The sequence below is a fragment of the Syzygium oleosum genome, unplaced genomic scaffold (genome assembly GCF_021117445.2).
Source record: "Syzygium oleosum isolate NSW1041296 unplaced genomic scaffold, Sole_v2.1 Sole_v2.05, whole genome shotgun sequence".
In the NCBI taxonomy this organism is placed as follows: domain Eukaryota; kingdom Viridiplantae; phylum Streptophyta; class Magnoliopsida; order Myrtales; family Myrtaceae; genus Syzygium; species Syzygium oleosum.
In genome coordinates, this window is record NW_026607489.1 from 5,598,986 (window position 1) to 5,668,943 (window position 69,958).

The 69,958-nt window shown below is 40.6% G+C and overlaps 6 protein-coding genes across 8 annotated transcripts; 3 read left to right on the forward strand and 3 right to left on the reverse strand.

Moving 5' to 3' along the window:
- The first annotated feature begins 14,121 nt into the window (after positions 1-14,121).
- LOC115676360 (E3 ubiquitin-protein ligase UPL2-like) lies at positions 14,122-32,441 on the forward strand. Its single transcript, XM_030599252.2, has 17 exons — positions 14,122-14,273; positions 14,475-14,603; positions 18,401-18,496; positions 18,609-18,815; positions 18,919-25,474; positions 25,638-26,725; positions 26,797-27,102; positions 27,178-27,382; positions 28,016-28,275; positions 28,374-28,663; positions 29,107-30,229; positions 30,309-30,455; positions 30,554-30,634; positions 30,711-30,936; positions 31,066-31,205; positions 31,765-31,871; positions 32,101-32,441. The coding sequence occupies exons 2-17, from the start codon at positions 14,508-14,510 to the stop codon at positions 32,201-32,203; spliced, it is 11,031 nt and encodes a 3,676-aa protein (XP_030455112.1). The 5' UTR covers positions 14,122-14,273; positions 14,475-14,507; the 3' UTR covers positions 32,204-32,441.
- A 1,426-nt stretch (positions 32,442-33,867) lies between these two features.
- On the forward strand, positions 33,868-40,187 carry LOC115676501 (protein CLT2, chloroplastic). Its single transcript, XM_056311213.1, has 10 exons — positions 33,868-34,315; positions 34,577-34,722; positions 35,507-35,544; positions 35,882-35,997; positions 37,304-37,403; positions 37,490-37,525; positions 37,611-37,661; positions 38,455-38,578; positions 39,565-39,690; positions 39,820-40,187. Exons 1-10 carry the CDS (start codon positions 33,924-33,926, stop codon positions 39,969-39,971), a joined length of 1,281 nt encoding a protein of 426 aa, XP_056167188.1. The 5' UTR covers positions 33,868-33,923; the 3' UTR covers positions 39,972-40,187.
- A 2,229-nt stretch (positions 40,188-42,416) lies between these two features.
- Positions 42,417-46,175, reverse strand: LOC115676530 (uncharacterized). 3 transcript variants are annotated; one of them, XM_030599488.2, is made up of 9 exons: positions 45,989-46,175; positions 45,686-45,754; positions 45,398-45,485; positions 44,964-45,143; positions 44,696-44,878; positions 44,406-44,579; positions 43,333-43,487; positions 43,059-43,185; positions 42,417-42,681 (listed from the first exon to the last, which is right to left on the reverse strand). In XM_030599488.2, the coding sequence occupies exons 1-9, from the start codon at positions 46,141-46,143 to the stop codon at positions 42,670-42,672; spliced, it is 1,143 nt and encodes a 380-aa protein (XP_030455348.2). In that variant the 5' UTR covers positions 46,144-46,175; the 3' UTR covers positions 42,417-42,669. The 3 variants fall into 3 exon arrangements, with proteins under 3 accessions (XP_030455348.2, XP_030455347.1, XP_056167139.1); XM_030599487.2 differs by having other exon boundaries at positions 45,878-46,016; XM_056311164.1 differs by lacking the exon at positions 45,686-45,754.
- A 1,211-nt stretch (positions 46,176-47,386) lies between these two features.
- On the reverse strand, positions 47,387-54,948 carry LOC115676528 (GATA transcription factor 25-like). The gene is made up of 7 exons (XM_030599484.2): positions 54,412-54,948; positions 53,966-54,049; positions 53,742-53,875; positions 50,348-50,455; positions 50,138-50,243; positions 47,852-47,911; positions 47,387-47,769 (listed from the first exon to the last, which is right to left on the reverse strand). The coding sequence occupies exons 1-7, from the start codon at positions 54,712-54,714 to the stop codon at positions 47,662-47,664; spliced, it is 903 nt and encodes a 300-aa protein (XP_030455344.1). The 5' UTR covers positions 54,715-54,948; the 3' UTR covers positions 47,387-47,661.
- Positions 54,949-59,289: 4,341 nt separating this feature from the next.
- Positions 59,290-61,016, forward strand: LOC115676525 (UDP-glycosyltransferase 91C1-like). The gene has a single exon (XM_030599481.2). It carries the CDS (start codon positions 59,332-59,334, stop codon positions 60,817-60,819), a length of 1,488 nt encoding a protein of 495 aa, XP_030455341.1. The 5' UTR covers positions 59,290-59,331; the 3' UTR covers positions 60,820-61,016.
- Positions 61,017-62,471: 1,455 nt separating this feature from the next.
- On the reverse strand, positions 62,472-67,165 carry LOC115676527 (double-stranded RNA-binding protein 1-like). Its single transcript, XM_030599483.2, has 3 exons — positions 66,853-67,165; positions 64,361-64,623; positions 62,472-63,495 (listed from the first exon to the last, which is right to left on the reverse strand). The coding sequence occupies exons 1-3, from the start codon at positions 66,875-66,877 to the stop codon at positions 62,719-62,721; spliced, it is 1,065 nt and encodes a 354-aa protein (XP_030455343.1). The 5' UTR covers positions 66,878-67,165; the 3' UTR covers positions 62,472-62,718.
- Between the last annotated feature and the right edge of the window lie 2,793 nt (positions 67,166-69,958).

Below are 69,958 nucleotides of genomic sequence, written 5' to 3' on the forward strand. Positions count from 1 at the left end.
AGAGATTCGACCAAAAATAAATTATTTCAAGAGATACTTTACTATGTCATTTCAAATAATCAAAAGGGTACTCAATGCTCGGTCCGATTTTATGCAACAAATATGCTCTAAATACCAATTTTTTTAATGAATAATATATCTGGTGTTGCCTGGCATATCTAATTCTTGTCATTTTTTAGACATGAGTTCACACATCATGAAAGAGATAAGCATCACTTACTTGAAAATGCGAAACCAAACAACCAAAGCTACCTTGAGTGAAAAAAAAAAACTCAAAATACTATCAATTAAGTGAGAAATATATATATAAATCAAATAGATAATTACCTTAACTAAGAATTGACTATTTAAGCTTATTCTGTATAAAAACAAAAGCTTTCCAAAGTAGGAAAACTACTATTGTTTGGTATGTCGGCAGCTCACACGCCAGACTTGAAAGGTCCACATACTTAAAAGGCAAATTTGCCTCTGTATCAAAAAATCGCTAGAGATGGGCGAAAACCAGCGCCCAACATAGTAGTTCGAGTCAACTTCCAACAGTGTGCAACAAACTTTAAATTGTCCCTGACCAAATCATAACCCTGGATCAACTTCTGTCAAATCTCACAGTTCCGTGAAACCCTAAACTTTCTTTATAACATGATTTTTTTAGTATTATAACCTCTTGAATCAACCCAGCAACCTAGAACCCGAACCGGCATGAAATTATAGCTTAATTAAGAGAGTTTGTTCATAGTATTACAACCTCTTGACTCTTCTCTCTCTCTCTCTCTCTTTCTACTCTTCTATTGTTCCTTTGCAACCAGCTGAAGCAAAACCGAAAGGGCTTACAAAATGGTCCTATGTGTATAGCGAGACATTTGGGCTTGGGCTTATTTTTTATTTGGAAGCCCTATTGTTTATTTGAAAGGTGATAACTCCACTCTCAATGCACATCATGACATGATGACCTAGGATTGTTAAAAGCCATAAAAAGTCTTGGTCCACAAAGAAAGAGAAAAAGCTAAAAAAAATAATTAGGGAATGTCAAACATATGACGTCACCATGTGTACGTGTCGTCATCTTCCAATTGCTTCATCACCAAAGCTTTGCGCCTTCTTGCTGTGTTGTTTTTGAGCAATATCAACCGTTGAATTTACGTCGTCCCCTCAATTTTAATCCGAAGAATTCTATGCAACCTGCCCAAAAGGAGAACATAGATGGTCTCACGTATTAGAGGAGGAAATTATCAAAGAAGTCCTAAACCTATTGCAATTATGTCAATTCAGTCACAATCTTTTTTTTTAGGCCAATTGAGTCTTAAACTTTTTGTATTTGTGCCAATTCAGTCCATCCGGCAAATTTTGGCAGGACGGCGCTGACGTGGACGCCGGCGGTCCTACATAGCGCGACCGACGCTAATGTGGATAATTTTTAATAACATTTTTTCATTATTTACTTATTTTTTTCTTTTCTTTTTTCTTTTTATCATGTTCTTTCTCTTTCTTTCTTTTCCTTTCCTTCTTCCTCTGGCCGGTCGCTAGACCTTGGTGACTGGCTAGAGGTGACATCGACCTCACTAGACACTAGCTAGGGCGACCTCACTAGCCACGAGCGAGGTCGGACCTCGCCACCTTGCCCAACGACAGAGAGGGTGAGGTCGAGCTCACCCAACCATGAGGTTCGACCTCACCAATGGTCGGCGAGATCGACCTCGCCGGCCATAGGAAGAAGGATAGGAAAAAAAAAAGAGAAAGGAAAGAAAAGAAAAGGTAAAAAATAAATAAAGTATTAAAAAACTATTAAAAATTGTCCACATCAGTGCCAATCACGCCACGTAGGACGGCTGGCATCCACGTCAACGCCGACCAACCAAAATTGGCCGGATGGATTGAATTAGCACAAATGCAAAAAGTTTAGGACTCAATTGGCAAAAACCAAAGGTTTAAGTCTGAATTAGCACAATTACAATTGTCAGTGAGATGTATATGTTTATTTGTTGGGTATAAATTATTTTATATTTATTTGTTGGGTATATATATTATAGGTTAATATTGGTAATCTACAGGAGATTGAGTCAGGTAAGAGAATGACCGTGTCATCTCCCCCATACTTATAGAGTTAGGGGAAATGTCCTATTAGTCTTAAACCGATTGTACAAAAGCCAGCTCAATCATAAATTTTCAATTTTACCAATTTAATTCTCAACCTTTGCGCAACATTTTAATTTAGATCTTCGGGCCAATTTTCATCAGAAATCGTTGATGCGACGCTATGCCACGTAGAACGCTCAGCAATGATTGGACTGCCACGTCGGAGATTTCTGACGAAATTTACCAGAAAGATCATATCATGATTTGACGCAAAAGTTTAGAACTAAATTGGTAAAATTAAAAAATGTTTAGAATTAAATTGAAATCCATACAATAGATTTAGGATTGATTGGGTATTTTCTCTCTTTGTGATTCATCATAAATTTTTTAGCAGTCACCAAGTCTGGATGAACATCTAAAAAGGTCAGCCATATGCAACTCTAGACTAAAATTCACATTTTTCCTAAGTAACAAAAATAATAAATCACTGGCTTGGTTTCGATGCGCAATTGATAAGTGTATCCCTAATTTTCCCCTTCCTTTTGTACCAATAATATTCAATCCACTGGAAGCTCTTTGGTTTTGCATGTGCATTGACCGTGTCTTCTAGAAAAGAAAAGGTTCAATACATTTTCATTTCTTTCATCAAGACTGTTCGGATTTTCGGGTCCGGTTCTTTGTGGGTCGGATCTCAGCTCAGGTCACAATAATCATGCTCATGAGATGTTTGGGTCGGGTCGGGTATTGGTACAAACCCGACTTGAACGGTTGATACCCCTATCAAGAGAGCCGCCATCAAAGATCATGAGGGTTCCTCTTGCAAATAAACTAATGCAAGTTGGAATTACTTCGATCTACGGGTAATGTTGAGCATGACTTCTAAAAGGGTGGGTGGTCTACGTCGTCTCTTCACTTTGCTTCTACCTTTCACATCCTTCGTCTTTTCTCTCAACCTCGCTTATTGAATTGGCAACATCATTTATATTTGGGGTAATACCACGAAAAATCCTAAACTGGTACACTTATAACACATTTACCCCAAACTATTTTTTTACCATAAAAAACCCCAAACTGGTACACCTATGACAATTTTACCCCAAACATACCACAAAAAACCCTAAACTGGTACACATGTGACAATTTTACCCCGATCTAATTTTTAATATTATTTTTTTTTGAATTTTTTCTTTTTCTTTTCTTTTCTTTTCTTTTTTTTTCCTTCACCTTCAACCTCTGGCCGGTCGCCGGTCCGGCGACCGGCCAGAGGCGGCCCTCGCCGGATTCGGCGTCGGGCGAGGGCCGCCCTCACTGGATCTGGCGTCGAGCGAGCGGCGAGGGCGACCCTCGTCGGAATCGGGTGAGGGTTGCCCTCGCCGGCGTCGGGCGGCCCTCGCCGGATCTGGCGAGGGCGACCCTCGCCTGCGTCGGGCGAGGGTCGTCCTTCGCCTGCCCAGGGCAAGGGCGACCCTCGCCAGCCCAGGGCAAGGGCGACCCTCGCCCGACTCAGGCGAGGGCGGCCCTCGCCCGACGCAGGCGAGGGTCGCCCTCGCCATATCCGGCGTCGGGCGAGGGCCGCCCGACGCCGGCCAAGGCAGCCCTTGCCCGATACCGACGAGGGTCGCCCTCGCCGGCTTCCGCCTCTAGCCGGTCGCCGAACCGGCGACCGGCCAGAGTTTGAAGATGAAAAAAAGAAAAGAAAAGAAAAGAATAAAAATAAATAAAAATTCGAAAAAAATAAAAAATAATATTAAAATTTTAATTCAGGGTAAAATTGTCATATATGTACCAGTTTGGGGTTTTTTGTGGTAAGTTGAGGGTAAAATTGTCACAGATGTACCAGTTTGGGGTTTTTGGTGGTCAAAAAAATAGTTTTGAGTAAAATTGTCACAGGTGTACCAGTTTGGGGTTTTTTATGGTCAAAAAAATAGTTTGGGGTAAATGTGTTACAAATGTACCAGTTTAGGATTTTTCGTGGTATTAACCCTTTATATTTTTATTAGAAAATGTTTATTAGGAAAAACAAGGGATTCATTTATTCTTTAATCTGCTGTACGCTGTTGTTTATATTTGCTTTGCATCAACAAATGATGTTTCATGTGTCGAGGAAGTGGAATTTTTTTAATAATAACAATAATCATAATAATATTATGACGATGATGATAATAACAATAACAATAAAATGTGTCTTTTGTGCATGAGTCATAACCAATGCATTTCGACTTTCATTAATTTTTTTTAATGATTTTTTTACCTGTTCTCATAGGCTTATTCACATGCGTATCAATTTTCATATCACCTTGGTTCGAGCATACACCCACAAGAGAAGAAGAGCAAGTTACATTAATAGATGTAAATTTCTCTAGGATGGCCTAAATTTTACGCAATTTATAATTCATATTTCTTCTATCTAATATACCCAAAAATCGGGTTTTGAGAAAAAAAAAATAGAGTACTAACGCTTCCACTTTTCCTTTCCAATTACATAGATGAATTCTCGATAATTTCAAATTTATATTTTTTTTTCTATTGCTCTCTGTATTGTTCTAAATTAATGTCGCCTGAAAAATTTAATTAAAGTTTTGCAGAGACGTGCAAAGCACGGGTAAGAAGACTAGTATGTATATAATTGGGTTTTTTAGCATTAATAATGGGTGGGTTTTGGCCATTTATGGTGTAAAATCAATGAACAAATATTTTATTTTTCCAATATCTAATTAAAGAGAAGTAAACATATAATAAAATATAAAAGGTTCCTTACTAGCTCGAAATGTCCTTGTGGAAGCTCTTCCCCGGTAGGTGCTCTTTTTTGGGTTTCTTTTTTAAACTAATTATTCATTTTTACTATTTTCATTTTTTTATTTCTTGGTATTATTTATACGTCAACAGTTTTATGGGTTTCTTAATAATTATGGGGCAATCAAATTTTTTTTTCTCACTTTTAGAATCGAAAGGGCATGCAATGAAAGATCTTGACCAAATGGATCGGACAGACAAGCAATACAACCCGTAGGACAAGGATGGAGGAAAGATGATCCAACCCGAATACAAGTCGCAAATACTTCATTCAGATTTTGTTTTCTATTATTTGCTTCGATTACGAGGTTTTTTTGTTTCTAACTATTCGAATATCATTTTTTAAATATTAATTTTATAGATAGCATATGAGAAGCAAGTGCAATCCGGTGGAAAATAAAAAAATTTAAAGAAAAAAACAATTTTTTGGCATGATCTTTAAATTGTTTCGAATTTAGGATCGTTTAACATTCTTTTGAGGGCATGTACATTTATTAACATACAGATATTTGAATTTAAAAGATATAAAAATTGGGTTATCTTTCAATCTACATGGGGCACAACTTCCCGAAATTTAAACATGATTTGTCATTATATTCCTCTGCTTGCACTTGATTTCTTTTATTAGTAATCTCACCGAACTCTATATTTTTGCTAGGGTCTATATAAAATCATTTTTCAAAGCTAAAAACAGACAAAAATAAGATGATTTTCTCCTCTTTCTTGGTTTCACATTGAAGGGATGTTCTTAACGTCGGATTCGGATGAAGAGTCTCGATTTCGTATTTCATAACTTAGTAATTGGGGCTGTAATCATGTTTTTTTATGTTATTAATGACTTAAGAAAATTATCAAAGACGGTAACAAAACTTTGATTCCATTTTTCTTCCTATAGACACATTCACTGGAAATAAGGAATAACAACTAATTAAAATTAGCTCGTGTTCACAAGTTATTTCTACATTCTCTCTCTTTTCCTACGTTACAACTCACTATTTATTTTTCATGCAATACTTATTATTAATTACATCCAAGCTGTCTTTGTTATAGCTAGAATCAACGTGCGCTTCGTAATGAAGTTTCATAATTTTTTTTTATTTTTTTAGGTAGTGGGTAGTTTCTGAATTTTAAAAAAAAAAAAAAGCGGGCAGTCTTCTGCTTTTGATGGTTTTACAATTTTAACTTTTAAAAAGAATGACAAGGAGAAAAATAAATCAAAGTGGAGAACTAAAAGGAAATATTTCCTCCTCTCACTTTTGTATGAAATAGCCCTTTTTTTCTAAAAAATTAGGTATATATCTGAAAGTACTTGTATGTATGGAGCACTCCATATTTCATGTATCAATCGAACACTTTGGAAACACGGAAGTAGCGGAGGAGAGCAGATTATGTTTTTTTTTTCTATTTGTTGTTGTACAGAAGAAATTAAAGGAGGAAACACATGCTATTTTGGAAGGAATAATGACACAAATGATCCTTGAACTTTGGCCTAATGCGTAACGTGATCCATGAACTTTTAATTTGTTCAATATGGTCCTTGAACTTTAGCTCAATGTGCAATGTGATCTCTGAACTTTTAATTTGTTTAGTGAGGTCCTTGAAATTTTGGTGCATGTTCATGTAGTCCTTGAACTATATGAAAATGTTCAATGTTGTCATTCTATTAATTTAAGATCATGGACAATATTAAACATTTTAATATATTCTATAGACTAAATCTAACATGTACTAAAAGTTCAGCGACCACATTGAACAAATTAAAAGTTCATGGACCACACTGCACATTGGGTTAAAATTCAAGAATCACATTGAATAAATTAAAAGTTCAAGAATCCCATTACCTATTGAGTCAAAGTTTAAAGATTGTTTGTGTCATTTTGGAATGTTGAAGTAGTCGAGTAGTGATTATAAATGTAACCGCTTGTAATGGGCTAACCGAAGCGGAAACAACTATTCAACGTGAATTTTTTATCTTTAAATTCACGATGGTACGTCACATCTTGGATTTAGTAAAGGATTATTATGGTCATCTAGAGCGTGGATACCAAATTTAAAAGTCGTCTTTACATATATACCCAATTTAATTTCCTTTTAACCAAAAAGGGTCGAGCAAAAACAGGTGAGAATCATTCTAGATGGAGTGTTTGATTCCCCATTCAAAAGACAACAACTCCTCCACGTAAATGAATATAAATAATCAAATAAATCAACAAAAGGTTTCTGCTTTTCTTTTTCTTTAGGGTTATCGATGATCAGTGTTATAAAAGGGTAGAAAGAGGAGATGGTGTGGATAAGAACGTCAATCAACTGAATTTAAAATGCGAAGAAAATGAAAAATGATATGTAATTAAGCGAATATGTTCAGATAATTAAGGGAATATTCCACGGACTCGCGCACCGACTTTTCCTATCGTGGGGGTCCGGGGGACATTTGACCACACCACATATATTGTTTTTGCCCTAATATTGTTTTTTTTTTTAATCCCAAATTCTTTCCGTTAAAAATTGACCAAGAATAGTTTGCACGGAATGATGATCAGTAGAAATGATGCACATGCTTCTCGTGTTCTTATCACTTAATTCGTTAAGCATATGATAAAAAAATAATCCAGACTAAGAGGAGGTAATTGTACCCGTCGCTCTTCTATTTTTCTACCGAAAAAATTAACTATAGTAACTAACTTCTTGTTTCGCAAACGATCGGTAGAATTACGACGATTTTTATATCCTGTAATTCCGAAAACTATAGTAGAAATCATGTGCTTTAATAATTACTTCAAATTTTTTTGTGACTTTTTTTGCAAAGCCTCCCACGACTTTTTCTAAGACAACAAAAAGCAAATGTTCATCTTTGTATTTAAATGATAAAACCATATAGACGCGGAGCATCCCTTCAACTTTTTCCGAGTGATTCGAAACTTTCCCTTCGCGCGGTCGGATCTTATGTTTTGCGCGAAGTATTTTAGATATTGCCAAGAAAAATTGCAAATGAAAGAATAACAATTTTAAAAGCCACAATAAAAGGTACGAGGTGGAAAATATTTGGTGATATAACCGTCTATTTACGATATATTTAGATCATTAAAATTCATATACGTAGAAATCATGCATATATGTGAAAATAGAAAAGAAATATATTAATTCTATCGGGAAGTAGTAGTGGCAAGCCCCAATAGCACAATAATGATTGTCAGTTTCTCCCACAAGAATTCTCCAATTCCATCGAGACGTCCACGAGCGTCGGCAGACCTTCGTCAATGGCCGACACTGGTCGATGGCGCTCGCCAACGAAGTCGGAAGAGCGGCGGCCTCCCTTAAACAATCATTTACTGACATAGCACCGCATTAGCACTACTTAGCTCTTGTCGTCAGAGAAGTTCGACGTGAGCTAATGGAAGTATTTAATTACATTTATTGAACAAATTTTATGATTCGATTGCGCTACGTAAAAAGTTTTAATACTTGTGATGCACTTATTCCAATACAATAACATGTAGAGTCGCCGTAAATGATTTTCATAACTTTTGTAATCTGAACTATTATTGTTTATTTGGATGGAAACGCCATAGGCAAAATTGTGTGATGGCATGGCTACCAAAAATGAAATTTTAGGTTAAGTCCGGAATTTGGTCAAGTGGGGGTGTCGTGAACAAGGAGAAGTCGCGGACTTGTGCGAGCGCGGACTTCTCATAGATGGAATGATATAAAAAAAATTAGAAGAGACAAGAAGTCAGTCATCATCGACTAGGGCAAACCCTAGAACTATAAAAATAATGGAACATAAAAAAAAATTATGCTTTTCTTTAATTTCACTTGCATAATAAGTTAATAACTTTTCCTTAATCCAATCGAAGGCTATATAAGAAATTATGCTTTTCTTTCACTACTCCGTCTACGCATTTCACCGCCCCACCAAAAATTCTCGCCGCCTTTACCGTATTCCAGCCAGGTAGTTTCCACAATCTAGAAATGTAGCTCGTATTGGTTGTGAGTTGAGAATGGGAATTGAACTCCGTAAGATCTGATCCCCGTCATTCCTCAATAGCTCGGTGGTAGAGCGGTCGGTTACTAACCATCTATATCGAATTGGGGATATAAAAAGAATAAGATTGGATCGGATGTAGGTCTCCGATAGAGATTAAAGAAAGATAGGCGAGAAATTCAAAGACCAAGGAACGCTCGCGACCCTCATTCTCTCTCGTTCACTAGCTCATTCACTCGAGCATTTCTTTTTCCACGCTCGTGATGGGTTGTATGCCCTCACGCGAGAGGAGACGACGAACCAAAAACCCTAATCCGAAGAAAGATATAGAAAAGAAAAAAAAGCCGGAAGAGAAAAAAAAATAAAGAAAAGAAAAGGGAGATAAAAGAGAATCTTCTTACTTTTGGCCATGAAAGTGAAAAAGGGCATTGAAAAACAAAGAACCTTCTCAAGGAGGTTACCGTGGACCCCAACGAGTTATGTCACAAGGCCTTCTTAAGGAAGTCATCAAGCTCTCCCACTAGGAAAACTATGGATTCCAACAAGGTACCAAACGGCTTTTTCCCTGGGGCTACTCACAAAAATTTGGTCCATCTAATGTTGTCACCGTTTCAATTTCGGTCCCCGCGCTTTATTTCGCGACCGATTTTGACCCTCAAACCGATCCTCGATCGCTATTACATGGCACGTTCCGTATTCCGTCCAAATGTCCGGGGAAAATGCCTACTAAACTAAGCATCGGAGACGAACATGCGGCCCCGATGTCGTATGGGCAAATAAAAAGCCGAGGCGAAATTACAAAACTGGCCTCGTGTACTATGCTTCCGTTCAATTTGAGTCGTCGTACCAATCTTCGGTTTTGATTTCGGGACACATTTTCTTCCCATCCAAATGCAAACAAAAAAATTGTTTACTAAGCGCCGAAGGTTAATATATGGCGGTTAATTTGTAATAGAAGGACAATAAATAGTTAGGACAAATGCACTAGTGGTTAGTGGAAGCAAGGTTTGCTAAATACCTATATTGAAAGCCTGATCGAAACCCTAAAATGTAAGTCTCCTTGCATGTGCTCATACATGATAAATCGTTCATATTTCCGTGAACTAGCTGACCTACACTTAATCAAGACAAAAATTTAACAGACAAGTGCACCGGAACTTTTCAAACTTGTCACGAAAATGCAATTGAGTTTTAAAATTCGCAAAAAAGTGCAATCGAGCCTAAAACTTTTTAATCAGCGCAATCGGGTGCTTTCGTTAGCTTCTTTAAATTTGATCAGCATAGAGTGTTGACGAGGCATTATTAATATTGTTTGAGGATAAATGGTGCCATATCGACGCTACGCGGCGCGAGCGCCACATAAAAAATAAAAGAAAACACAAAAAGTGAAAAAGCCAAAAAAAAAAAAAGAAATGGATCCAAGAGGAGAGAGAGAGAGACATTGTAGATGGTTGGGGTGTCGAAGGGGCACCATCGCCTTTCTCACTTTAAAGGAGAGAGGCCTGTGCGGGTCGACCAGCGCTTGCGTGGATACCACTATCACCCAATTGCGGAGCCCCTCAACACCCAATTGCAGAACTCTGCCAAATCAAATTGTACCAAAATGCCCATATCTGAGGCTTGGCCGGGCGAGTGTCGTCGACGAAGTCGAGGCGCCGCCGCCGCCGCCGCAACTTCAACACAAGAACACCTTGCCTCTGGCGAGTTGGCGGCACCATCTATCGCCACCGCCGCGTGAGGGTCCGCCGGCCCTCGCGACCTCCATGTGAGGGTATCTCTCGTCTAGATTTTTGAATCGAAAGGGTCGAACGGTAGGATCATCCTCCTTGCGACCCCTTTCGCGTGTGGAAGATCCTCCATTCCCAAGCGGAGAGCTAGAGAATGGACAACAATTTTGCAGTACCAATTGGAACAGCAACAATTTTAATTCACAACTTCCGGAAGTTGCAAGCCCCAATGGCGCCACAACGGCGCCTCTCCAACATGAGCTTCTCCAATCCGACCGCAACGTCCACGAGAGCGTCGGCCGACCCTCGCCAATAGCCGGCGAAGTCGAAACTGCGGTGGCGCTCCTTAGGAACCCCTGACCATTATGCAATCTCTCCCTCTTTCTCCCTCTGGTCCAATTTTGTTTTTGTTTTTTGTTTTTTGGGCTTTTTTTAGTTTTTCCTTTTCCTTTTAATCTTTTTTGACATGGCACCACATCAGCTGTCATTTGCCCTTGAAAAACATTAATAATGCTATGTTGGCTGTTTCTATCAATCAAGTTTGCCGAAGTAACAGATATACACTTAATTGCACTTACCGGACAAGTTTTAAAACCCAATTGTATTTTTTTAACAAGTTTTTGAACTTTCGATCCACTTGTCCCAAATTAAAATTAACAATGAAAGTAATATGTGAAACTTAATCAGCAATTTTGAGGGAAAATTGTTCAAAAAGTCATAAACCAATTACATTTTTACCAATTCAGTTCTAAACCTTTTAATTGTGTTAATTAAATCATAAATATTTTCACATTTTGCCAATTGAGTCCACTCAGCCAAAATCGTGGACATCGGGAGTCTTATGTAGTATGGCTGACCCTGATATAGATAATTTTTAATATTTTTAGAATTTTTTATTAATTTTTCCTTTTCTTCTTTTTTCCTTCTTTATTTTTTTCTTTTGTTTTCTCCTTTTCTCTTCTCTTCTTTTTTTCTTTTTCCCTTTTTCCCTCAACCGGCCTCGGGGGCCACCCAGGGAAAAAGGAAAAAGTAAATAAGGAAAGGAGAAGAAAAGAAAAAAATTAATAAAAATTTGAAACATATTAAAATATTATGAAAAGCTGTTCATGTCACTACAAGCCATGCCACGTAGGATAGCCGGCATCTACGTCAGCAATTTCTAGCCAAAATTGATCGAATAGACTCAATTGACAAAATGTAAAACTATTCAGACAAAAAAAAAATTGACACAATTAAGAGGCTTAAGATCGAATTGGCAAAAGTGTAATAAGTTTACGATTTTTTGGATAATTTTCCATGATTTTGACTAGCGGTACTGTCTCTTATCTATATATTTAAGCTAACTTTGCAAAAATAACCTTGCATTAGAAAACGGAAGATAAAAAAAAGGATATAGTTAACATAAAAAAAAAGGCGAGGGCGGCCCTCGCCCGACGTTGGCGAGGGTCAGATTTGGCGAGGCCAGCCCTCGCCAGCTTCCTCCGCCGGAGAGAAGAAAAGAAAAAAAAAATAGAAAAAGGAAAAAGACGAAAATGCCCATGGGCCAAAGTAATGTGGGGTAAATGTGTCACTGATGGCATAGCTTGGAATTTTTCGTGTCACAAAAAAAAATTCAGGGTAAATTTATCACCAGTGGCATAGTTTGGGGTTTTTCGTGTCACAAAAAAAAGTTCGGGGTAAATCTGTCACAAGTGGCATAATTTAGGATTTTTGGTGGCATTTTCCCTTAACTTTTTTAATTTATCAATGCAGTCCTAAACCTTTGTGCAAAATTCCAACGTAGTTCTTTCGATCAATTGCCGCCGAAAATTGCTAGCGTGGTGTGAATATACTTGCCCACGATAGCACGTCACGTTAGACGATCGGAGATAACTAGACGCCACGTCAATGATATCCGATAGCATCTCCAATAGCAATTGACCACAAAGACAACTTTAGAATGTTGCGCGAAGGTTTACGATTGCATTCGCAAAATTAGAAAGTTCAGAACTGAATTGGTATACGTACAACAGGTTCAAGACTGATTGAGTAATTATCCCCATTTTCTTTCCTCGATACGGATGATAAAAGTCTAAAAACAATGTCGATCGGTCTAACATTTCCAATCCAACTTATTTTTACAAGAATTAGCATTTGGTTGAGCCCTCAAATTGCGCGGTTGGTAGAATCTCGTCTTGAAACTTAGGTCTTAGGTCGATTGGGATTCCTTAAACCTAGCCTAGGAAGTACTAGAGATGGATGAAATTAGTTTGAATTCGATTGCTATTAATGATTACACCTTGATTAAACGTGCCTTATTGCGATTTCTTCTTCTTCTTCTTTCTTTTAGGTTTGAACTAGAGAACAACTCCTAAAAGATCATTGACCCTGTTTTGGAAGTAATCATCTTATCAATATTCATGGTGAAATCACCTTTTTAAACTTATGATGTAGGCAACCACCTTCCACTCCCTCCATTTTAAACTTTATCTCCATGTAAAACTTTGTTATTATTATTGTTCCTAAAATCATATTATATCTCGCCATGATCCATCGTTTTTTTTAGCATCATATTCCGAAAAGAGCAAATTTTCCGTCGGCTTTAGTTCGCACGTGAAAGTCTTCGTTCGGTGGCCCGACAAACTTGGGCGACCTCTTGGCCATCTACGAGAGCGCCTTTCCTAGAGTAACTCGTCCTCGCGTTCGTCCAAGGCGGACGGGCCCGCTTCGGTGCTGCTCGGGGCTTTGGTTGCCCTTTTCTCGAGAATAACGGCGACCGTTGAAATGTAAGGAACCCGCACGGATGGCGTGAATGGAGTGCCAATTAAGCATTATTTCGAAATCGCTCGATGATCATTTTCTCTTCTAGCTAATTCGCGACATGTATACCATTTCATGTATGAATAAGGGACGTGCTCTGACAAGTCATTACGGCAACAACAACGTCGAGGAGAGACGATGCCCCCCGGGGAAAACCTCCGGCGCGACGGCCGGCGTTCGTGCGACGGATACCGTCGTTACCGGACCCCGATCGAGGATACCCACTGAAGCGCGCGTCGCGTCGTTAAATTAAACAAATCCCCGCGGTGTCCTCCACACGTCCTATTCCCCAATCATAAAAACACATGGTCATTTCTTTACGTAGAGAGAGAGAGAGGGAGAGAGAGAGAGAGGGAAAAAGGAGAGGAAATTCAAACGGAAAAAGACCGAAACTTCCTATTGAAACCGACTTGCTTTTCGTGACGAAGGAGCACGGAGGAGGAGGAGGAGGAGGAAGAGCGTGTCGTGGAAAAAGATGAATCGGGGGAAAAAAGAAAAAAAAAAAGAGAAGATGCGGGCGGGGACGGAGATCCGACCCGATTCGATCCGGATCGACCCGACCCGACCCGGGTTCTATCGGCCGCTATCATTTCTTTAACCCTTCCGCGGGGGGGGGAATTGAGCGAGAAATCGGCGACCCAAATAAAAACCGAAGCGAAACGGGAGTCGACGACTACTCCCCCCGACCTCGCGCACACTTAGACACGAAAACGCAACCTCGAAGAGACTCCCCTTCGCTTTGGGGTTTCGCCATCTCTCTCTCTCTCTCTCTCCGCCATCTCTCTTCTCTCTTCCTCTTCCTCCTCCTCCTGCTGCTGCCGCCGCCGCCGCCGCCGCCGTGTGTGTACAGTCAAAGCTTCGGATGTGCGCACGCATCCGCCTTCCCTCTCCTCTCTCAGGTCCCCCCTCTCTCTCTCTCTCTCTCTCTCTCTCTCTCTCTCTCTAAGCCGGTGCGCGCGCTGATCTGTGCGGTGGGCGGCGTCGATTAGGGATTCGATTCCTGATCGCCGCCGTCCCCGGTGATTCCTGCCCGGTTGTTGGCTTGGCGCCTTACTTTTTCCGTCTCCTCTTTTTCCTTTTTTCTTGTTCGGGTTTTGCAGCTAGCTGCGAGTAGAGAGACTCGTCGAGGCGAGATGGCCTCCCTGAGATCGAGCTTGCCCTCGAGGCTCCGGCAGCTCCTGTCCGGCGAGACCGCCATCGGCCCCTCCGTCAGGACCGATTCCGACACCGTGAGTCCCCCCCCCCCCCCCCACCTCTTTTTCCCCCTCCGAATCGTCCCTCCTTCTCTCGTGGGGGGTTTTCGCCCTGTGCGAGCGCGCGGGCGAGGGCGAGGTTGTTGCTTCGCTTCGCTTCTTGTTTGTTCCTTCGCTCGCGCGGCTTTGTATCCACCCTCCCGAATTTGTTCGTGTTTGTTCGTTATGTGTTGTTGACCAGTGGAAATAGGGTGTTCTCTGATTGTCCCACGCCTTGTGTTGGCACCTGAAGTGGGCTCTATATTAGTCATTTTCCTTTGGCTGGTTTGATGCTGGTATTGGTGGTGTTGGTGCTTCATTTTGGGTGTTTGAGGTTCTTATAGGGTTCTGGCTCTGTGGCCATGTCGTCATTTTTCCCTAACTGGACGTTATACAAACGAAAAACATTGCTTGGCGTGGAGAAGGCCCTCAGAAAGTCATTAGATGGAGGAGCTATTTTTCTGTTTGGCACCCTATTGACAGAAATGCACTTTCGCCAGTATCAATCGTGCGGATATAAAAGTTTCTTCCGGAAAGCTCGTTTTTTTGGACCATTTTTGTGTTTCGGATCCTATAGTATTCTGCAAAACTTCAAAAACGACCAAAATCTGTTTGGATAGAAACTACTGGGTGTCGATATGAGCTTTTAGAATTTCTTATCTCCGACTCCGACTAAACGAGAGCTAAAATTATTTGAAAATATAATTATGAAGAAAAGTATAAATTTTGAACACGTAACTCTGAAAAATTTAACAGAAAATGCGTAAAATTTTCTGTTGAAAAAAACTTGTCCTTAACATTGTAGTTGAAAAGATTTCTTGGGATTTAGGGCATAAAATCTTGTGATTTGTACTTTGCTGTATAAGGCCTATGAGCAATTTCCAGGAAGCAGACCGTCACAGACTAACCCTCGCAACCTGTCCATATTTTCTTTTCTAACGAGTAGTGTATCATTGTACTTTATCTGGGTGAATTTGTGTGTGATTCATATGTTTTTCATTCATGCTATACCAAAGAGAAGATGCTCGTGTAACCCAAGAACCAAACTTCAGTCGGATTGTATAGACCGGTTTCTTCATTATTTTAATTACTGGTGGTAATTAAAGCCAGTTGCACTTAGAATAGGTTTACGCAGGTTGTGTAATTGTTATTATATTTGCTCATTAGCGGTATGTATATGGGCATAAGATTTAGGGTATGTATCTTTTCTGTGAGCACAGGTATTTGTTCTGTGCCTGCTTGTAAGCTGTCATTTTCATCAAGTAATGTAGCCTTTTTTATGTCGTATCATATGGTTGGTGATTATTTGCACAAAGGAGATATCTGAAGTGAATAGGACAAAGTAATGGATAGCGAGACATCTTAAAATTGGCTCATGTCCAGCAAGTTACCCTTTTGCGCATTCATACTCTGTGAAGCACCAACAAGAACCCATTTCTAAACTGTTAAGAATAGAACTAAATTAAGGAGTCCAGGACGTAATTTCAGCTTGTTGAATGTCAATCTATCACCTCTATCGAAAATCTTGAAAGGCGCTTCTTTTCTAGTTCATCTTGCACCATAGTTGATTAACCCACAGCGGTTTAGATGTGCTAGATCTCTTGTTATATATGTGATCGATGCATTTATCGCTTCATTTTGTCTCCTACTCTGGACATACTGCATTAGTGCCTTTTTCAATAGTTTTCCTTGTAGATAACTCAGCATCTTTCATGGGCTATGAATTGTGTTAGCGAGAACTAGGAATTTCTTCATTCTCACGTGATTGCCAGTTTGGACCGCTGACTGGTGATGGACCACTGCCTTACTTACCACACTAATGATTTGAAATTTTATCAAACATCATCAAAGTTGGATAATTATGAGTTAATCGAACACAGTACTAGCACGAGTCTAGATTATTAATATTTGCCTTTCTGAGAAACAAAGCCAAATATGTGGATTTGGCGCTGTTTGATGTGTGCTTGCAAAGATTTATTTTCTTTTCGATTATTTTGCTACCTGCTTTTGTGATACTGGCTTAGTAAATATGCACCGTATTCCACTCAACGAATAATGCAATACTTGGTTTATTCGTCTTGCTAGCCTTTACTTGTAGTTAGGGTCACCTTTTCTATGGTTGCTTCCTACCCAATAAATATTACAACAGATGTCTTGATTGTCTTTCTAGCCTCTATTTCTAGCGATGGACAGCACCGTTATTTATCTTTTCCCAGGCAATTTGTTGAATTGCATTAGTAGGGTTCTTGTGGGCTTAATACTCCTGTTCAATAGTTCTAGCATCATTATGTAGATGCAATTAGACCTTGACAACTCTCTGTTGTTTGTAGGAAATCTATATTAGAGTTGTTGGAGAGAACAGTTCCTATAAAAGAAAAGGTCAAATTCCTGAATCTGTTTCGCAAGTATGGTTGTTAGGATCGCGTTTTTGGGATGTAGGATTGTTGATCCTATGACTTAAAAACCTCTGAACGATCCAGATCATAGGAAAATCGTCTGCTTGGATCGTGATGGGATCATGATCCAGATCGTAAGAATCAAGTAGGATCACGATCCCACATACAATTCCACCGATCCAGGCAATTCTTCCTTTTCAGCAGGAGCAAACATGAAATTGGGCCTCCTTTCCCCAAGCCCATGGGCCACTTTCTTCCTGTATAATGTTTTCAGGCCTCATTTGGAGAATATGCGGCTTGAAGAATGAAGTAAAAGGGATGAGATGAACGAACTGTAGAAAATGAAGCAGAGGCAGATACGTCATCTTATTCTTCTTCAGTCTTGAGTCGATGAGATGGATCACCGGCCACCTCTCTGGCTCTCTGAACTGTACTATCCGTTGGAGACGAGAGGGAAGAAGCTTCTGTCCTTATGCAAATAGATGAGAGCGATTACCTCTGGAACATCCTTAAGAAATCGTCACCAGATTTGACTTGGCCAAGTAGCGTAGTTTCTTCGGATGTGTACTGATTGGAACGTCAGCTAAACTCCAAAGAGCTGAAAACCCTAGAATAGTGAGTGAAAGTGAGGTTTTGTTATGTCCTATGGGAGAGGTAAATCAGAGAGTGTGGGTCCGACTTTGATGTTAATAATATTTTATCCTGTAAAATAAAGAAAGAGAAGGTATTTGCCTCACAAGAGAGAAGAGAAGAACTAGGACAAGGAGATTTTATGCTGTTACATTTTCTTGATTTTTTTGACCGGGTGCTTCACTTGTTAGTTGAAAATCGGCAAGCAAGAATTTAAACCTAAGTGTTCTCTCGCATGAGGGACTCTACCTTTGAGCTTCCCTCTTTTTAAGGTTAATACGCATCTAATTGCACTTATTTAAGTAAGAATTTCATATTTTAGAAGTCAATTCAACAAATTTGTAGGGTACGATTCGATACTCGAAGACCTCCAAATGAGCCTACGTAGGATCCCAATCTTGACAACGTTGTTCGCAAGTTCCTTTGTGATTACTGGGAGACAAAATTCAATGAATTTTACATTAAGTAATGGATGAGTTAGAACTTTGCCTGCATAGAAGAGGCAAGTGGGGAAAGGAAGGGATTAGATACGTTGGAATGGATGACTTGAATTTGCTGAAAGTTATCTTTTCAAACTTATGACTCACTGCTTGTGTGGGTGGCCTTGTTGAATTAGGCGCCTATTATGCTATTTTTTCTTGCTACCTTGCCCTCTTCCTCTTCAATTTCGTGATTTCCCCACTAAACATTTGTCCCATGGAGAGGAAAGTATTGTTTCTATTATTCTTGTCATAGTATGTATAATATTATTACTTTTGTGGCTTGCAGCCTCCCAAGGTCAAATCATTCATTGACAAAGTCATCCAAAGTCCACTTCAAGATATAGCAATTCCCCTTTCTGGTTTTAATTGGGAGTATGATAAGGTGATACATGGTTTTTTTTTTCCTTGCAGTAATCAAAACAAGTTTTTCTGCTCGTGGAATGATCTTTCTGTGCTAACTATTGGGCTTTGCATTGATTTGTTTGTAATATCAGGGAAATTTCCATCATTGGAGGCCGCTGTTTCTCCATTTTGACACATATTTCAAGACTTATCTGTCATGTAGGAATGACCTCCTTTTGTCGGATAAGATTGGAGAAGATGAAAGTCCTTTTCCAAAACTTGCAGTTTTACAGATTTTGCGAGTGATGCAAATAATACTAGAGAACTGTCACAACAAAAATTCGTTTGAGGGATTAGAGGTAAACAATCCTCAAATTTGATTACGTGACATGATTTTCTGTCTCAAGTTGTGATAATCTGCTACTGTTTTTCGGCAACATAACATGAGTCATATTCATGCAGCACTTCAAGCTCCTACTCTCATCAACTGATCCTGAAATCCTGATAGCCACATTAGAGACTTTATCTGCACTTGTAAAAATAAATCCATCTAAGCTCCATGGCAGTGGAAAGTCAGTTGGATGTGGCTCGGTAAATGGCTTTCTCCTATCTCTGGCACAGGGGTGGGGCAGCAAAGAAGAGGGCTTGGGTTTATATTCGTGTGTTGTAGCAAATGAGAGATTGCAAGAGGAAGGACTCTGTTTATTTCCATCAGAAGCGGATAACGAATATGACAAGTCTCAATATCGGCTGGGCTCCACCCTCTATTTTGAGCTAAATGGTGTCTATTCCCAAAGTGAGGGAACTAGCAGTCACACACCCGATTCTAGTTCCAGAGTTGTACATATTCCAGATCTACATTTGAGAAAGGAGGATGATCTTGTCCTTATGAAACAATGCCTTCAGCAGTACGATGTACCTCCCGATCTCCGATTTGCATTGCTTACTAGAATCAGATATGCTCATGCCTTTCGCTCTGCCAGAACGTGCAGGCTATATAGTAGAATTTGCCTTCTAGCTTTCATTGTGTTAGTTCAATCTAATGATGCACATGACGAGCTTGCGTCATTCTTTGCTAATGAGCCAGAGTATACAAACGAGCTTATTAGGATTGTGCGTTCTGAAGAATCTATTCCTGGAACCATTAGAACGCTTGCAATGCTTGCTTTGGGAGCTCAGTTAGCTGCATACATATCATCTCATGAACGTGCACGGATTTTGAGCGGATCAAGTCTTAGTTTTACAGCAACCCACCGTACAATTCTCCTTAATGTGCTCCAGAAGGCTGTCTTATCTCTAAATAGCTCCAGTGATCCATCATCTCTTGCCTTTGTTGAAGCACTTCTTCAGTTTTATATGCTCAACATAGTTTCATCCTCAACTCAAGGTAACAATATCAGAGGTTGGGGGATGCTTCCAACATTCTTACCACTTTTGGAAGATTCATATCCTAGCCATATGCATCTTGTCTGCTTAGCTGTGAAGACAATTCAAAAGCTCATGGACTATAGTAGTTCAGCGGTATCTCATTTCAGGGAACTCGGGGGAGTTGAGCTATTGGTGCAGAGATTACAACTGGAAGTTACTAGAGTAATTGGCTTAACGGGAGGAAATGATGAGTCCGCGGTCGTTGGTGAATGCTCAAGAAACAGCGATGACCTGTTGAACACACAGAAAAGGCTCATCAAGGTTTTATTGAAGGCCCTTGGATCTGCTACATACTCACCTACAAACCCCAGTAGATCCCAGAACACGCAGGACACTTCTCTTGCTGCCACACTTTCGCATATATTCGGAAAGGTAGAAAAGTTTGGTGGTGACATTTATCACTCAGCTGTGACGCTAATGAGTGAGATTATCCACAAAGATCCTACTTGCTTGTCCACTTTATTTGAGATGGGTCTTCCGGATTCATTTATATCTTCAGTTGTTGCTGGAGTTATACCATCTGCTAAGGCTCTCACATGTATTCCTAATGGTCTTGGCGCAATCTGTCTTAATACCAAAGGTGTTGATGCAGTGAAAGAAACTTCCGCACTACGGTTCCTGGTTGACATATTTACCAGTAAGAAATATGTTGTTGCTATGAATGAAGCCATCGTTCCTTTGGCAAATGCTGTGGAAGAGCTTTTGCGCCATGTATCATCATTGAGAAGTGATGGTGTTGACATAATCATTGAAATTGTTGATAAAATTTCCTCTTCGAGGGAGAGCTCTTGCTCAGGACCTTCAGGAAAACTAAGTGGGACTGCTGCAATGGATATGGATGCTGAGTACAAGGAAAATGATGGTGCTTGCTGTCTGGTTGGTTCGGTCGATTTGGCTGCTGAAGGCATCAGTGATGAGCAGTTCATCCAATTATGTGTCTTTCACTTGATGGTCTTGGTTCATAGAACAATGGAAAATTCTGAAACGTGCCGGTTATTTGTGGAGAAGTCTGGCATAGATGCATTGTTAAAGCTTTTGTTACAGCCTAGCATTGCCCAGTCATCTGAGGGGATGTCCATTGCCTTGCATAGCACCATGGTTTTCAAGGGTTTTACTCAACATCATTCCGCGCCACTTGCTCGAGCCTTCTGTTCTGCTCTGAGGGAACATCTGAAGAAAGCTTTGGCTGGTTTTTCAGCCGTTTCTGGATCATTTTTGCTTGATCCCAGGATGAGCCTAGATGAGGGTGTATTTTCATCGCTTTCCCTTGTTGAGTTCCTTTTATTTCTTGCTGCCTCTAAAGACAACCGCTGGGTTACTGCATTGCTGACAGAATTTGCCAACGGTAGCAAAGATGTTCTGGAAGACATTGGACGTGTACACCGTGAAGTTATGTGGCAGATTTCTCTGCTTGAAGATGCCAAACTGGAAATGGAGGAAACTGCGGGAACTTCCACTGAGTTGCATCAATCAGAAATCAATTCAAATGAAACTGAAGAGCAGCGGTTTAATTCCTTTAGGCAGTTCCTTGATCCGTTGTTCAGGCGGAGGTCTTCAGGATGGAGCATGGAATCTCAGTTTTTTGACCTCATAAACTTGTATCGTGATCTCGGTCGTGCTACTAGCTTTCATCAAAGAATCAGCACTGATGGACCTACAAGCCTCCGTACTGGATCTACCAATCAGACACATCATTCTGATTCTTTAGATTCTGCCGGTAAAAAGGAGCTTGACAAACAAAGGTCCTACTATGCTTCTTGCTGTGACATGGTGAGGTCACTCTCCTTTCACATAACTCATCTGTTTCAAGAGTTGGGGAAAGTGATGTTACTTCCTTCTCGGCGACGGGAGGATACGGTGAATGTAACCCCATCTTCGAAGGTAGTGGCATCAACCTTTGCGTCAATTTCATTGGATCATATAAACTTTGGGAGTCGTGTAAATCCCTCTGGATCAGAGTCTTCTGTATCAAGTGTATCGACCAAATGCCGCTACTTTGGTAAGGTCATTGATTTCATCGATGGGATTCTGATGGACAGGCAAGACTCTTGTAATCCAGTCCTACTAAACTGCTTGTATGGACATGGGGTGATTCAATCGGTCTTGACCACATTTGAGGCTACCAGCCAATTGCTCTTTGCTGTTAATAAGGCTCCTGCTTCTCCCATGGAGACTGATGATGGAAATGTGAAACAGGAAAAGGAAGATACAGAGAACTTATGGATCTATGGTCCTCTAGCTAGCAATGGTAAACTTATGGACCACCTGGTGACCTCATCGTCTATATTGTCTCCTTTTACCAAGCACTTGCTCACTCAACCTTTGGCAAGTGGCGATGTTCCTTTTCCACGGGACGCTGAGACTTTTGTAAAGGTGCTTCATTCTATGGTTCTGAAGGCTGTTCTTCCTGTATGGACTCACCCTCAGTTTACTGATTGCAGTAATGATTTTTTGGCAACTGTCATTTCTATCATTAGACACATTTTTTCGGGAGTTGAAGTGAAAAATGTAAATAGCAGTGCCAATTCTCGTATTAGTGGTCCACCACCTAGTGAAAGCACTATCACAACCATTGTGGAGATGGGATTTTCTCGGTCAAGGGCGGAAGAAGCTTTAAGGCAAGTGGGATCAAATAGTGTGGAGCTGGCAATGGAGTGGTTATTTTCTCATCCAGAGGAAGCACAGGAAGATGATGAACTTGCTCGCGCACTTGCCATGTCCCTGGGAAACTCTGAATCAGACACAAAGGAAGATGCATCGAGCGATAGTGCGCGGCAGCTTGAAGCAGAGACGGTTCATCTTCCTGCTGTGGAGGAGTTGCTATCAACTTGTGTGAAGCTTCTTCAGATGAAAGAATCACTTGCTTTTCCAGTTCATGACTTGCTTATGACGATTTCTTCCCAGAATGAGGGGCAATACAGGTCCAGCATCGTCTCTTTTGTCATTGACCAGCTGAAGAATTGTGGTTCAGTCTCTGACAGCGGACATAATACCCTCCTTTCCTCACTTTTCCATGTTCTTGCTTTAATTCTTCATGAGGATGTTGCAGCCCGGGAAATTGCTTTAACAAATGGGTTGGTAGAGCTTGCATCAAATCTACTTGACACCTGGTGTTCTGTTCCAGAAGACAAGGAGAAACGTCAGGTTCCTAAGTGGGTAACAGCAGCTTTTCTCGCTGTTGATAGGCTGTTGCAGGTGGATAATAAGTTAAGTACGGAAATTTTGGATCAGTTAAAGAAGGATGATGTGAGCTTCCAGCAGGCTTCTATCTCTATCGATGAGGATAAGAAAAGCAAATTGTCGCCTGCACTGGGATTAGCAGCTAAGCATGTAGATATCCATGACCAGAAGAGACTGATTGAAATTGCTTGCAGTTACATTAGAAATCAGCTACCATCTGAGACTACGCACGCTGTTCTGCAGCTATGTGCTACTCTTACCAGAACCCATTCAGTTGCAGTGAGCTTTATGGATGCTGGGGGTTTGAATTTGCTCTTTTCTTTGCCTACACATAGCCTCTTCCCGGGCTTTGACAATGTTGCTGCCACAATCATCTGTCATGTGCTCGAAGATCCTCAAACGCTGCAGCAAGCAATGGAATCTGAGATAAGACACAGCCTAATGGCCGCTGCTAATAGGCATTCCAATGGAAGGGTCACTGCCCGCAACTTCCTGCTAAATTTGACTTCTGTCATTTCACGGGATCCAGTTGTTTTCATGCAGGCAGTTCAAGCTGTGTGCCAAGTTGAGATGGTAGGTGAAAGGCCATACGTTGTCTTGCTGAAGGATCGTGACAAAGACAAGAGCAAAGAAAAAGAAAGGGAGAAGGAGAAAGAGAAGCCACATGCTAATGATGGGAAGCTATCCTTGGGTAATGTGAGTTCAGTGACTCAGGGTAATGGAGCGGGCAAACTTCCTGATTCAAACTCTAAGAGTGCAAAGGCTCATCGCAGATATCCTCAGAGCTTCGTAAGCGTGATTGAACTTCTATTGAAGTTGATTTGTACTTTTGAACCTCCCTTGCAAGATGAAGGGACCCAGAGTGCCCCATCATCAAGTGACATGAATATTGACGTTGCGGCTGTCAAGGGTAAAGGAAAAGCCGTCGTCAATGCAGTGGACGAGTCTGAAGGTTCTAATGTCGAAGCATCAGTGTCAATTGCTAAAGTTGTATTCGTTTTGAAGCTTATGACTGAGATTCTTTTGATGTATCCTACTTCTGTTCAAGTTCTGCTTCGAAAAGATGCTGATCTAAGCAGCTGCGGGGGTCCTCATCAGAAAGTTTGTGGTGGAGGAATATATAATCACGTTCTCCGCAAGTTTCTTCCATGTGCTAAAACCTCCAAGAAAGATAAGAAGATTGATGGAGATTGGAGGCATAAACTGTCATCCAGGGCCAACCAGTTTTTGGTGGCGTCTTGTGTTCGCTCTGCGGAGGCAAGAAGGAGGGTCTTTACAGAGATCACCTATATTTTCAATGATTTTGTCGATACATCTAAAGATTGTAGATCAACAGGCAGTGAGATGCAGGTTTTTGTCGATCTTCTTAATGATGTCCTGGCTGCGCGTTCACCTACTGGCTCTTATATTTCAGCGGAAGCCTCTGTTACTTTTGTTGATGTTGGTCTTGTCAAATCACTGACACGATTTCTCAAGGTTTTGGACCTAGATCACACTGACTCCCCTAAAGTTGTCACGGGGCTTGTAAAAGCTCTTGAGCTTGTAAGCAAGGAGCATGTTCATTCTGTTGATCCTACCACAGGGAAGGATGAAAGTTCACCCAAAGCTTCTGATGCCAATCAGTCTGGTCAAGCAGATAACAATGGTGTGGCATCCGAGTCCATGGAAGCAGCATTTCAATCAAATCACGAGTCTCTGGCTGCGGAGAATGCTGATCATAGCAATACTCTCCAGACTTTTGGGGGTTCTGAGGCTGTGACAGATGATATGGAGCATGATCAGGATCTTGATGAAGGTTCTGCTCCCGGTAGTGAGGATGACTACATGCATGAATCTTCTGAAGAAGCTAGGGGTCTTGAAAATGGCATCGATACCGTTGGCATAAGATTTGAAATCCAGCCTCATGTGCAAGAAAATATTGACGAAGATGATGACGACGATGACGATGAGGAGATGTCGGGTGATGATGGGGATGAAGTTGATGAAGATGATGATGAGGATGACGAGGATCATAATGATCTGGAGGAAGATGAAGTGCATCATCTTCCACATCCTGATACAGATCAAGATGAACATGATATGGATGATGATGATGATTTTGATGAGGAGGTCCCGGAGGAAGATGATGAAGATGACGAGGATGATGAAGACGGTGTTATACTTAGGCTTGAAGAAGGGATTAATGGAATTAACGTATTTGATCATATTGAGGTTCTTGGAAGAAATCATACTTTTCCCAATGAAACTCTGCACTTGATGCCAGTGGAAGTTTTTGGTTCGAGACGTCATGGGCGTACCACATCTATTTATAATCTTTTGGGTAGGAGTGGTAGCACTGCAGCTCCCTCCAGGCATCCTCTTTTAACTAGACCAACCTCCTCAGTTCACTTATCATCTCAGAGACATTCAGGTGGGCAACTTTATTGTAGCTTCTCAATTTACTGTAGATTTTCTATTTTTTATTTTGATATAACAAGGAGAGACTTTATTCCAGCTGTTTTATATGCTTTCACTACAGTGTCTTATTGGAAGTCTACATTGTATGCCTCTGACAATTCGCTATTGTTCCTCAGAAAGTGTGGCCGATATAGTTTTCTCTGATAGGAACATTGAGGGTGCCTCGACGCGGCTGGATTCTGTTTTCCGGTCACTGAGAAGTGGACGTCATGGACACCGTTTGAACCTCTGGGTAGATGAGAACCAGCAAACAAGTGGGTCAGGTGCAGCTATGATTCCACAAGGTCTAGAAGAGTTGCTTGTTTCCCAGTTGAGAAGGCCAACGGCTGAAAATCCCTCTGAACAGAACACGGCTGCGGAGCTTCAACATGGAGGTGAAGTTACTCGGCAGCAGGAATCTGAAGGTGTCAGGCCAGAGGTTGCTGTCGAAGGCAATGCTAATGATGAACATGGGGATGTACCCCCAACCGAAATGACTGAAGGCTCTGAAAATGCTGATATGGGAAATGCGCGTGGTGAATCGATGCAAGAACCTGATGCTTCTGCTACTCGGGCTCAGCCTGTTGAGATGCAGTTTGAACACAGTGATGCCATTGTTCGGGATGTTGAAGCAGTAAGCCAGGAAAGTGGTGGAAGTGGTGCAACTCTTGGGGAAAGTCTGCGAAGCTTGGATGTTGAAATTGGAAGTGCAGATGGCCAGGACGATGGTGGTGAGAGGCAAGGTGGTGCTGATAGGATTGCTTTGGGTGATCCACAGACTGCTCGCTCTAGAAGAACCAATGTGTCTATTGGAAATTCTGCAACTGCATCAACTAGAGAGACATCACTTGATCGTGTGACAGAAGTTCCAGAAAATAGCCAAGAGGCAGAGCATGATGGTCCATCGACAGAGCAACAAATTAACAGTGATGCTGTTTCTGGTTCTATAGATCCTGCATTTTTGGATGCTCTTCCTGAGGAGTTGCGGGCTGAAGTTCTTTCAGCTCAGCAAGGCCAAGTTGCTCAACCTGCAAGTGCTGAACCACAGAATACAGGAGATATTGACCCAGAGTTTCTGGCAGCCCTTCCCCCAGACATTAGAGCAGAAGTTTTAGCACAACAGCAAGCGCAAAGGCTTCATCAATCTCAAGAACTGGAAGGTCAACCGGTTGAAATGGACACAGTATCAATCATTGCAACATTTCCATCAGATTTGCGGGAAGAGGTAAGTACAATCTGCGTTAGGGAACTTGTCCAGTTATATTCTATCTCGATTAATCTAATTATTCTCTGCAGGTACTTCTCACGTCATCTGATGCTATTCTTGCCAACCTCACTCCTGCGCTAGTTGCTGAGGCAAACATGTTGCGTGAGAGATTTGCCAATCGATACCATAATCGTACTCTCTTTGGTATGTATCCTAGAAGCCGTAGAGGTGAGTCATCTAGACGAACTGAAGGTTCGGGATCCAGCATTGAGAGAATTGGTGGAGTTATTGGTTCCCGTAGGTCTTTGGGAGCGAAGCTCGTTGAAGCAGATGGAGCTCCTTTGGTTGATACAGAAGCTCTACAATCAATGATTCGCTTGCTTCGTGTTGTTCAGGTATGTTGTTTTCAATATAAATTTTGCTTGATATTGCCTGATATATGCTAATCTTGTGTATTTTTTTTTTTGTAGCCTCTCTATAAGGGACAGCTCCAACGGCTTCTCTTAAATCTATGTGCTCATAGTGATACCAGAACTGCGCTGGTGAATATTCTCATGGGCATGCTGATGCTTGATACCAGGAAGCCCATCGATGGTCTGAATGCTGCTGAGCCATCATTCCGTCTCTATGCTTGTCAAAATAACGTGATGTATTCTCGTCCCCAGTCTTTGGACGGTAATAATCTTATGTTGAGTTTCTGTGAGCCAGTCTTAGTCGTGTCCTTTCTGGTGCTGTTAATTGATATATTAATTGATCCATGATGATAATGATTTGTTTGTTTCCTCTTTTTTCCGGACAATGGTTCTGATACTTACGTTCCTGTAGCTCTTGTTTTACTTTTGCGCTTCATATTGATTGTGTGACATATCTTAACAATCTGTAGATTAGGTTTCCCTGAGAAATTTGGCATTTTCCTTATGCAGTTTTGCTTTCACTTATTAAGTTATTAATAATCAATTTTCTGTGGATATAACCATACATAAATTTATCTTGTGATCGTGCTTTAAGATGTCATCAGTGCCAACATGCATGAAAAGTTTCATTGCTTTTTTCCAACGCGTGTTTCGGTTCTTTCTATTTCTATGCATTTGGACTTCATTAATGAGCTTCTCGTGGGTTCTCTTTTTGATCTTTCTCCTATTCAACTAGTTGGAATTTATTTATTAGCAGATATTTTTCTTCCACTGGAACTCATTTCCATACTTCTTTGGATTGATTTGTAAGGTGCAATTGCTGTTGCCACTTTACCAATAGGAATGATGCCTCAATTATATTTTAGTTTCACTCATGCGGGCTTCGTTGTTGTAGGAGTCCCTCCTTTGGTGTCCCGGAGAGTTCTTGAAACCATGACTTACCTGGCTCGCAATCATCCCTTCGTAGCAAAGATTTTACTTCAGCTTAAATTGTCTCACCAAGTCCAGCCTGAATGTTCTGATCAGTCACGTGGGAAAGCTGTAATGGTTATGGAAGAGGAGAGCCAGAATCAGGATGAGTGTTTGCCAATTGAGTTGCTATTGAGGCTTTTGAATCAACCTCTGTATCTGAGGAGCATAGCACATCTTGAACAGGTAGTCCATTTTGTAGTTAAAAAAAAAACGCTAATCCTTCTTATGTTGTCACATTCCAATTTAAAGGATCTGACAATGTTCATTCTAATCCTGCACAGCTGTTAAGTTTATTGGAGGTCATCGTTGATAATGCCGAGAGAAAACAAAGTTCACCTGAGAAGTCTGCGGTATCTGGCACAGTTCCATCCGTGCCTGAGGTTCCTACTTTGGATACCACACACACTGAATCTGTTGCCATGTCACCTGGAGTTGGTGTCGCATCTGTTAAAATCGACAGTGAGAAGCCTTCGACTTCTGCTGAAAAAGATGAAAACGATGCTCACTCAGTACTTGCTAATTTGCCACAAGCAGAACTTCGTCTTCTGTGCTCATTGCTCGCAAAAGAAGGGTATCGTTGAAGCTGCTTGTTTTTACATTTATTTGCTTTAATTTCTGCATTAATCTTTATTTAAATGAATGACCATGTATGGTGCTCTGGATGTTGTCTTATCACCTGTCTCTCTTGTATACTTTTTCCCAAATCGCTCATATGGGATTAGAACATTTTTGTTTTCCAATTTTTGTCTTCTCTGTTTTTTGTCTGCCTGCGTTCTTTTCCCTAGTGGAGGTCTGAAGGGGGGGTCCATTAGCGTGTTGCACTATTTTTAGCTTTGGAGTCAATATAGGTTATTTAGATTTGTTTTTGAAAGTTATTTTAACCGTCAAAGCCACATCCTCTAACGGTGTCTATGGGTTACTATTATCTTCTTAAGCATATGCTTGATGAGTTAAAATCTCGTTTCAATGATCCCTTACTGCTAGAATGCAACTATTTCTGTTTTTTGAATGCAGGTTGTCAGATAATGCTTACGGTCTTGTAGCAGAGGTTGTGAAGAAGTTAGTTGTTGCTGCTCCAACTCATTGTCATCTGTTTATAACTGAGTTGGCTAATGCTGTTCAAAGTTTGACCAAATCGGCAATGAATGAGCTACATGTGTTTGGTGAAGCAATAAAATCACTCCTCAGCTTAACTTCTTCTGAAGGAGCTGCAATCTTAAGGGTTCTGCAGGCGTTAAGCTCCCTTGTGGCCACACTGAGAGACAAAGAGAAGGATCAACAGATTCAGACTCTTCCCGAGGAGTATGCCACTGCTCTTTCTCAAGTCTCAGATATTAATTCTGCTTTAGAGCCTTTGTGGCTAGAGTTAAGTGCTTGTATAAGCAAGATCGAGACTTATTCAGAATCTTCACTGGATTTGCATGCTCCTGGAAAAATTTCGAAATCTGTGCAGTCAGGCATGATGACTCCTCTTCCTGCTGGGACTCAAAATATCTTGCCGTACATAGAATCTTTTTTCGTGGTGGCTGAAAAGCTGCATCCTGGGCAGACAGGTTCTGGTCATGACTTGGGGATCGCTGCAGTTTCTGAGGTTGATGATGTTGGCACAAGTACTGGTCAGCAGAAAGCCCTGTGTACTTCTGGCAGAGCTGAAGAAAAGCATGTTGCTTTTGTTAAGTTCTCAGAGAGGCATAGGAAGCTGTTGAATGCTTTCATTCGACAAAACCCTGGGTTGCTTGAGAAGTCCTTTTCTCTCTTGTTGAAAGTTCCGCGCTTCATTGATTTTGACAACAAACGCGCTCATTTCAGATCAAAGATAAAGCATCAGCACGACCATCATCATAGTCCTCTAAGAATTTCAGTTAGAAGAGCTTACATTCTTGAGGATTCATATAATCAATTGCGCTTGAGATCAACTCAGGATTTGAAGGGGAGATTGACTGTTCACTTCCAAGGAGAGGAAGGTATTGATGCAGGTGGACTTACGAGAGAGTGGTATCAGTTGCTGTCCAGGGTCATTTTTGACAAGGGGGCACTGCTGTTTACAACAGTTGGAAATGAATCGACGTTTCAGCCAAATCCTAATTCTGTTTACCAAACTGAGCATCTCTCATACTTCAAATTTGTTGGCCGTGTTGTGAGTATTTAATGCACTCCCTTTGTGTTCATTGGTGATTTAGCAAGTGTTTAATTTTCTCCATTTCTTTTGCTTTTAGGTTGGCAAAGCTCTCTTTGATGGGCAGCTCTTGGATGTCCATTTCACTCGATCTTTCTATAAGCACATCTTGGGGGCTAAGGTTACCTATCATGACATTGAGGCAATTGATCCTGACTACTTTAAAAACCTGAAGTGGATGCTCGAGGTTGGGCGCACTCTTCTTATCTTTGTTTGTGCATCAAATATCAGAACTGTAGATGTTTTTCTCCCACCTTTTTTTATGTGATCATCCTTGTATTGCAGAATGACATAACTGATGTACTGGACCTTACATTTAGCATTGATGCTGACGAGGAGAAGTTGATATTATATGAGAGAACAGAAGTAATGTCTCTTCCAGGCAACAATCCATTAATTTGTGGTTTTATGTGCATCTCAATTCATGTTTTATTAAATGCAGGTGACTGATCATGAATTGATTCCAAATGGACGGAATGTTAAAGTCACGGAGGAGAACAAGCACCAATATGTTGATTTGGTTGCTGAGCATCGGTTAACGACTGCTATTCGTCCTCAGATTAATGCTTTTATGGAAGGCTTCAATGAACTGATTCCTAAGGATCTAATCTCTATATTTAACGACAAGGAATTGGAGTTACTAATAAGTGGGCTCCCCGATATTGACTGTATGTTTCCTCCAGAATTGGCTTCTTTTCATCTTTCCTTTCTTACTGGCATCAAGTTTAACGAAATGTAAAAGATTATAAATTAAAACTTTCATCAAGTGTTTTAACAGTTCAAATCGATTGTTACAGTGGACGACTTGAGGGCAAATACTGAGTACTCGGGTTATAGTGCTGCATCTCCTGTGATTCAGTGGTTCTGGGAGGTTGTGCAAGGTTTTAGCAAGGAAGATAAGGCTCGACTCTTGCAATTTGTTACTGGCACTTCAAAGGTACCCGTGGTCTTCTTATCTTGTGAAGTTAGATGTTATTTTTCTTGGTGAGCATTATAGATGTTATTGTTCTTAGTCTGAATGGTTTGTCATTATATCTCCGTAGTGTTGGGTTCAAAATTCACAGCTTTGGTACACTCATGTGGGATTATCGTTCTAGGCTATTTCATCGGTGGCTTTAATTTTTCATGCTGTGAACAAAGTGTTCCTACGGTCAAAAGCTGGTTTCTAAGTGTATCTTGAATGTATCAAGGGTAATATGTGATAAGTCTTGAAGCAAATCTGGAATCAGCAGGAATTTACGTATTTCCATTTGAAAAAGCCTTATGACTGTTGAGGAATGAGCACAAACCAGCAAACCATGGCTGTTCTTCCTGTGGAGGCTGGGGTTTGCCTGAGGCTGTTCTCTACGTAGATATGATGTGTACCAAATTTTTTGTTCTTTTAGGAGAGTCGACTGATTAGGAGGCAAGAATGCTGACACTAGCAAATCTGCAGAAGCAAAGTTCCCCTTTTTGTAAGTTCAACTGACTATAGTTATTCATTGTCACAATTGCAGGTGCCGTTGGAGGGCTTTAGCGCTCTTCAAGGAATTTCTGGCTCTCAAAAGTTTCAGATCCACAAGGCTTATGGAAGCCCTGATCACTTGCCTTCAGCTCATACTTGGTAATCTTCGACAACTTAGTGCTCTCTCTCTCTCTCTCTCTCTCTCTGGGGTGCGCGCGCGCGCACTCTCTCCTACATGTGCACGTCTATTACCTGGCTCTGCGCGCGCACCCTCTCCTACATGTGCACGTCTAATACCTGGCTCTGGATTTGTGTGAGCACTTGTAGAAATGGTCTAGGCGACTTTTTGTTGGTAGCTAAGCTTACATCATCTCTTGATATTTTACAGCTTCAATCAGTTGGATTTACCCGAATATCCATCCAAAGAGCACCTGGAGGAGAGGCTGCTGCTCGCAATTCACGAAGCAAATGAAGGATTCGGGTTCGGTTAAAGACCTGGTCGGGGGTTCGATTAGTCGTGTAGATAAATGCCGCAGACCGTAAAACGATTGAAGGGAGAGAATTGAGCGGGTTGGAATTTGAGATGTTTGGTCATACATGTTTATATCACTGTACAGTTGTATAATTGCTGCTCAAAAGCATATGGCAATTTTTTTTCGCTTTGCCATCTCTTTCCTTGACATTTGCACTCCACAATTTGATTATATTTTAATTCTCAATTTCCTTTTCTTTTTTTGTTGCTTGACAATCACGCACTTACAATCCTTAGTGCTCTTCCTAAAATTGGGATCAAGGCACATCTAGATTCTTATTTTGTGAATTTTTAATATAGCTTTTGATGTTTTTTATTTTTCGCAATTGGGTCCTTGAATTGTATTATTTTTTCGGTCATGCTCATTAGTAAAATCTGTAAATGGACACCATAGATTTACCACATCAGCATTACGTTTCTGGTGTTGACTGGTCTATGCATTAAATTAATATAAGCGCAATATTTTTCTGAAAGGAAAAGACATTATCATTCATGTGGGAGCGAAACTTATGATTGATTTATGTCTTTGACATTTGGCAATTCGTGCGAAGAGATGCCTCTGGACATAAAAAACGCCGGTGAGGCTGCTACAACAGGTATGTCAACTTTGTGTAGCAGTTGCCATGTTGAATCATCCCTCTTCCTTTTATTGTTATTAAAAAGGGTACTTCATTGCTATTAAAAAAAAAGATCCCTCTATTTCCACACTTTAAATGGATATAGCATAACTTAATTTATCGATTTCGCGAAAATAACCGCAAGAGAACTAATTGACGAAAGTCACTAGGTGGAAAGGGTGAAAGTGGGTATTTATTGAAAATGCAAAACTCGCACATTGTTATGAAAATACAATATTGTTCGTATTGGTCAAAATAACGTCCTTTCATCACTCCATCACCTTGCGTTATTTTCAGTTCAATTTTGTGCCAGGTTCATTTCCTCCATACTCGTTAATGCAATAAGGCTGAATTTTGTGAGAGTTTTTGTAATGAGCTTGAGAACCTTATCAGTAATCTTTGTTAGTTAACATATCTTGAATCTAAACTACAATCATATTGAGCTTATGACTTTAACCAAAGAGCTCCACTCAAAATAGAACTTTAAACCACGGAATTATAAATGATAGGGAGTTACTTAGAAATTGAACTTTAGAGAGAGATTGTAGATAAATATTCTAGGGGATAATGATATCAACAGTCCCTGAATTTTGATCAAATGTGCAATGTAGTCCATGAACTTTTAATTTATTCAATGTAGTCTCTAAAATAGGAACTACATTGAACATGTACCAAAAGTTTAGACAATATTAAGCAAATTAAAAAAATTTAAGTACTACATTGAACATTAAGTTAAAATTTTCGGACTGTTTGGGTCATTTTCCCATATTTAAGATATTAATCTTACTCTCAACAAAGTATCGGGAGGGCTATTTTAAACAACTTTAAATTTAAGGGTGATTAAGAAAGATATTAACAGGGATGGAAATAAAGTTACAAAGAATTTTGAGATAAACAGTCAACAATCCCTAAAAAATTATGAAACAGCTTACAACAACAGATCAACAGCTCAGAGAGTCAATTTTTTTTTAAAAAAGGTATTGACTTTTGGACATTAAATAGCGTTGTGGTCAAATCCTTCGTCCCTCTCCCTCCCTTCCTCCCTCCCTTTCTCCGCCGTTGATGGCATTCTCGCTTCCGGCGTCGTTCCCGCCGCCTCCCGTTCGCCTCCTCCGCGGCTCGAGCCGCCGCCGCCGTTCTCCTCTCCTCGCGACGTCGCCGGTCCCCCTCCCCGGCGGCCTCCCTCCCTCCCCGGAGCTCCCGCCACTCCAGACCCGCCGCCGCAGTGCCGCTCGCCTTCGACGGGCCCCGGCGGCGGAGCTCCGAGCCCCCCGCTCCTCCTCCGCCGGCGGCGGCGGCGGCGCCCCTCCGGCGACTCCCGACGGTAAGGTGGCGATCCTTGTCTCCGCGGCGGTCACCGTCGCGTTCGCCGTCGCCAATCGCGTGCTCTACAAGCTCGCTCTCGTCCCCATGAAGCAGTATCCTTTCTTCCTCGCGCAGATCACCACCTTCGGGTCAGTTTTCTCGCCCCGCGCCAGTTCTGAAATGGAATATCTTCAGTTTATAGTGTTTTTTCGTGTTTGAAGTGATTTCATTTTGCTACTACTTGTATCATCTCACGGCCACGGTATCCATCAAACGCTACATTGCCACTGCCAGTTCATAGAGCTGCTGTGCTGAGCATAACTTCTTGTTCGCGTCATTCTCGCTTTCCTCAACCAATTCGTAAAACCTACTACCCTTCAATGATGTACGTGCCTATTGGTAAATCTCAGGTATGTGGCAATATATTTTTCGATTCTTTACATCCGCTATCGAGCTGGGATAGTTACTGGCGAGATGTTAGCACTTCCCAAATCGCGGTTTGTGGCCATTGGAATGCTTGAAGCCCTGGGAGTGGTTACTGGGATGTCTGCCGGAGGTACTATACGACATCTTTGCGAAGGACTGTAATTATTTAGACGAATTGTGTGGCTCTATCGGTTTTTTCAAAAGGTTGGAATTTGTTGGTAGTCTGCAAAACTGGTAGGGGTGTTATCGTGGTCTACCGTGCAGAGGAAGAATGATCTCATTCATGCTTGCTAGTAAGGAAAAAAATTTAGTCTTGATTCATCCAACTAAGCATTGCCAAAGAACTAGGGTAAATTCCAAAGGCTTTTATTTTATTCTCGGGTCTAATTTTGTTCAGGCACTGCAATTTTCAAAACTTTTCGTTTGGAATAGTATTGATTGAGGTTGCTCCATTTTTCAGTTACAAACATAACAGGAAGCTGACATGACACAAGACTGAGGCTTAATGTGGCACTTTTATTCATGTGCCATGCCGTGCAAGCTTCCATTAGGTTTTTGATGAAAGAGAGACAGAGTTTGCACAATGAAAACCATGTTAGACTTACAGTGAACTGAATTAAAAGATTTGAATTTGTAGTGTCCTGATCAAAAGTCATGAGAAACTTGAATGGCCAAGACAGTAATTTACCTTGAAGAGTCATGATAGTGGACTCAATGTGCTTGCTACAAAACCAAAAAGAAAGCTTTAGAAGATAGATTACTTTTTACTTTTTCTTTTGAGAAGATAAACAAGGCGGTGCAGCTACACAAAGTAAAGTATAAGAAAATTAAAAGCGTTTGTTGAGGGGAAAAAGTCTATATGGCGCTTTTAATAACTAACAAGTTAGAATTCTGAAACTTCATATCTTATGCAGCAATGCTCCCTGGACCCGCCATACCCATATTGAGCCAGGTATTTTGATTTTGTGAAGATATTTAAGCTGAAACTCCTGTTTGAACACGTGCTTATGAAATTTGTTATGTCCATCTGGGTTTACGAGTGCCCAGATTGTTAGATTGTTAATGAACTATGTTGGAAGATAGAAATGAATGAGTGTGCTGTCAAGTTTTTTTGACATCTGCAAGGCAAAAACCATGAAAAAGCAATTGTAAATAAGACTCTACTGACTTGTTCTGTTTTAATTACTTAAAAAATAGAGTAAATTATCTCTTAGAAAACCAAAATGTCACTGGAATGGTTTGCATATCATCCGGTAACAATGGCTTTCTTTTTATCCTCTCTGTTGCAGACTTTTTTGGTGTGGCAACTGACTTTCTCAACTGTTCTTCTGGGTAGGAAGTATTCATTAAATCAAATTGCTGGCTGCTTACTTGTAGCTGCTGGCGTAGTAGTGGCTGTAGCAAGGTATCAAAATCTCTTTTTGTTGGCTATGGCTCATGCAAGTTATCAAATCATCTTGTTGATATGAAGTATTGGGTTTTTCTTGTTGCAACATTGGCCCTATATATGGACGGAATATTATCCTATTAGATTGGACTTTCATTTTTTTCGTTCAAATAAATTTGCAGCAAATTTTTCTTTTTAATAGTAAAAGATCTAAAAATGTGTCCTCTGTCAAGGTTAGAACTTTTAATAGATATTTTGCCTCGTTTTAAGACACTGCTGTTTCTAGACTCGTTATCATCCTCAGTACACTCTAGTATGATAGGCCTAATTGCATTTCTCACGCTCATGTTGCCCCGCCGCCCGATCCATCTTCATATGTGTTATCAACACCAACGTGAAGAAAGCTATTTCAAATGTGTCTTAAATTTTAAATATGTAGGAAAAATGCTTCAAGAAATTTTAAAGGCAATTCATGTAGATCTAGCCTCAAAAGTATTGAACTGCTCGTAAGCACTCATTGATAATCTCTCTACTCATGAATTTTCCAGTTGTTTAATGTTGTTTGAACAACATTCACTTTTCATCACATCGCTTCGACTTTCTGCTGGGCTAATCTATTCATCAATAGTGAATGGGGAGGAAGAAAAGCATTTGCTCATTGATGTTCCTCCGTTATTCTCATTTGGGATCTTTAGCAATTACATCTGGTTGCTATGTAAATGACTCACTTCTGGATTAACTGGTCATGTTTTGTTGATGCTCAATACACAATAATTTCACTTAGGAAGGAAAAGGAACCAGTAAGTCCTATGCAACATTCCAAAGAAATCCAATTTTGTCTCTAGGTAAGGAAGCATGGGCGGTGAAGTACTGTGGGATCACTACCAACTTATTCAATAGCTTAAACATGTGTAGGTAAAGACACGGTTCAATATTCAAATACTCCAACACTCCTTCTCATGCGTCGTTCGTAGTCTCATGAAGACGGAACTTAACATTTAAATACTCTAACAAAGAGTGCCATGGGTATGACAGATGCTTCCACTGATATGAGAATTAGCCAACAGCTGATATAGCTTTATTGACTGTTTGATTTTACTTGTAATGCCTTGGTTGTAAAGGTATAATTACCACTTGCGCCTGGGAAGTCTTGAGTTTGAGTCGTGGAAGCAGCCTCTTTGTCAAAAAGCAAGAGAAGGCTGTGTTTGTTAGATGACCCTGCAGTGGGGGGAGGGAGCCTTGTTGTTCGGGAACACGCACTTTTATTTGGTTGTTACATGCAATGGACAATAAGTTACCAGCATTTTCCTGTTATGTTTTTCAGTGGGTCTAATTCTGGTCAGATTTTATCTGGAATTGAGTTTGCATGGCCATTGGTGATGATTGCTTCCAGTGCTTTTCAAGCTGGCGCTTCTATTATAAAGGTTAGAAAGGGAAAACCTCTCAAGTCTTAACAGATTTTATGCTTATACCAGCAAAATGGTAAACGTTGAATTTCTTCAATGGACAGGAATCTGTTTTTATTGAATCTGCAAGACACCTTAAGGTAGATGGTCCGCTAATTCCCAATATCCAGTTTAGGTGAAATTGGCTAACTAATTATTAGATGTCTCTAACGTATATCCTTTCAGGGAAAATCACTTGACATTTTTGCCGTGAATTCTTTTGGATCTGGGTTTCAGGTAATTCTCATTGTCTGCATTCAGTAGAACTTTGTCATCATAACACGTTGTGATGGTAACTACCAAGAGAAAACTGTGTATGGAGTTGAGTCCCACAGTCTGATATAAATTCTCAGTCAAGTGATGGAAACAGCTCTTTTTCGTTGAAGAAGAGTGACAGTGTAATAAACCTATGCCTTAGAAACTGAAGATGACCATGGTATATAAGCGTACAAATGTCATGGTGCAATATGGGTGTGTATATTGTCTATCTTCTGGTGACAACCAAGTATCACGCTTTCCTGGATACAGTAGACAATAGGTAAGCCTGTGCCAAATCTTATGTCGTAAATAGTAGCTCATCAGAGACAAAGTAGCAAATAAAAACTTGGTCAGTTTGGGGAACTCTAATATCACTTCATAAGTTGACTCTTTACAACCTTGATTATTGAATTGTTCAATCGTTTCTTTCTTTAGGCTTTTCCACGAATTTTTTTAGACCTAGAGGGCAATGTGCGAGAAAATATATTGTTGAAGGGTAAATTACTACCATTTCCCGTAAATTTTGTCATGGTGCAAAAATATTTTCACTGAAGGTAGGTACATGTGCGGGGCAAAACGAAAAAGATGGTTTGTACATGTCGCATTCGCACTTAAGGGAAGGTGAAAGAATCCTCGGTTTTTTTATTTTTATTTTTTGCCATAACAAGAATTCTCATAGTGGATGAAAGATATTCAAAGATTTTGCAGTGCGAGATATAGTTGTCATGATGATGCATCTCTCACTGTTCATTTTGATGTCCTTCATTTGCAGGCTCTTTTTGTGCTTCTTTTTCTGCCTTTTCTATCAAATTTGAAAGGCATACCATTTGCCCAGCTTCCTCTGTATCTGAAAGAAGGAGCTGGTTGCTTTCTAAACATTGGAACCAACACCACAGGTAAGCTCTCCCATCTTTAGGTAGTCCTCTGAAAGATATCTTGTTGAAATTCTGAACAGGGCACAACTGTGTTTCTTGATATTTATTTCTATGAACCATGCTATACCATTACATCTCCGCAACCACTGACAGAATTCCTCATCCATCAGATGAGGGTCACCACTTATCCAATGTGGACAATCCATACATCAAATGTTGGTCATGTCCATCCATCTCATCTTCACCAAAGTTTTGATCTCTTTCTTTTAAATGAGCAAGGTTTAGGGACAATCATCATTCTCTTGATTCAGTTAACTTTTGAAATTTTCAACTTCACTCTAGTAAAAAAAAATTATGTTCACATTTTTCACATTAACTTCAGCTACAACTACTCTCATCTTTGAGAACTAGAAATTAGTTCCTTTTTTCTGAATTTGGAACCCATTGGGCATCTTCTCATTTTTTGTGGAAAGTATGCACACTAGTAGGTACCATTCAGTTATCAGGAAAAAGACTATGAACTCTCAACCTATGAAAAGCTTTGGATCAGCTTTCCTACACAAACCATTTCGCTAGGTCTGTCTTGAGGCGAAATGGAGGTCTGTCTTGAGGCGAAATGGTAGAAATCTTTTGCTAGGATTAATATGCATACTATTTTGGTATATTCCTCATGAATTTATGTATAATCGTGCTATACTAGAAGATACTTTTGACTTTGTGCAGCCTATGTACCTCATTTGATGTGTTCCCATTTCAATTAACTTCTTTCATCCAGCTTATATTGAACTCATTTTTTCAACTGTGCAATGGTAAAAATCTTTTGCTAGGATTAATATGCATACTATTTTAGTGTATTCCTCATGAATTTATGTATAATTGTGCTATACTAGAAGATACTTTTGACTTTGTACAGCCTATGTACCTCATTTGATGTGTTCCCGTTTCAATTAACTTCTTTCATCCAGCTTATATTGAACTCATTTTTTCAACTGTGCAATATGTTCAAGGTTGTGATGGGGCACCATGGCTTCCATTAATTTTTGTAACTACCAACATTATCTTCAATATATCGTTGCTCAATCTGGTGAAGATTTCTTCTGCTGTTGTTGCTTCTCTTGCCGTAATGTTGTCAGGTCATCTCTCTCTCTCTCTCTCTCTCTCTCTCTCTCACACACACACACACACTAATGTGTGCAGATGCTTTTGTCATTGTACGCATCTGTGCATGTAAATATCTGACTGACTCTCTCTCTGTCTGGCAGTTCCCATTTCAATTTATGTCCTTTCTCGTCCATTGCCATATCTCCCTGAAGGTGCGAGCTTAACTCCCTTTTTTGTGATTGGCGGAATCATTCTTGTTCTAGGTCTTCTTCTTTACAATGTTCCTCAAAGGCAGGCTGCAAAAGGTGATTAGCACAGACTTATTCCTCGTGAAAAAATGATAGCCTAGACCCTCAACTAGTCCACCGGCATTGTTTTGTTCAATCAATCTGGCTCTTTTTCAAGTGTAAATGTGGCAAAGATGGGATTACTCTTTAGGTAGATTTGCTCAAAAGAAAGCTACTGAACCTACACATTGCATATCAAGTTTGTTCTTGTATAACTTCCAATTATTAGTCCATATTATCGTGCACAGTGTTCATGAAGTAACGATGGTTAGACTAGAATCAAATGGCTTCACTGTGTTGACCTGATGTTGACGTCCTACTAGGGGTGTGCAAACGGAACCGCCCGAACCGGGAACCGCCCGGACCGGACCGGGCCGACACTATTTGGGCGGTTCTAAGGGGTGCCGGTCCGGTTCCCGGTTCCTAAAAGTGGAACCGGTGTCCGGGCGGTCCGGTTCCCGGTTCCAAGGGGGAACCGGACCGGACCGACATATTTTTTCTTCAAAAAAATTAATAAAATGTAAACTAAATCCTAAGTGAACTTTATTGACATAAATTCTTTGATAAAAATTAGTAAAATGTGAACTAAACTCTAAGTGAACTTCATTGATATAAATTCATTGATAAAAATTAGTAAAATGTGAACTAAACCCTAATTATTTGATAAAAAAAAAAACTAAATCCTAAGTGACCGGTTCTATTGGACCGGACAGGACCGATGGTCCAGTCTGGTTCCCGGTCTTAGGACCAAACGGTCCGGTCCACGGTTCCCAAAATTGGGAACCGGTTCTCCCAGTCCGGTTCCCGGTTCCACTTGGAACTGGACCGAACCGGGAACCGATCACCCCTACGTCCTACTCCCAGCTCTTCAAGTTTATGATTGACAAGATATTATTTGACAATCAATTCTAACTAACAATGGTAATTATTATCCTGAATTAAATTTTAAAATCCTAGAATCAGTCCGCTTATATCATTTGTTCATTGATTCATTTTTCCATTTTGATTGGACATGTTTGAAACCAAGTTACCTGGAGCATGGATCGCTCCAGTATGTAAAACGAAAATGGGAATTTCGGAACATCCCTTGTCAAAAGTATGGTACCACAGGTGTAGGCTTCTTTTGAGGACGAAGTTATAATAAGACGTGATTTATTAGCTATGGTCAGATAATATAGGTAGTATGATGTACTTCAAACACATCTAAAGTCTCTAAATTTCACGTTAAAAAATTACTCTTTATATATGTTCTCTAATACAAAATATTGGCATGTTCAGAATGCAAAGTGCATATTAAAATGAAGATCGCGAATGAAATAGTGCATGCTGGTGACCTTGGTTCAACTTAGAAATTTCTACGATCCGAGGATTTGCAATTAAGAAAATGTTAATTTTTAGATGCAATATAGGTCTTTGAAGGTCCGCTTATTCTAAGATCTAGTCAAATTTCACATAATTTATGACTCAAAAGTTTTGATCTGATTTCACGATCCAAACTTCTCAAATCCTATACCAAGGAAAGAAATCGTTGCACACAATTTTTGGCAAGTCATATTGCGAGGGGCTCTAAATATTACAAAATCATTCTTTTCCTGAAAGTATCCAGGGCAAATCCGTCAGCAGTGGATTGTGCAGTGAAACATTGCTTCTGATGTACGACAGATCAGAAGGAGCTGGAAACGTTAATCACAAAATCGCAGCAGATAGGCAGAAAATGTACAGCTCTAACTGGGAAAAACGTTAGAGCTGTACATTTTCTACCATTGTCGCAGCTCGAGCCGAGGTCAGTGCTCTTCTAGAAACGCTAGTCTTCTTCTCTGAACGGGCAAAGGATTGCCTTCTACTAGAGTCGGATAATTTAGACTTGGTTAAAGCTGTCACATGTGTAGATTATTTCAAGTGGGATATACATGTGCTAATTTTGAAAGCCAAAGATCTGTTAGAAAATTTTACTGATATTAAGTTGGCCTTTTGTAATAGAAAGTCCAACAAAGTGACAGACTGGATAGCGCAGGCTCAAAGAAAAAATGTTCTGCCACAGAATTGAAAACTCTACCCCTCTCCCGATCTTTGGAGTCTACTTTGTGTCGATGCTTTGCCGTTGTACTCGCAAGCTAAGTCGTGAGAATTGTATGAATATGGTTCTTTTGATCAAAAAAAAAAAAACTGGGAAAAACGTTAATTACAAAAAATTTGCAACCTAGTACAATGTTATGTTCCCGAGTTCCGACAATGGTTCCATTACCAGCATATAATATGACCATATTGCAGAAAAATTGAAGTACATCAACCAAAAGAGTCACAGGTCGAGTCTTCACACACAATATCCCTAATTACCGCAATCAGAGCATGCGGTAACATCAATATTTGCCAAAAATGCATTGATTGGGTACTTTGGCCGTGCTTTAGGAGTAGCCTTACAGGTGCTTAGGCTCAGAATCCAAAAGGTTAACAGTGGCTCAAAGTAGGAATAACATCTAAAAGCCAAAAAGGAGAATAGCATTGGTTTAGTGAAGTCGCAATCTCACATGAAGCATATACGAGTTTTACGTAATATGTAAGATCATAATCAACTAGCCTTCCGTTACATTATAAAACCTGCAACTCTTCCTGTAAAACAAAACCGCGCCGTCATCGTAATGACATTTACTCCCCTCCGCCTCAAAATTGCTCAAACAGCAGCCATGCATCATAAGATATTCACGAAACGATAAGCTCACTCCTTCAATGCTTTCTCTGTAAATAGGCCCAAAGAAATTGTCATGAGAGAGAGAGAGAGAGAGAGAGAGAGAGAGAGAGAGGATATTAGCAAAAATAGTCTATACTCTCTCGTTCCAAATGTTCTTTCAGACGAAAAGGAAAAAACAAGAAACAACGAGAGAGAATTGCATGCTGTATGAATAACACGCTATAATTTGACAAATAAGAAAACGGAAAGGGAAAGGTCCTGCACAGTAAACATGAAGAGTGACTAACAGATGTAATATCAATTTCCCCACAGTCCTAATAAGTCTTATGCACAAATTGGCTGAGTGGCAAAGGAAGTTGGTCATAGTGTGGGCAAACTAAAAACGAAAGCAAATACTAAAACAAGAGTACATATTCAAGAGTACCTTGCGCTTCTTAAGTTTTCTCATCCCCCTGCTACCATCACCGAAGCCAGACATCTTTTCACCAGCATCCTCCTCTAAAGGCAAGGTTTTGACTTCATCGTAAAAGCTGTCAGCAAGGCCAAGCAACCTGGCAAGGACAGGAGAAGAAAGGTCAAAATCATTGAAAACACAAATATGATGACAATTTCAAATTGAATTCCACCACAGGATGTAGAAAAACATGGGTGTAAGTCACAAAGGAAATATATTAATTTAGCTCATTATAAGCACATACCCATTTCTTGACTTCAACAAGTGCTTCTCCTTCTTTTTCTCCAACTTCGTAACAGGAGCTCGCATGAAAAGCTCCTCTTCTCGCCTTGCACGCTCTTCCCATTTTGCCTTATATGTAGTAAGCTCCCTACTTTCGGTCCCAATAACTTCACGAATCTGCATATATCGTCATCAGCCACATCAGAATCATAGAGTGACTAAATAAACAATCAAAGAATCCACTACTTTACGGGCTGACATTACACAAGTAAATTATGTAATGATGCTTTTACATGATATAAAAAGATACTCAACGCAAGTAGAATAGCTCAATATAGCTGCATAAAATATCAAAAAAGAATGAGGGGAAGATGTTGTGCAAAATAAAAAAGCAGGGTTAATTATAATCCCCCCAAACCCAACCTATGGAGTTTGTTGCAAACACTTCAAGATTAATATACCATTTCAAATACCCACCCCACCCAAAAGGCTTAAAAGAAAACTTCAACTGTTAATCTTACACAAACTAAAAAATGACCCAGATACGCTGAAAATAATAAGATATTGAAATGCCCTTTCAGATTCATTAAAAAAAATTTGCGCATTTTCTTACCGAAGATAAGATTGATTTTGAAGACTATTCATCAATTTTGCGATAGTTCCGAATCTCACTTCTTTCTTTGGTTGTGGGGAGGGACAATATCAACCAAAATTTTATATGATTTTCAATGCAAAGTTCATATATTAGCTGATCACTACAAATAAAAAAGATAGTAAATAAAGCTATTCAACAAAGTAAATGACATATTAAATGTGTTGGAGCTCACATCAATCTTTATGTAAAAATGTACGTTCCTTCTTCTCAGGGAATTCTTTTTCTAAGGGGATTAAAAGAACGTCCAAAATAATTGTGCGTCTATTTACAACAGTTTGAAAGATCATGAATGTATTTGCAAAAGATTTGGAAAACATATATCCGGCAAAAGAGAATTTCATCCTCCCGTATCACGAGATGAGGATGTGCTGCTCCATCAACCCAGGAAAAGCACTACTGAGGATAGCAATCCATCACATCATTAAAGGATTCAGTCTTACCTCTTCAGGTCTACCCTGCAAATCATCCATCAGTTCTCTCACATAGTCACTCTGCCTAGCTTGTCGTAGAGTCTCTTTCTCCTTTCTTAAAGCATTTCTTTCTTGCCTTGACATCTTATCCTCCCCCATTGAAGCTGGGGCAAACTTGGGAGGCTTATAAACGCCGCCAGCGCCCTAAATCATATGGCAGTTGATTTAGAAGTCGGACAGCATATTCGCTTCTTCAATTGGGTTGCCATAAAAATGAATAAAGCAGAGCTCAAGGAGAACATTTGGCTAGAAATATTCACCTCAGCAGTCGTATCTGATTTGCCGACAAGCATGTCCGGGTTTGGACGATACTTCAACAAATCTTCAGTTCTCCGAGGAGCATCTGTTTCCTTTTCATTTAGGGCAGTGCTCTTTGCAGCACCTCTCCCAACTGTTGTGAGTTTCTGAATTTGGTATTGGAGTTTCTTGTCAATGGGTCGGATCTGATTCAGCAAGAAGATATGGATTCCATAAGTACCAGAGTTTACGCGGTAGAAACCCAAACAAGAAGCAATAGGGAATGCAAACCTTTTCCAAAAATAATCTCATCTCGACAAGGCTCCGAACAACAGGATGACCGTCAATAGAAAGTCCTTTTGCCTTGCGTAGCAAATAATACACGAGAGACTGGCAATAGCTTAAAAGAAGTAGGTGTTTTGCTTCAAGGTAGCTTATCCCTTCTGCTGTTGGAAATTGACGCGCTTTTACCTGGCATATGGTACAACTCCAAATCAATTATAGCATAAAATCAAGGAATTGTATTACTCCGGCACTCAAACTAAGTTCCAAAGCAGAAGACATAATCATCGCTATGGCGACCTGATGATAGATCTCATGAAAAAATCAAAAAACAGAGATAATAGAATGACACACACACACACACAAAAGAAACTGATGAAGTGCTCCTTTTTCAACTATTTGTGCACCGAAAGAGATCATATGACAGCAACCCCATGGCCTACCTTCGCAGTTAAAGCTTGCACCTTAGCTTTCACCGTATCCAGCCCTTCTTTTATTTCCTTCAACACCGCAGCCAACTGCGGCGCTACTCTGAACAAAAACAAGAAACCCATCATCACAAATTGTTGCTAAACCTCGCAAAACCCAACAACTATCTCAAAGGGAAACACAAAACAAAACAAAAAAATGACACAATCGTCCTAGCTAACTCTATAAACATGAATTCTCATCAAATTTCGTTTCAGACCCCTCCTGCAGAGAAACAAAAGGCTACCCGAAAACAAACTCACTTGTCCACGGTTTCTTTGTCGGGTAAACTGCCTGTCTCCTCCATGGTTCGGCCGGCAAAAAACCCAGACCTGTCATAAGTTCCCCAAACCAACAAAAAAAAAAAAACACAAACAAAAGCAAACAACATCAATCACCTAACCGACGAGTACACGGTTCCAGCACATAGAGATAAAGACAACAGAGAACCCCACCTAAAAGCAGAAGGAGAGAAACTGAGACTCTCTGACGTAAACCCACATGAACCCAGAACTTAAAAGGAAGGAGGGAAGGAGGCAGCGAGGGAGGCAGGGTCAGAGACGAACCGATGGGGAAGTTGCAGGAGGGACGGTGGGCGAGCGTGGGAGCAAAGTGAGGATGTTCTGGTCTTTGTGTCTTGCTCTGCGGAAGATGGGAGCGATTGGTTGGTTTGGGCCTTCCAAAACAATGGTAAGCCCGGCCCACTTTCTGCTATGAGCATTGTCAGCTGTCATCCCCAAAAACATATTTACATAAATTATATATCAGCTACACATATTTTTCTTTTGGGTCCAACATACATATACATATTGATCCAAAAAAATACATAAATATATATAATTATATAAATGCAAACATATATTTATATATTTATCTACACATATATATGTGTGTGTATATATTTTTAACGATATAGATGATGAAATAGTCATATAGTAACTTCAACACGCGAAAAAAGAAAAGATAACTCATCAAAGAAATTAATGAAAGATTACTACTAGGGGATTTTGTTTAACGAAGATGTTTTAACACAATTTTCTTCAGTTATTTCCTAAGTTAAAGTTAATTATTAGATTTTCCTGCCAAAATGAAAATATGTATCTCAACTTAAAGATTTAGTACCTATTTGGCAAAAGTACAATTGATTTACGACTTTTTTTGGTAATTTCCCAGATACTTTCTGCTACGTTGTAGTTGATCTTAAACTATCGATCCATTTAAAACACGAACCAAGCATGCATGTGCGGACTCTCAAGACTTGCATGTCACCCTCATGTTGAAAAATTACAAAGATGGGCCAGTTGCCAAATTGTGTTTCGACAAGAACCGGACAGGAGCAAGTAAAATCCATCGATCTCAAGCCCCATCGAGAGGAGGGCATTACACCTCAAGACACCTCCATTTTTCCTTTTGAGGATGCTTATCTTGGTTCGATGTTTTACTAATTCATCGCCATAACAGCTTTCCATTAGGCTGCTCGATGGGATGGGGTCACTAATCTTTCTCCGAGAACGGACATAATCGCGAATTGGCCATAAAAGATGCTAAGCACATTAACCGTTGCTTTCATGAGCCACATTTGAACTCACAATTAAATGCCTGAACATTCTCGTAGTTTTGATGCCTCGACCGTTGCAAACGGGAACTTTTGCCCTCAGTTGTCAAGGAGCACACACTGGCCTAGTACAGTACCAATTCCATATACCGAAACATGCGTCCAAAGAACTAACTCTAAAAATCCCTCAAAGAAATCATGACCAGTGACCACCAACTAATCAGTCATTTATGTCCAGATGATATTGATCATCAGCCCTTCTCTACTGCCAAGGGAAGAGATAATAGTTCGAGCTCTTGACAGATATTAGTCAGTAAAATCGCTTCAATTCGTTTTCAAAACAAACTTCGCTTAAAGAGACTAGAAAGCAAAAGACTCCGAAGAAACATGCTAATCCAAGAGCAAGACAAACTCTTAAATTATCTTTTCATTGTCAAGCCGATGGGGACCTAAAAATGTGTTTTGGATCTGGGACACCTAGAGGAGAGCTAATTTGTAAGGTACCCCTAATTAGTACATCCAAAGAGCAACTAGCAAAGGAATAACAGTAAATGATTTGTATTCTGCAAGCAGTTCGATAACTGTACATTTAATAGCACAAGCAGAAAAAATTACTGGACACGTCCCACTTGACCGACCCCTGAAGCAAGTAGTGTCCACTATAACTTGTACACCAAACTTGGTTCAGCGTTCAGCTATCAAAGCTCCAGGGTCAGCTTTCGAGAAAATAACGAGACTGTTGTTTGGATGAATGCCGGTTCCAGAATCTGAGTTGTTTACCTCGCCTTCACACTGATTCAGAACATCATACGTCACTTTAAAAACGATACAATCACCAGATAACAGCAACAAAACTTGTTCGAACAAAACATGCCTGTTCAGCTGAGTTAAGAGAATGATCCTGGGTTCTCTTGGAAAGATCCCTCAAGGTCCCCTGCAAAGTCCATCAGGAAAATTTGGCCCAAAAAATAAGTCCATTATGAAAGATACTGCGAAAGCTAATTGATGGATATGAAATGGGAAGAACAAAACCAGTCATTCAGAATCAAAAAGACCCTACTTCAGAGCAACTTCAGGAGTCAGAAGAAAACCTATTTGAAGTTTAACCCACTTTATTTAATGCCTTTTTTCTAACGCCTCAACACCTTACTTAAGTCAACCTTATCAACTTTGTCCAATTTTACCCATCATATAGTATACAGTGAAAGCTAGAAGAGCCAACAAAGCCCAGAGCAATGTCAGTATAACACTTAGTGTAGACTATAAAATAGCAGGGCAAAGAACAACTCAAAAAGCATGGAACACAGAAAGCCAAAAGTGCTGTAGACTGCATGCAGTTAAATCGTGATGTGTAAGTGCTTCCCCTAAACACTGAATTTGTGTAAATTTCAATAGCCAGCTCAAGTGAAGAAGATGATGACAGAAGATATGAACTTAGAAATGCTAACAATGAAAAGGCAGCAGTTAGATGATCGACAAGAACCACACTCTCCATTTACTCTACAGTCTTCACTGTAATCAGCATCAAACTACCATAAGAACATCTATCAAAATGACAGCGCCAGACTGGACTCTTCCTTAGAATTCACTGAGCGGCAAGAGAGTGTTCCCTTCGGCTAGTAGCTATTGGTATATATCTCAAAGAATTGAATCTGGAGCTATGCATATGCTAGGAATCTATACATGTACAAACTTGTAATGAAACCGAAATCCAAATTTCTTTGCATCTCCTTGATATAATGACCCAGATTGAAAGCTATACTGATACACATCAGTTTTCTTCAAAAAGTCTCTACCACAATGATAAAAAAAGTTCACTTGGCAAAAATCTTTTGGGAGCACTTTGGAGCATTGAATGAAGGCAAAAAAATCTCTACTTCTAAAAGAAATATGTGCAACAAAACCTTGGGAGGCCATGAAAATGACATTTAACCGGCATTCTATGAGCTTCTCACAAAATAGCAGAACCTAAGTACATACTTTTCCTGAAGTTTGCATTTAAACTCAACGCAATTAACCATTTTTCTTCTTTTGTCCTACTACTGTGAATTTGAGAGACAGAGTGAAGTTTACAGCAGTCTAAATGCTTGGAGATGCAATCATCTCTCAACTCTCTTATATATTTAATACATTACTCTATCAAAAAGCAACAGACATGCATAACACATTCCTTGAAATTAATGTTGTAGAGAAATTATTGACAACAATAAAAAGGCCAAAAGAAAAGCTCCCCAAGGATTATATGTTCTGTAAAAGGTCAAAACTCCAGTCAATAAAGAGCCTGTCCATAATATCCGGCGCTTGGAGAAATGAAAATTGTGATATTATTTCCATAAGATGTTCTTCGCTCAAGAGAAGGAAATGCATTAAATTTAACAGCCCTAACATCTGCATTACAGTCCTTCAGTGACAGATTTGCGAATAATATTCAAGAATTTTGGCAAATAATAAACTTTGAAACATAGCATCCTTGAGTTGAATCTCGTACAGAGGCACCAATATCCAAAAGAGAGCTCCAACAAGTAGCATGCAGGGCACTCAACAAAGTATAGACAATTAAACATCCTAAATGCCATTAAAATATCAAAAACAGCACAACAGGCCAACCAGTTGGTAGCTCAACAAAGCCATCAGCTCAGCTCGAATTCATGGGTAAATAACATGAAATTTTAAAAGTCAATGAATGACATTTTCCCGTAAACCTTTTGTCTAATTGTATAACTTCAACAAGAAAATCAGGGCAACTCAGACAGTATTCGCCTATTCGGCAACTCAAAACAGTTCCTATAAGAAAAAATTGAGAACCAATGCAAGAGCATAGCTATGCACGCTCTCATAAACGCAACCGTGTTGCGCAGATATACATGCATGTACATGCAAATGTGGTGTGGACATAAGAAGAGGGTTGACACCACAAAGTAGGAAAGCTACTAGCAAGGCAATTACTACTTGCTTCTCCTAAGTCCTAAAGGCCAGATTAATGCAATTCTTGCAATGTGCTAGCCCAAGGCAATTTGTGATGACAAGAAATAAGGTTCACCAAGGCTTGATGAAGTATCATAAATTCATGCGACATATAATGTCAAATTTTAACAACAAAATATTTGCAAAGAGACCACAAGCATGCAATGACATTCTTAATAATGGATAAGATACAAACCCTGTTTGCCCAAAATAGACCGCAAGCATTGCAAAGAGACCTTGGACCTGATGGTCCACGCCGCATCATCGGTGTACATTTCGAGCTTGTGCCACAATGCATACAACTGATAGAATCGCCACAAGTATACAATTGTTAGGACAAACAGTATATGAGAACAACTTGAGGTAGAATCAATATAAGTCCAATATTAAAAAGTGACCAACTCACGATGTTTCTTGTGGTGCCTCATCTTGTCCAGAATCCTGTGCTGAACCCCAACCAGACTCCCCTTCGGACTTCTTGGATGATGTAAATTGACCCTTGTTTCGCTGCATCCTGATGAATGAGATCATTATAACTAGGGCTTGCATGCAACAGCCGGTAGCAACAACAGTGAGAGTATTACAAAGAAAAGTAGAGTTATTACCGAAACAACTAATTCATTGAGATGAGTCTGCTTGGCACAGCACGTTAAACCATATTATAACAAGGGCAAAAATTGTGAAAATAGTATCATAACAAGTTCAGGTATGACAGTGCATCTCTTGAACAAAGGGGACATAAGATACTTTCCAGCATAAGATAACTCAGTCATCCCTGACTGACATGGCCTTCAGAAAAATTTCTAGCAGCAAGAGTATAAAATACATTCCAGTCGTGATTTGCTTGAGGCTGATAGCAAGCAATGCACCGAAATAGGATATTCTCATACTTCAACATGAGATAACCTTACATTAACCATATATTGCACAATGAACTACTATTTCTGCCACAGAAAATATCTTGTTCCACTAAAAGACCACAATGTAAGGTAACCTAAATCAAGTTATAACATATTCTATTGATTCTGATGCTGATTTGATTTTATAGAACTCAAAAATTGCACGACTTAATGACTTGTGACAAAAACTGACATGTTTATCAATAGTACATGGAGATTGCAAATGCGGGACCAGGAACCAAATAGATTATTAACCAAAACTAAGAAGTTCCCAGCTCAAACACATTGGATCAGCATTCATACTTCCCTAATAAAGATACTTTTAAAAATCAATCAAACATCTACTTGAAAAATATATCATTAGTTTTCAATAAGCAAAAAAGAATCAGAAAGGTAAAAAGTACACCTACCTTTTCAATTATTTCTAGTACCAAACATTTGCTGCTTTAAAAATAAAGAAGCAAAGCAGTAAGATTGTATCGTTCATGACTAGAAACAAACCTCAACAATATTTTAGCTGCATTAGAGTGTTACTTTCAATACCTCCAATAAGGTTAAAAGAGGGTGGTTTGTGCTTCCTTCTAATTATGAGGATGCCATGACAATGAGGTATCTAAAGTCCAAGAATGCGCAATGCACACACAACCTTTCCCTAAAGATAAGGAGACACCATTTCACTATTTCACAGCTGCCCAATCAAGATATGACAGGGTACTTTATGCCTCGAAAAGGCCTGTTTCGAGAGAGAGAGAGAGAGAGGATAACCTTGCTGTGTTACAACTTGCCACTTTCACTGAAAGTATTCTCTCAATATAGATACCCCATTTAACTGCCATTTATCATGTAATCATCTTCGTGTGGGATGCCCAATTCCACTGCAATTTCAGTTCCTCCATACTTCGGTTCTTAATTAATTCAATTCATCCATACTAGCCTTCTTATCTGGAGTTGTATTTGAAAACAATTTTGTGTCTGCAGGATTCAAATCAAATGCAAATCCTGAAAGTGACATGTCGTTGCTTGATTTGGAATAAGAACTTATAAGAAATCCTAGAACAGTTATTTCAGAATGAATTGAATTCTGGACAAATCATGTCACTTTCAGCATAATCTCTTTTGGGCTTCAAATCCACTATAATAATTTCCGCTAGTAAATTAGTTAGAACCCAATACAAGTACTGATTAGCAAGATCAGTTGTTGGCATTCAAACAGACTCGAGATGAATTCACTTGCAATTGCATAGAAATTCATATAATTTAATAAGGGATAGAACCGATTCCAGATGGAGCTTGTCTTTTTCTCCATTTGAAACCCCTTTAAAAGACAATACTCAGATGCTTTAATATTTCTTTCTTGAAGTTTTAGCTGAATATCAACACAAAGAAGTAAAAAACTCATTTACTAATAGCCTATTGGAAAAAAGACCACAAGACCACAGCATTATCACACTGATACTCATTCATCCTCAATGTTACACCCACCCAACAGGTATTCTACATCCAATGTCGGTCTTATAGAGTACGAAAGGGCATGTAAAACACACACCAGCTGTGACTGCAAAGATGAACTCTAGTAGAGTGAAAGAAGGATAAGCAACAATCGTGTGGAAGTAGGTACTTGATATTATGCTGAAAGAAAAGGCATTTAAATGATAAAGGTAAAATTTCACTGTTAGTCCCTGAATATGCAAATGTTTTCCAATCAAGTTCTTAAACTTTTGATTTTTCTAATTAAAGTCTTGAACTTGCGTAACTTTTCTAACCAAGTCCCGCCAACTCCAAACCCAGTTAATTGGAGCTAACTTGTATGTAGAAGAGGACAAGAGTCTCACATGGAAAGTTCAATTTGCAGTTTTTTTGTCAAAAAATCTCATTGCTATAGGCCTGGTTGTAGTCTTCATCTTCATGATGCTTGAAAAAATAAGGACCCAAACCCAAGATTCGCTGTAACGAACCCTGACAATAGGTCGATACCTTCACTAACATTCTTGCAAAAGTGAGTATAAGTGCATGTGTAAACATAATGAACATTCCACTATATGTAACTTGTACCTCAAGATATCCATACCACAACTTTGCACAAAACCATTAAAGACTTGAAAAGGGCAACACATGGGCCCAATCACATGCGAAAAAAGTTCTCCCCACGTCTGACTCACAGTGCTTCTATTAAGATGCAGCTCTAATAAATTGGATGTGGAGCCGGAAGCACTTGATTAGAAGCGTTGTGCAAGATCAAAGATTTCATTAGATGAATTAAATATTCAGGACATTGATAGGAAAAACGAGCAAGTCAAGGGCTAAAAGTGAACTTCTACCGCTAGCTAATATTGCATAGACATTGCAAGAAACTGCACAGCATTAGAAAATCTTAAGTCTATTTCATAATCTGTGAGAGGGTGACCATATACGATGGCGGTCAGGCAAGTATTCCTCCATCGTCTAATGGTTCGGGACATCTCTCTTTCAAAACGGCAGTGACGAAACGCCTTCCCCTTGGGGTAAGGTACTAAGAAAGTAAGTTGATCACCAATTATCAATAAAGCCTGGCATGAAACGACCAAATGCAAAAACTCAAGAAATGTTGCATGAAACTAACATAAAACCTGGATATTATGTATACCGGTAACCATACGACAATGAGTTTGTCCAAATTATATCTTGTAGGCTGAAACTAATGAGGGAAAGAGTTACAGGTATAATTGCAAACAAGTGTCCTTCCCAAGCAGCAGATCCCAGTTTGATTCTCACTATCAGATCCCTACCTCACTAGACAGACAAAAAAATTTCACTTTCCACTGAATTACAGCTCATTCTTCACGGAAACTTCTATCCCACCAAAGAGTTTTCTCATCATTACGAGATATACTAAATAAGAATGGAAACCTATCAGATACCAACCTGAGTGCAACTTCTTGCCGCACACTGTATCTAACTTTCTTGTCAAAGCACCTCTCTTTTCTCTTCTGACGAAACCTATTCAACGAAGCTGCCCTTTGCGGTAGACTACACCGAGGGGGAAAATCCACAACGCCCTACGAAACACACAGGCTTATTCAATCAAGCTACTGTGGAAAACACAAAAATGACATGACTAAAGCAAACCACATGCTCAATGGAACTACCCGTTGATTCTGCAAAGCCATGTCCACACCCTGCGATCCAGATGATAATTCACATCCCCCCAACAGTAACAGTACAGCATGAACCTGAAAGTTAATGGAACAAGACAAGTAGATGTCATTAAAAGAACGAGCATTACAAACCCACCTCTCTTTAATTGCCATGAGAGAGGTGACAAAGAAAGCATTCTTTTTCTCCTCCCAGTAATACCCTCTACAGTATGCACAATAATAAAACATGAATAAAAAAAGCTAAGAAACTAAAAGGCAAGATTAGAAAAAAAAAACAACCTTCACACTGTTCTCTCCAGAGCTCAAAACTGTAAAGAATTCGGCTTTCAATTACATATTCCCCATCAAACTTCTCCCAGAACCCAAAACGCAAAGCAGAACCGACTACTATAGGCAATCCTAATCGAATAAACAAGCAGCACACAACAAATTAGCACCTTCTTGGGCGTGACAGCATCGAACACGTAGACCTGGCCACGGAACGACAGCGTGAGCTGGCTGGCCTCCTCCCCGCCGGCCATCCCCATGTCCCCCCCGGCACCGGGGACGTACACGGCGTCCGGCGGGATGTCCTCGATCATGCCGCCCATGCCGGCCCCCGCGGAGGCGCCGTCGTCCAGGGCCTGGGGCTCGTACCGGATGTGGGAGTTGTCCATGGAGTCGCCGGCGGAGTTCCCGGAGCCGTCCTCGTCGCCGGCGATCGGCTTGGGCAGGTTCACGTGGTGGGCGTGGGCGTACATTGGCGGGAATCGAATCCGGCGGCGGCGGCGGCGGCGGCGGAGGAGGGCAGAGCCCGGAGCATCACAGGGCGGGGGCGGACGGGCGGAGGGATTGCGCGAAACCCTAACCGCAGGGGACGGAGAGGCGAAAAAGGTTCGATCTTTGAGGAGGAGGGGGCGAGGGAAGGAGGGAGGAAATGGCGGAATTTGGGGGAAGGAAGGAAGGGAGGAAGGAAGGAGGAGGAGGGGATATGTGAAGACGATTTCGAGGGTTTGCAGAGTGATGATTTTTTTTTTTTTGGGGTGGGGTGGGGGGGGTGTATTTGTGAAAAACTGTGAAAGGAGAGTGGGGGCGCTCTCTCTCTCTCTCTCTAACACACAAGAGAGAGAGAGAGAGGAGAGAGGAGAGAGATTATCAAAAGAAAAAATGCTTCCTTTGGCGAGGGAGAGAGTGGGAGAGAGAGTGAGAGAGAGTGAGAGAGAGAGGGGGGAGGTTGCGACAGCACCCGAAAGGGTGCCGATGTTCACGAGTCATTGCCCCCCACCCTTCCTCAAAGTACACACATTTTTCCCCTCAAACTTAACAAATTTGTGTTGTGTATATAAAAATAATATATATTTAGATAAGTATATTGGGAGCCTTAAAATTTATCGCGAAATTCAAATCGAGTCCTAAAACTTGTCGCGAGAGTGCAATGGAGTCTTAAAATTTGTCGAATTGGTGCAATCCGGTCTTCCCGTTAACTCCATTCAATTTGGTTAACGGAAAATGCCGACTTGACCTTTTTTCTACTATATTTTTCTCTCCTTCGTGGCGCCGACGTGATTAAAACATAAAGGATAAGAGAAGCAATGCGAAATGGCGAGGGCTTGTAGGGCCCTCACCGCCGCCTTGTTGCCCCACCGTCCCCGGGAAGTGCCGACGATGGCCAACAGCCGGCAAGCCTCGCTGACCGTAGGCGAGGGCCTGCAAGGTGTCGCCCAGCTGGGCGAGGGTTGTTGGCTACCACTGATGGCCCTAGCGACCCTTGCCGGCTATCCCCCACCATCTCTGTGTTGGCTCTTCACGGCGATGGTGGGATGGCAGGAACGAGGTTTTAAGCTCTCGCCTGGTTTTCCCTTTATTTCTAAAGTTTACTTTTCCTAAAATTTCTATTAAAAAATTCAATTTGGACCAAAACAATGTCGTTACGTCTAAAGGTACATCTATGAGTTAATTCCAATTTTTACATATATAACCTAGAATCGTTCTCCCCTTATTCGATACATAGTTCGATTCATTTTTATCTCATTCGTCATTCTAGATGCCTACTAAGAGGCACTCCTTGTCAAGATCCTTTGGCTCTAGTGACCACTCCTAGCTCTCATCAAACGGGGTCGTTACAGGCCCATCAGCTTTACCATACACTCACTAGAGGGGTCCCGCTCTATGCCATGCTTTGCCATCTTTGGATTAATTTACTAAGGTATTGTCCGCTTTGGTTGGATCCATACTAAGCCTCACGATTTTATCTTCTAGTGTATAAGTGGACACCTTTCTGAGAGGTCACCCATTCTAGGAGTATTCCCACATGAGCATGCTTAGCTTTGGAATTCCAAAACTAAGCCTTGTCATTATGTCAAAAGACACATTTATGAGTTAATTCCAGTTTTCACAAATATATCTCAGGATCGCTCTTCCCATGTTCGGTGTGCAATTCGGATCAATCCTGTCTCTTTCTCTATCTTGGAAGCCTGTAAAGAACCGCTCCTTGTCTAAACCCTTTAGCTCCGGCGACCACTCCCCGCCTTTGTTAGATCGGGACCACTCCCCGCCTTTGTTAGACCGGGTCGTCACAATACACTTGTGTGATATTTACAATTTTTTACCACCAATCAAAAAAGTTGTTGGAGGAAGTTTTCCATCCACCCCAAAAATACAGCCCAACTCAAATTCGTATGGGGATGTATCTCGTGTGACCGCATCATATGATCCGGTTGATTATCGTGTCGATCGACCGGTTGAATATGATCAATCTAGTGACTTGATATCAATTAGATAAAGGTTTATTGTGTCGAGCCCATATTAAGCGACACGTTGACAGAATCATCCATCAATCTAGCGCCTTAACGGATCGCGTAGCGCATGGTGATGAATGATATGCCCCGAAAAAAAAAATATTTGGCAAAATCGTGTTAGCATGTTACGTGGCCCACGATCCTTTCTCACTACATCTCATTATTGGTTTCTCTATATTTCCCCACCATCCATTTGCAGCGGCTTTGTTGCCGCCTTTAATGTCCTCAACATCTTTGCTAGTCTATTTCACCGTTTCTCTCTGTCTCCTCATTGTTACTTAATGTCGGTGGCGATGTTTTGCCGCCTCCGTGCCGCTCTACCACCGACATGCAATGATTCCGCTATCCTAGTCCTTGATCTTTGACATCTCAATCAGCAGTTCAGGCTCAATTGGGGAACTGGCCAAGATCAATCTGACCAGTCCAATTCAAGGACAGTTTTAGGAGAACCAGAAAGGTTCATGGGTTACGAGCTTAAGAGCCGACCAGGTTCGGTTTGATTCTTGATTAGAGCCCTGAACCCGTAGGCTATCCTGGAACAGCATTGACTAGGTTGAATTTTTAGTAGAATCGATTTCGAATCGGCTCTAAACCGATTAGCACAAGTGTTTTTAAAAAAGAAATTGACTTTTCCATTATAAGTTACGAGCTAAAGTCTAAACCTCAAGTGAAAAAGGCTTACACTTAAACTCATGCCACACCCACCTTTAAACATGGAAATGCGACAAATAAAGAAGAAACAAGACCAAAAACAATAGGAGGTCAATTCTAGGTTTTACCGGGACTAACCAAACCTGTTCTGTTTTCGATACGATTTTGGAACTTGCTCACCCTTACAAGCCCTTGCTAACGCTTCACTCATTTCTAATCTAGTATGAGAAACACACTGCTGACAAATGTGCTAATGCATGTGCTCCTTCCAGTTTGCAAAATCAAGGGACCGTTCCAAATCTTAGACGCGGGGGTCTACACATCTATTTGCTCTCTTATCAGATTACGGGTCGCTATCGATCTTATTCGGATAAATCGTAAGTCAATTGGAAACCTATTAGCTAAACTGGACGGAAAGTTCACTACCTAGGCGAAGCTATATTGGTCCCACAAGCCTAAGCTAGCGATTTGACATCACTGGTATTAAAATTTTGGCTCCATATCATCAATTGATCACGATTTATGAATAAAGTTTGTTCTTAACTCGATCCTACCACTTGAAACTTGCGGCAAATTACGAATTGCCTCCCAAAATTTCAATGATCGTTGCAAACTACCCCCAATATTTCAATATTTGCAATTTGGCCCCCTGCCCCATATTTTAGAATTCGACTACAATGTGTCCCATGCCGTTAACTCGATCAAATTTTACTTGGAGCTTCGACCCCACGAAGGCGTGTGACTGATTACGGAAGGCAGATTCGTCATATAAAGAAATATATCGCATGTGAGAGCATGTGACTAAACTTCCGTGGAGAATTTTACCGAAGTCAACGCTAGACGCTCAAGGATACATAGTTCTAAAATATGGATAATGACACGGATAATCCTTGAACTTTGGCCTAATGTGCAATATGGTCCTCACGTTGAATAAATTAAAAGTTCAGGGACCACATTGAACATGTAACAAAAGTCTAGGGATAATATTGAGCAAATTAAAAGTTCGGGGACCATATTGCACATTACTCTAAAGTTCAGGGACTATATTGAACAAATTAAAAGTTCAGGGATCATATTGCACATTAGGCCAAAATTCAAGGACTGTCTATGTCATTTTCCCCGTACAATATGCACATGGATACATAGTTCCTTGACCAGTTTGCCTTTCATAACTAGCCATCCATAGTCACATGACGATTATGCGAGAAAACATTGGGTGGAGTCAACTCTAAGGACACTACTTTCCTACCAATTTCAAAAATTCACGGGATGAATTGTAAAAAGTAAAACATTGAGGATTACTTTCCTCACAATCTCAAAAATTCATGGAGCAAAATGTAATTCAAACCGAGCTCATTTATTTTTTGGGCCAAAATAACATTTCATTTTTTTTTTTTTTTTTTTTTTTTTGGTAACCCAGGGAACCCCCGCACGGCCGACAGCCGGGGAGTAAACCCTGGGGGCGACACGTGCTAGCCACCACACACGTGCCATTTTCACATAAATACAAAAGAGAAACAACACGGTCTAACTACAAATCAAGATAGAGACAAAAAAAAGCTGCAAATCAAGACAAATCTCAGATAACATCAAAACAAAATAAACTCCAAATAACGAAATTAATTATCAAAGCAAGGTTAGAAGCCATATGCTCAACGATCAAATTCGTGACTTCTTCGAACAAAAATCGACGGCCAATCACAGAATTCATATTCAATAATAAGCACGCATATCGAGATCTCTATCCTTTGCTTGCGGCGGTGCCCGCCAAGCTCGTTCACCTCCCAAAGTCAACGAGCGATGTGACCGTTGAATCCAAAGTAGTAATAATAGAACGCAGACAGATTATTCTTCGCAAACCAGAGGCGGCCTGAAAAGGCCAAAAAAACCACAAACCAGAAGCACATCGCATTCTGTAGCTACATCGCGATGGAAGAGACGACGACGAAGACGAAGACGAAGAAGAGCGATGAGACGACGCCGCTGCACGTAGCGATGTTCCCGTGGCTGGCCGTCGGCCACTTCATCCCCTTCCTCCGCCTCGCCACCCTCCTCGCGCGGCGGGGCCACAAGGTTTCCTTCCTCTCCACCCCCGGCAACCTCTCCAGGCTCCCCAAAATACCCCCGCCCCTGTCCTCCCTAATTACCCTCGTGCCCCTCCCCTTCCCGGAGACCCCCGCCGCCGCCGCCCTGCCCCCGCTCGCCCAGTCCTCCTCCGACGTCCCCAACCGCCACCAGCAGCTCCTCAAGCCCGCCTTCGACGCCCTCCTCCCCGCGCTCCGCTCCTTCCTCCGCTCCTCCCGCCCCGACTGGATCCTCTACGACTACGCCTCCCACTGGCTCCCCGCCCTCGCCGCCGAGCTCCGCCTCCCCCGCGCCTTCCTCAGCCTCTTCGCCGCCGCCGTCCTCTCCTTCTTCGGCCCCCCGGCGGGTCTGGCCTCCGGCGGGAGGTTCCAGTCGGGGGGCGACGGCGGCGGCGGGGACCTCACCGCGGTCCCGCCGTGGGCCCCCGCCGGGTCCGGCCTGGCCTTCCGCCCGCACGAGGTCGCGAGGGTCGCGGAGCGGTCGGAGGCGAGGGTGGAGACCGCGCACGACACTGTGCGGTTCGGGGTCTCGATCGGGGAGAGCGACGCGGTGGCGGTCCGGACGTGCGAGGAGTTCGAGCCGGAGTGGCTCGGCCTGCTGCGCGAGCTGTACGGCGGCAAGCCGGTTTTGCCGGTCGGGCTCTTGCCTCCAATGGACGACGAGGATGAGAGCGATGACGTGGAAAGCAAAGAGAGATGGGAATTCATGAGAAGTTGGCTGGATGGGCAGGCGGCGGGCTCGGTGGTCTACGTGGCATTCGGCACGGAGGTCACGCTGACCCGGGCCGAACTCGCGGAGTTGGCTCTCGGGTTGGACCGGTCCGGGTTGCCCTTCTTTTGGGTGCTCCGGAGGTCGCCCGGGTCGGATCGGGACGACGGGCTGGAGGGTCTGCCGTCCGGGTTCTTAGAGAGGGTGAAGGGCCGGGGGTTCGTCCACTCCGGGTGGGCCCCGCAGGTGAAGATCCTGCGGCACGAGTCGACCGGGGGGTTCTTGACTCATTGCGGGTACAACTCGATCGTCGAGGGCCTCTCGTTCGGGCGAGTCCTGATTACGTTCCCCGTGATGAATGACCAGGGGATCAATGCGAGGCTGCTGCTTGCGAAGGGGGTCGCGGTCGAGGTGCCGAGGGACGAGATGGATGGGTCTTTCACGGGAGACTCGGTGGCCGGGTCGGTTCGGTTGGCCATGGTGGACGAGGCGGGGGAGCCGGCGAGGGCGGCGGCGAGGGAAATGAAGGGCGTGTTTGGAAGCAAGGAGATAAACGACGGCTACGTGGATGAATTTGTTCGTTACCTGGAAGAGCATAGGAAGCCAAAGTTCATGATGAATTAGAGCTTCTTGACGAGATTGGAATTAGCCATTGCCCAAATGTCTAACTTACCAGCTTATGATTGTCGGACTGTACATTTCTTCTACTATTTGCAAGGTTCATACCAACTGACAAGATTAACCTGTAAATTCTTGATGCTGTAATCTTTCCACGAATTTATTAATGAAAAGGAAAAAAAATGATTCTAACTTTATTATAACCTTCTACGCACTCCGCACTCCAAAAGATCCTGGCCTGAACCTTTATTTCTACCATATCGCAAGTGAAAATTCGCGCGGTGGAGCGACACTGAACAAGGCGGCATGGCTTGGTGTCGGGGTCACGGGACCTTAATTCAGAGTTGTGCACCTCAAATGATGGTGGTGAGATCTCGAACAGGGACCGTGCGGCCTTGATTCATGGTTGCGCGATTTCCACCGAGGTGAATTCTGTCACTGTTAAAGAGAGAGAGAGGCAACGGTGGTGGTGATCAGAGAGAAAGTGTGTGGTGATGGTAGCGAGTCGAGAGAAAGCGCAGCTCTGCCAGTGTTCGGCAGCAGCCACAATGCCGACTTACACATTTAGCTGTGGCGGAGGAGGAAGATTAGAGGAAGGAGAAGCAAAGGAGAGAGAAGGACAGAGGAATAAAGAGAAAAGAAAGGTAGAAATAAAACGTGAGCTTGACCAGTCATCAATGCACTTTGCTTGCTCACCGCTGAGGCGGCACTTCACGTTTGTAGAATACAAATCACAAGAAGTTCCATTTCACAGGAAATATAATCTTGGAACCGATTGTCGGGATAAGTTCCGAGTGGACCTAGAATCGCTCACTACTATCTATGACTCTCATAATGGTGTTGAAGAAGCGAGAGAGTGTGTGTTCGCTTGTAATCTCCAATGTTTTGGCTGATTCAAGAACAGCTAAAACCAGCAAAGGGCAAGGACAAAGGAGATAAGGATCAGTCTCCTGAGATTTGATGATGGCTCTGAATTTCAACAAGAGGATTGAAAGAGTCACCACTCTCTGTGCCCTCTCAGGTCTTACTAGTGGGTGGTCTTACCAGCTTATGCTCAAATGGGTTTCAACAGAATATGGAGAAGAAAGAGGCTGAAGGCGACATGGGACTCGCAGACCACTTTGGTACGACCACTAAACATAATAATCAGTCCCGAGAGATTACTGTGATGTTATCAATTTGGCCCTTAGGACTGTTATGGTTTCATTTTATTGGACCAGTCCCCGATGAAATTTGTCTGACAGCATTGAAAATCCCTCTTTGCAGGTAACTTGCTTGGAGTTGATGGGAAGAGCACGAATGATGGGCTCTTCACTCTGGGAATCAAGTCTCTCCATTTCTTCATTGCACTGTTGTTGCAGTTCAAATTTGTGTTGCCTCTGCAGCAAGAAACCTGGACGATGCCAATAGTGTTCTGGGTCGCGCTTAGCGGATCAATTTCTTCCATGTCTATGGACTACTGAAGAGATCAGAACTTCTAAAACATTTCCCAAGGCCTCAAAGCAGTCAATAGGGAAGAGAGCACGTTTCTCACAGGAGCTTTTTAAGGTACATTTCTACGTCCAGATGTTATTGCCTTGTACTTCTAAATCTTTCCGGAGGATGACGAAATGAGTATTACCCAGACAAGAGACGCAAACCAAGAAACTTCACCATAATGAGATCATGCAATACATCTGAATTTGCTTCTCATTAAGAATCTTGTCAATTGTTCGAGAACAAGCATTTGCACTCAAAACATATAGCACCTATGTGGCTCCAGACCAAGTCTGCTGATAATGACTTAATTACTCTCGTCAAATATGACAATAGCTCTATCCTAAAAGGAATCAAAAAGTAAGCTTCCATTGAATAATTATCTAGGTCCTAATAATAATCTGCAATATTTCAGACACTTTCTTTAGATTAGTCAAACCCAACAATGCCACTTGAGTTCTCCATGTTAGCACAGCCAGAGCAATAGTTTGCAGCTGAGGTCACTTCATCGACTCCAGAAATGTTATTCGTCTCCCTCAACAAAGTACTAGCATCTTCATGAGGGACAAGGAGTGTACCTTGAGTGCCAAGGTTGCCTTGATTGAAATTGGAAGCTAGGCACTGCAAATTTTGAAAATTAAGAGCATTCACAGGAGCAATATCCACACATCTTTCGCTTTCATTTCCATTTGTATTGAGCCCCAAGTCCCTCGCCGATGGTCCAGTTGCACCTTCTGAGACTCCAGATGGAACAGGGTTGTTGATCCTTAGATTAGGATTTCCCGTATTCTGAATTTGATCATTGCCTAACTTATCCGCTGAGAGCTTCCTTTTCGACGATTTCTTCTTGAAGCGCGCTTTCTTTGCCTTGGGAGGATTTCCAGCGTCCTCAGCATTAGTAGCCGTCTCTATCCCTCTCTTTTTACATGGAACGACCGTCAGCTGAGAGTTGGTAATCGGTTTCTCAGATGAATTGGGTGTACTCGACTGTATGGCAAGAAGAGCTGTTCGGGCAGCTTTAATCTCCGCTTCTTTCTTGGTTTTTGCAGTGGCACCAATGTAACGAATTCCACCAATCTCAACAGTGCATGAAAAGAGAGGCACTCTCCCGGTTGCCTCATCCTTTCGGCATTCATACAGGGGAATCGCATAATTCATCTTCTGCGCATATTCCTGAAGAAGGTTTTTGCATAACCCCGTTTCATGCTGCAAAGAATAATCGTTATAACAAGTCCAACTCATATAGGCACAGAAATGGGTCACAACTAACATAAATGCAAAAAAGATCTGGCCCGGAGAAAGAAGAAGATGCAAAGAAAACAGCTACAAGGGAAACAGAGAAACAGAATCAATTTCGCAGTCTCAGACAATGGAAAGATAAAAGGATCAGAAACTTCCCTAAGAGACTTCACATATGTACTGACATGGATTATATGTCATGTAAAAGGTTGAAGAAAAATGTGAAAATTCTGACCAAACTAGATGTACTGACATCAGTCTTGTTGATTACCAAGGCCCATGCCAACAACTAAAGAAGAGAACCATAAAACCGAGGAGGAACTTGTTATTAAGTCTCATTACTACTTATTAAGCATGTATACAGCAGTACAGTAGACCATATATCATTCAACTATATCTTGGACTTGCAAAAATGAATTTTGAATCTAAAGGAATGCAATTTGATTGCTTAATGAGGCCTAGCAGGATTAAGTCTTTCTCCAGCTAACCAAGACAAACAACCGCTAAACAATCAAATCATCTCCTCAATATCAACTATGCATATATATAGCAGAATTCTTGTGCATGGCACATAGAAAACTATCAATATGATTAAAGTAGGCTGAATAATACTCAATTGCTTAATGAGGTCTTGCAGGAGCTTTAGCACACTTATTATCCAACTATTCAGCAATCATAATATTGAATCAGCTCCTCAATTCTAAACAATACGCACTAAATCTGCAAAATCGTTGTTCCATTACAAAAATAAGGAAAACACCTATATTATTGTAGGTATGCCATAAAATATATTTACAATTTAATCTTATCTAGGAGTGCCTATTGAACTTACAACTGGTTGAGAAATGCTGTCACTGATTTCACCAGACTTTGCTAACTCCAGCAATGCAACTTCGGCAGCTGACTGCTCGGCTGCTTTCCGGTTGAAGAACCCAGGTAAAGAATCATATCTGACATCATTAACAATCACCGTTGATCTAAATGAAGGTTCATGCGAAGGACCTTCTTTTATGGTCTCATAGACTGGGGTTGGTCGTCCCACTTTTTGTGCATACTCTTGCAACCGACTCTTGAAGACGTAGCAATTTGAGACACCTAATTTTTATCCAAAAATATATCATCAACGATTAAATGAAGTAGGAAATTTGGAAATATCAAACAGGCAATTGAAAGTGGAATCCCCGCCCCCCAGAAAAACGAAAAACGAATAACACACGTGCCAATCCCAAAAAGTTCATTGTTATAGACTCACGTGGACTTCAATTACTTTTGCATTCTTTGGTATTTGCTTTGCAAGGGTGTTAGATTTTTCTGAATGGATAACAGTACTTCCTCTTTGCAATAGTGATTATTCACATATTTCATCAATATTTTAGTTTCATTAGCATTCTTTGGTGTTTTCTTTGAATATGATGTTCGATTTCTAAACGGATACAACTTCAAGTACTTCTCTCTTTTAAATTGTAATTATTTCATACGTTGCATCAATATTTTTGTTTCAAGTACATTGGATTTGTCAGGAATATTGGAGGACATGACTAACGGAAGGACTTCAAGTTTTTTATGCTAAAGATTGATAATATTCATGATGAGGCTATGATCCAAGGTTTGATGCTTATGGTAGGGTTGCATATCTTTAATAAATTTTTTTCATAATTAGACAAGTTCCACTAGAAAAATTGACTAAGAAATTACATAATCAGTTTTGAACTAGTGATTAGTGTTGACAGACCATTTAATTCATAAATAGATTATAAAATTTAATCTAAGTTTTCATATTAAAAAAATTTATAGATGACGGTGAAAAATTTTAAAATTGCTTGAAATAAAGTCAAACACTTATCCCAACGTGAAGAAAAAAGGTGAAGTTTCAATATATTATTAAATTTTCTACTAAAGTTGTAATGTGTGCAAGAAATGCTTCATAGTTAGTTTAAATCATGATTTCGAATTTGTCTATATTTAGTGGTATTGTGTTGAGAACCTGTGCAACGCACAGGCTTATGTCTAGGTTAACAGCAAGAAAATGGCAAAAGAAACATGGAAAAGTGGATCTACTAGCAGCAATATACATGAAGCAAAGTTGAAAACATGAAAATTGGAAAAGAAAGCACTAAGACACAATGATCATGGGAGTCCATCTGCTTGTGAAAATCGAGGAATGCTCAATAATGGTGAAGTGCCCACCATAGCATACATGGGCACCAAGAGAGAGAGAGAGTTCTTAGCACTGCACTAAATGGAGGGGGAGAAGATTGATCTCCATCTTTAGCACTTTAAGTGAAACAAGAAAAGAAGGATTCCTTCTTCGAGGTTACCACTTCAAGAAACAAGCATGCACAGAAATTTCAACGAAAGATCAGAACCAAAAAATACTACACCAGAAATTAACGGGCATTATTCATCCCAAACTTCTTAGTAGGAGTCACTGATGTTCCACAAGAAAAATCTAGTATTTCCTGGTTCACGGAGAATCTGGGGAGAAGATCAGCAATTTCTCAAGCGGAGGGAAATCTCCTCTGTGAAGTTTTGCAATTTGCAGAAAACAGTATCGACCATAATTTCATCATGATTATATTCTTCAGGAGTACACAAAAAAGATGAATAATGTGATCATTCCGCTCTATGAATGCCAAATTGACGAAGCGCCAGAGAGATTAGGGCTATGTTTGTTTCGCCAAAAGTGAATAATTTGGAAATCATTTTCCTAAAAATTATTGCTTGCATAGTATGTAAGAATGATATTTTTTTCAATTGTAAACGAAAATGTTTAGACATAAATTTGTTATTGATAATTAAAACATTTTCCATCGACTAATTATTTCGAGCGATACAAGTGATCGTTTTTACAAAAATGCGAAACAAGCAGAGCCTTTTACGCACATTGGAAATCCAAAGAAATCGTGACAGCACAGCAGTGCTCCACGAGAACAAAGAAAGGCAGCGGCAACAGAGCCGCTTGAACATCTCAGCCGTGCCAGAAATCATCTAGGGTTACTCAGCTGATAGTCATTCCTCGCAAAAAGAGGGAGGCTCGAGAAGGAAAGACTCCAACTTTGACATCACACGCGATCAGATTTTCAGAAAAAAGAAGCAATGGTCCATCTGGGTTCTTGCATATGATGCCTACTACCAAGAAAAATGTAAGAAAAAGAACAGGGAACACTTTGGAATTATACCCAGAAAGACTCTAACGTCGGCAACATACTCAGAGAGAGAGAGAGAGAGAAAGAGAGAGAACGAGAGTAAAATCTGCGTATATACCCTTTTGAGATCAACACATAAATCAGAAGAAATCAGACTGAAAAACAAAACCTTTGATACCTGAGAAGCCGTCGTTCGCGGGCATCGTTTTGTTCGGAACGATGATGATCACTACGCGACGAACAGGCGAGAAGAATTCCTGCTTTCTCGGGTTCTTCTCGCGGATTCTGGGTACAGAACGAAAGCCGAGAGGAGATGAATCTCGCGCTCGGAACAGGATTCCTTCTGCAACCAAAAGCCGTGAGATTTCGATTCGAAAACGAGAAAAACCCAAGAAAAAGGAAAGAAGAAGAGGCGAGATTAGGCCTGCACTCTGCACTTGCACTTGCAGACAGTGCTCGATTCTGCTCCGAAGGCTAAAACCCCAAGAGGGTTCTTTAGAAATTTCTTTACGGGATAATAATATAGATAGTCCATGAACTTTACCTTATATATAATGTGCTCCTTAAATTTTTAATTTATTCAATATGATCTTTAAAGTTTTGATACATATTCAATGAAGTCCCTGAACTATATGAAAATATTCAATATTGTCCTTCCATTAATTCAAGTTAAAGGATAATATTAAACATTTTCGTAGTCTAGAAACTATATTGAATATATACCAAAAGTCTATAGATCATATTAAACAAATTAAAAGTTTAGGAATTACATTACACATCGAGCTAAAGTATAGGGATTAATTTGAACAAATTAAAAGTTTATGAACTATTTATGTCGTTTTCTCTTTCTTTATTTGCCAATAAATTAATTCAGATTTTTTTCCTTTTTTTCCTATTCAACTCATAATTATTCGAGATTTTTTCTTTTTATGCTCCCTTTTTTAGGATTGTTGCAATTTGCCCCCAGTTTCAAAATTTTCAATTTGCCCCGTGTTTTTTTAAGAATCCATTGCAACGTGTTCTTCATCGTTGCCTTTATCAAATTTTGCTTACAAATTGTGATCACGTGACAATATGTGACTGATTATTACGGATAAATTCGTCGTATATATTAGAAGAATAGTTCATAAACATATTGCATGTGATTAAAATAGCTGCGAGAATTCTGCCTCAGTCAATGACAAATGGACATCGATATATTATTCCTTACATAAATATATGATCAATTTGCCTTTCATAATTAATCACATGCACTCAAATGGACCAATACGTGACAAGTTGACTACAACTTTATGGGGGCATATCATCACATCAGAATGTACTCTAAAATTTGCAATATGCCCCCATAGAATTGGGAAGAGATGGGCCTGCAAGGAAAGGTGCAGGAAAACTGTGAGTGTGCAGCGGGCAACTTATGCGAATCCTAATGGAACCCCTGGGGGTTTTGGGCATTTTGGTGGACGAAAGAGTGGATGTGGAGGTCTTGCAGCATACAAAGAACTTCAGTGATACTAAGGTGACTAGTGTGGATGAACAGCACTCGGGAAGAGTTGGTTGGACTTACATTGATCCAGATTTTCAGAAGAAATGTATCCCCGTGGGCAAAAATTTTAAGAAACTGACTGAAAGCATCCATGAGTCCTGGATGCGTATTGGAGATTTCAATGGAATTAAGGAGATGGAAGAGAGAAGCAGGGAGGAAGCCATGAGGCAAAAAACAGGAAAGTGCCAGAATTCGAAGGACAAGTTGTCTTCTGCTGGTATGATTGATATTTGGCTTTCATGGGCAGTCAGTTCACATGGTGCGGCGCGATAAAAACGGAAAGGTTTGACAAAGTGGTTGTAAATGCTGATTGGATACTCAGTGGTCAATATCAGAGAGCCAAGAGAAGATTGGACAACTTTCGAAGAGCATAGGAAAGTGATTAAAGGAAATTTGGCGCCCATCATAATCATTATATTTTTTTATTTTTTTATTATAAATTTAAAACAGAAATCCGTTTGATAATACAATTTCATTTTTCTATTTCTAGAATAAATTTTGATTTCGGAAACGACTTTGGAATAGAAATGAGAGGTAAAATTTTTTTACTTTTATATTTTTTTGAACATAAATGAGAAATAAAAACTCTTTCCATCGCTTGCCCTGGCTACTAGCCGGCCGTCGCCATTTGTTTGCCTCTTGTCTCTGTCCATCGTCCTCCACTCGACATTGGCCACCTCCTGCCGTCCGCCCCTGCCACCGACCACCAACCTCCGTCGGCCGCTTCCTGGGAGGGAGAAATTTTATGTCGTTACCAAGCGAATTTCTATTTTGAAAATAGAAATTTTGTGTCGTTATCAAACGTGCATTTTTGCTCAAATGCTCGTCCAAGGAATAGAAATAGAAAAGTCAATTGGCGAGAAATTGATTTTTGGAATATATTGATTATCATTCGCGCTCATAATACTTCAACTTCGAGAGGCAATTAAGAAATTGGGTTGATAGTAGAAATAGTAAAATTTTCTTCAGAAATATAGTAAGCAACCTAAAGTAGTCGTCGCCTTTTCTTTTTCCATGTTTTTAGAAATTTACCTAAAGGGTTAATACCACGGAAAAACCCCAAACTGGTATATTTGTGACAATTTAACCCAAAAACTAATTTTTTGACCACCAAAAACTCCAAACTGGTAAACATGTGACAAATTTACTCTCAATTTTTTTCCATTAAATTTTACTGTCAAATTATTTTGTTAAATAACACGCGGCAGTTGATTGATGTGCCGGTTTTGTGTTTTACCTTCCGTTTGTCATGGGTGTATCAGTTTGTGATTTTTTGTGGTATTAATCCAATTTAACGGAAACTAATGGAGGGTAAATTTATCACAAATTTTGTTGTCAAAATATTAGTTTGGGATAAAATTGTCACAAGTATACCAGTTTGGGGTTTTTTATGGTCAAAAAATTAATTTTGGATAAAATTATCACAAATATATTAATTTGGAATTTTTGGTGATATTAATCTTACCTAAATGAGTGTAACGTTTTTTTTCGAGCTTGTAACCCAATGGACCCACAAATAATAATCCTCGGTTGTCGTAATTTTCCCTTTAACTTATTGTGCGGGCTTATGGTCCCCACTTCAACAAATTTTCTTGACCATCGATAATAAGTGACGACTTTAGCAGGTTTTCATTATATTTTCTTAAAATTAATATGAAGGATGGGATTTTTTTTTGTCTTCGACTCGAATGGCCTATAGAATTATAGATGTTTCTTTTTTTCAATTTTCGTTAAAAGCGTA

Coding starts and splice junctions, on each gene's coding strand:
- LOC115676501 (XM_056311213.1), top strand. CDS start 33,924: ATGGCATTCTCGCTTCCGGCGTCGTTCCCGCCGCCTCCCGTTCGCCTC. Junction 34,316..34,576: donor GCGCAGATCACCACCTTCGG/GTCAGTTTTCTC, acceptor GGTAAATCTCAG/GTATGTGGCAATATATTTTT. Junction 37,662..38,454: donor CTTTTGGATCTGGGTTTCAG/GTAATTCTCATT, acceptor CTTCATTTGCAG/GCTCTTTTTGTGCTTCTTTT.
- LOC115676527 (XM_030599483.2), bottom strand. CDS start 66,877: ATGCCCGCGAACGACGGCTTCTCAG. Junction 64,624..66,852: donor CGCGAACGACGGCTTCTCAG/GTATCAAAGGTT, acceptor GATAAAAATTAG/GTGTCTCAAATTGCTACGTC. Junction 63,496..64,360: donor ACAGCATTTCTCAACCAGTT/GTAAGTTCAATA, acceptor TATTCTTTGCAG/CATGAAACGGGGTTATGCAA.
- LOC115676530 (XM_030599488.2), bottom strand. CDS start 46,143: ATGCTCATAGCAGAAAGTGGGCCGGGCTTACCATTGTTTTGGAAGGCC. Junction 45,486..45,685: donor GACAAAGAAACCGTGGACAA/GTGAGTTTGTTT, acceptor GTTTTTGTTCAG/AGTAGCGCCGCAGTTGGCTG. Junction 44,580..44,695: donor AATCAGATACGACTGCTGAG/GTGAATATTTCT, acceptor CATATGATTTAG/GGCGCTGGCGGCGTTTATAA.
- LOC115676360 (XM_030599252.2), top strand. CDS start 14,508: ATGGCCTCCCTGAGATCGAGCTTGCCCTCGAGGCTCCGGCAGCTCCTG. Junction 28,276..28,373: donor GCATAGCACATCTTGAACAG/GTAGTCCATTTT, acceptor AATCCTGCACAG/CTGTTAAGTTTATTGGAGGT. Junction 30,456..30,553: donor ACCTGAAGTGGATGCTCGAG/GTTGGGCGCACT, acceptor CTTGTATTGCAG/AATGACATAACTGATGTACT.
- LOC115676525 (XM_030599481.2), top strand. CDS start 59,332: ATGGAAGAGACGACGACGAAGACGAAGACGAAGAAGAGCGATGAGACG.
- LOC115676528 (XM_030599484.2), bottom strand. CDS start 54,714: ATGTACGCCCACGCCCACCACGTGAACCTGCCCAAGCCGATCGCCGGC. Junction 54,050..54,411: donor ATGCTGTCACGCCCAAGAAG/GTGCTAATTTGT, acceptor ATTAACTTTCAG/GTTCATGCTGTACTGTTACT. Junction 50,456..53,741: donor CGGCAAGAAGTTGCACTCAG/GTTGGTATCTGA, acceptor CTCATTCATCAG/GATGCAGCGAAACAAGGGTC.